This window comes from Denticeps clupeoides, chromosome 17 (genome assembly GCF_900700375.1).
Source record: "Denticeps clupeoides chromosome 17, fDenClu1.1, whole genome shotgun sequence".
NCBI classification, from domain to species: Eukaryota; Metazoa; Chordata; class Actinopteri; order Clupeiformes; family Denticipitidae; genus Denticeps; species Denticeps clupeoides.
Genome location: NC_041723.1, coordinates 18786150 through 18857624, shown reverse-complemented (window position 1 = coordinate 18857624; position 71475 = coordinate 18786150). Strand labels below are relative to the sequence as shown.

The following is a 71475-nucleotide window of genomic DNA, read 5'->3' as shown; positions in this document are numbered from 1 at the left end:
CTTTACGTACCATGGTTGTTTTGAGTGAAGTGAGCTTTATTGTCATTTCAGCTACATACAGTACACAGTGAAACAAAAATGTAATATTTGAACAATTAAACAAATGTACATACTGACATAAAGTAAATGTGTGCGACACAGACAAACTGTGCATACAGGGGACACAGGCAGTGTAAGAGTAACATTTAACAAAAAAACATGTAGACAACAAGCTAGTGAAATGAATAATAAATGAGCAAAGTACAATAGTGCAAATACTGATGTGCAAAATGGAATGGTGCATTAATAGATCACATTACAGATAATATTCAGTTTAACAGAGGTTGTGTGGAAAGTCCCTGAATGTTGAGGTTTCCGATGGCCTGTGGGATGAATCTATTGCACATTCTGGAGGTGAGGACCCGATTGCTTCATTACATTTCTCCAAATAGCAGGACGGTTAAGATTGCATGTGAGGGGTTTTCTTCGATACTGTGCAGTTCCCAAACCAGACAGTGACACAGCAGGTCAGAATGCTCTTAATAGTCCTTCTGGTGGTGGTGAGGATGGGTTGAGGGAGATGGGCTTTCCTCAGCCACCACAGGAAGGCTGGGCTTGAGATTCCAGGAGTTCTCCTCTACATTTTCATTTTACATTTACAGCATTTATCCAATGCCCTTATCCAGAGCGACTTACAATCAGTAGTTACAGGTTAAGTGTCTTGCTCAGGGACAAAATGGTATCCCAAAGTGGGATTTGAACCTGGGTCTTCTGGCTCATAGGTGAGATTGTTGCCCACTGGGCTACTACCACCCTACTGGGGTGCACACTGAGGAACTTTGTGTTCTTGACAATCTCCACACAAGATTTGTTCAGTGGAGAGTGGTCCCTTTGATGTCTCCCAACAACAAAGGGACCTTTTGTTTTGTTGACATTCAGAAATAGATTGTGGACCTTACATTCTCTCTATTTGCTGACTCATCCTTCTTGCTGATGAGACCGATCACAAGCATGTCATCGCCGAACTTGATGATTTTGTGGGTCAGCAGGATAAATAGCATTGGACTGAGTATACAGCCCTGAGGAGCTCCGGGGTGGTGGTGCTTGGAGATGCTGTTCCCGATCCAGACAGACGGAGGTCTCTCAGTCAGGAAGTCCAAGATCCAGTTGCAGAGGGAGGTGTTCAGTCAGCCTTTCTGAATGCAGAGTCTTGAGCTTTGAGTCGCTCACGTACCTTGTTCAGTTGTCCCTTGTTTGATTTATTTTGTAGCATGATCAGGTAGGCCATGATAGTCAGTATTGTCACCTAGATAGCAAGGGCTACAAGCAATTAACTTCTCCAACTTAACTTCCTTCTCAAAAAAAAAAAAAATTACATCTAAAATAAACTGAGATTATCTCAGCAACTGCAGGCTCTAATAGTATAAAATACTAATATTTTATACTAATATACTAGTGTAGCGTCTGCGTAGGATCACAGATGGCCGATCTTCAAAGACCCCGTTTGACTTCTGACATTTACATATAAATTACAAACCTGGACCCTCAGCCTGCACTCATTGAAGCTTGATTGCCCACTATCACAAAGACGCTGAACAGACTGGGGGGGGTTCCAAGCCTCAAAGCATTCCAAAACGGCCTCCTGCCTGGCCCCACCCTTGCAATACACAATCACGCACACACTATCTTGTGTATTTTGTGCTAGGAATATGCGATTATAAGTGGATCCCGTATATGCATGCATTGTGTGTGCATGCATCCCGTATATGCATTCCCTTGTATGAATTATACTAGTTGCAACTTTCTATCTCACATTATGTAAACTCTAATTACCTATAATTAAGTGTATAAGTGTATCTCTACTTTCCTACCTCCTAAAGGTATCAGAAGGAACATCTCTTCACTACCGAAACAGTGATGTGATCTATGTGATCACGAAATGCATCATACAATTTCTACAAGGTAGAAATTGTAACGGCAGTAAACTGCAGTTTCTCTCTGAGCCAACAATAAAACGCCCAGTAGGTCGTAAACCCAGACAAAGAAGGTTTCTCCTGCCAAAAATTCACACTTGTGATTGGCCATTCAGGCCACATGATGGGCGTGCCAGAAAAGCGTCAAAAAGCGCTTCACACAGGCACGCATCGCTCAGAAAACCTTTCTTCCTTCTGAGACACGTCTTTTCAACACTTTGTTAAGCTCACCTCTTGGGCAAGTTTACCTTCAAGTAACTTCAAGGAAGACCTCCAGCTCACGCCTAAAGGTTGAGGATCGTGACCCTACCGCATCAGGACTCTTTTGCATGAAACAAGGACCAATGCAAGTAACGTCTATAACTATTTAGATGCACGTTTAAACCCCTTTTTAAGGTGAACTTTGATTCTCTGACGATTCTCATTAGACTGTGGTTAATTGATGTGTAATACTGCCATTCTCTTTTCTTTACCCTGTGTGTATATGTTTGTTTAATTGTTGCATGTTAGCTATAGCCTTGTTTATTAAATTCTTTATATTCACAATCGTTTGTTTCTGTGTGCTGCTCACATCTGGAGTCACTGAACGTTGACCCTTTAAGCTACATGCTAAATTACTGCTAGCACGCAGAGTGGGAAAGCTACCTTTCCTGGCAAAAGGGGGGATAATCGTTCCCAGAATTGATAAATAATTATATTATCTGCTCCATGGACGGACAGATCAAGTAATTGTAACATTCTGCTACAGTTTATCACAAAATCTAATCTAAATGTTTATTATTAATTATAACCAGTTATAATTATTTATAGATATTTGCTTTTGAGCGAATTCATTACACTAGTATTTTTAGAGCTTAAAATACAGTCCACCTTGAAAATATTCACCACACATCACTTTTTCCATATTTTGTTATGTTACAGCCTTATTCCAAAATGGATGGACATGTATATAAGTATTCACAGCCCTTTGATCCTGATCAACCTTGAGATGTTTCTGCAGCTTAATTGGAGTCCACCTTTGGAAAAAACAGTTGACATGATTTGAAAAGGAACACACCTGTGTATATAAGGTCCAACAGTTGACAGTTCATGTCAAAGCACAAAACAAGCATGAAATCAAAGGAATTGTCTGTAGAGTTCCAAGACACAATTGTCTTGAGGCAAAAATCTGGAAAAGGTTACAGAAAACTGCTGAAGGTGATGCCCCCATGGCAGAGGAGCTGTATTACTTCTTTGCCTGCTTTGAGATGGAGCCATCAGAGGTAACTGTTACAAAAATGCAGAAGCTCATATCAACTTCACCCCCACCTTTACTGTAGAGGAACATGAGGTGGAAGGCTTGTTCCAGGCTGTCAACCCCAGGAAGGAGGCAGGTTCCCCACAGGGTTCCTGGACGTGTGCTGAGGAACTGTGCAGAGCAGCTGGCCGGGGACTTCACAAAGATCTTCAACCTTTCACTTTCCCAGGCCTTGTCCCACCCTGTCTGAAATTATCTACCATAGTCCCTATACTAAAAAAAACCTCTATAACCTGCCCAAATGACCATCAGCCAGTAGAGCTCACTCCAGTGCTGATGAAGTGTTTTGAGAGACTGGTCCCTTGCACCTTTGATGCACACCAATTTGCCTACAGGGATAACAGGACTATAACGGATGCTGTAGCTGTTGCTCTTCATGCTACCCTATCCCACCTGGATCAACAGAGGAGCTACGCACACCTCCTATTTATAGACTTTAGCTCTGCCTTTAACACCATCCTCCCTCACAGATTAAGGTGTCAGATCTGGTACTCCCATATTCCATCTGGCTCTGGATTAAGGCCTTCTTGACAGACTTCACAAAGGGTCAGGGTGGGCCATCACATCTCCTCGGCCATCTTGTGTCAGCACTGGCTCCTCAGGGCTATGTGCTGAGCCCCTTGCTCTGCACAGTGTACACACACAACTGTGCTCCTGCCCACAACAGCAACACCATCCTCAAATGTAGTGGGGATTATTTCTGGAGTAGATGAATCTGCCTTCAGACACAAAGTAGATCTGCTGACAGCATGGTTACAATGACTAGACAGAATCATTTCCCTTCAGACGGAGACAGTTTAAAGAAATGCATCATGAGGTGGTCAAGGGACTGCTGTGGGGTTTGTGAAGCTGCCTGGGAGACGGTAATGGGCCAACCTGTGTTAGAACCTGTGTTTCTTTCAAAATGCATAGGCAAAAGCGCTGAAATCTTTGGTGAACCATACTGCTGAGATAACACCCCCCTTTGGGCACATGGTCAAGACCATGAGTACACACAAAAAAAGAAAGAACTGTCCAGGCAGGCAGGGGCAGCTGTCAGGGGCAGGCCACACCCCAGAGGGAAAGGACACAGCAGGCGTCAGCCCATAAGTGACACTCCACAGGGGTGGCAAAAGACTGGACAATGGCAAGAGAGGAGAGGTCAGGGACCAAAAGGGAGGTGCATGACAATGGAAGGGGCTGTGAGGCGGCACCCTTTGCAGTTTTGTCAACACGGTCATTAAAGTGAAAGTGAAGTGATTGTTATTGTGATACACTGCAGCACAACACACGGTGCACACCACGAAATGTGTCCTCTGCTTTTAACCCATCACCCTTGACAGGCACCCGGGGAGCAGTGTGTGGGGACAGTGCTTTGCTCAGTGGCACCTTGGCGGTTCAGGGATTTGATTATGAGTTTTCTTTACCCACTAGGCCACCACTGCCCCAACCCCTAGCCAGTGAATCTTCACTGGTCTCACGATTACATTTATCAGTGCCTTTTCCAATTATCAATCAATTTTCTACATGGTCACATAATGTTTTCAAATTGATTTAAGGGCCCGTACTCCTGTGTGGACGCTTGGATTTGAACTGACCTTACAAATCAACAGTGAATAAGTTAATGTCAGTTTTTCTACGTCACATTATAGAAATTAGACGTTTTCTTTTGAAAAATGTTACAGGAAATCATTTGAAAGAGAACACAAAGATTCCATTCAAGGCCTCTATTGTCAAGATTAAATTAAATAACATTTTTAATTGTAAACAATATGATGTAACTATAGACCTGATTTATAGAACAATAATTTATTTTAATGTCTAATACCTTTCGATTAACATTATTTTTATTATTAATTCAGGTAAAAATTGGTAAACAGTTGCATGTCAAAACCTTTATTCAAATATAGACAGTGAACAGTAATACTTAAAAATATCAAACCCTGACATTATTGTGACAGCTTAGTTCCAAACAGTATTCTTTACACAATTAATTTTTTTAAAATTCAGCTGAATTAACTAAACATCCAATTTCACATGACCCTGATGGGACTATTTAGATTGTCTACAGGTCTCCATCTTTTCACTTGCCAAGTGTGAGGACTGTACAATGTGCATGTTTTTCCAATGATCTGAAAAATGGTCGGTGTCCGTGCTTCCCTGACACCACAAACGTCATAAAAACGCCTGGTTCAGACATCCGTGGCATCAGGTGATCACGGATTGAACAGAGACAGTTTTTCTGCTCATTGGATAACATCTAAAGCTACTTTCAGACCAAATGCGCAGCACGACACGGTAAGACAATAATGTTGTGTTGTAGATCTCTGGACACTCTGAGAAAGAGTTTCAAAGTGCTTTAAAGAATTCTTGCTCGTTTAGATTCTATTGGTCGGGCAAAAAATATGTTACAGCTGCCTGGTGCCGCGCCATGCAGCACCAAACTGGATTGGCGCTGTACTCAGATCAGTCACTATCAGCACCTTTACCGCTGCTAGAAAATCACATAGGAACAGCATTATGATGTGCTCGATTATTACTGCATCAATGCAATATCGTCCTTATCTACATCATGAAACATTGATTATACAATTAATTTCAACACCGCTAATGGTCATTGCCGAGGGACAATGTATTGTGGCTGCCTGAATGAGCTGTGCATTTTACCACCGCTACAGAAGTGGGCAGGAGGATTGCATTCAAGTCAGAGACCTGAGAAGCATTAAGAACAGGCTTACCATCAACCCTCTTAAAGAGCCTCAAATAATTAAAGTAATGTCATCGTCAAATGTACTAGGTCCGCTTCCTACAAGTTTCCTTAAAAGTAGCACCCGATGTTATAAATCCTATCCTTAAAATTCATCGCTTAGCACCAGCCATGTACCAAGTTCGTTCAAGGCAGCAGTAATTAAAAAATCTGATCTTGATCAGTCAGCTTTCGAATTACAGACCGATTTCCAACCTCCTGTTTATATCAGAAATGTACATAGACAGCAACAACATTCATGAAGCATATCAATCGAGATTTAGACCTCATCATAGCACTGAGACAGTGCTGGTTAAAGTGGTTAATGACCTGCTGTTGGCCTCTGATCAGGGCAGCATCTCGCTGCTCGTCCTGATTGACCTGAGTGCAGCGTTTGACCAACACTCTATTCTCCTTGCCAGGTTAGAGAATGTTGTTGGTTCAGATCATATCTGACTGATCTGTATATTTTCCTCATACATGTAACCTTAAGGTGACGTCATTCGCAAACACGTTATTAGCTTTCACTGCTACGCTGAAGACACAGTTGTATTTATCAGCAATGCCAGACAAGAGGCAGCAGCTGAACAGAATAGAGAATTGTCTGAAGGACTTTAGACAGTGGATGCTCACAAACTTTCTTCTGTTAAACCCTGACAAGACAGAAGTTCTTGTACTTGGGCCAGACATAAGCTGATAGACTACATCAAAACTCTGGATAGCCTTTTGATCTCACCTAGTACTGAAGTAAAGTATCTAGGTGTTCTCAGGTCTCTCGTTCAATTTGGATGTAGATAATATCACTTTCACCTTAGAAATAGTGCAAAAACAAGAAATATCATCTCAATGCACAATGCAGAAAAGTTGTTCCATGCTTTTATCATATCAATTACTGCAACGCATTACTGTCTGGATGCTCTAGTAGGTGCATGAGTAACCTCCAGACTAAAACTAGACTAGCTAGAACTAGGAAATTTGACCACATCACCCCAGTCTTACAATCACTGCACTGGCTACCCATCAAATTTACAATTGACTACAAAATCCTACTTTTGACCTATAAAAGCTCTAAATGGTCTCACCCTGCAGTACCTGAGTAAATTTTTTGTTATTTACGACCTGCCACACCCCCTGTGATCAATGGGTGTGTGGTCACTACTGGTACCCAAAGTACAGAAGGTCACAGCTGGGAGCAGATCCTTCTCATATAGAGCTCCGCAGTTGTGGACCAGCAGACTCCAGTGAAGAGACCACCAGATAAATCCAGGTTCCTGACAACTGCTTAACAAGGACTTGGCATGAAACGAACCAGAGGGTCACCACAGCCATGACCACCTTAACAACTAAAGCTTCAGGGATATTCAAATGGGCCAGTAGCATCATTATGGACACGTAATGTACACCATGACACTGGACTACATTTTGGACTTCTCCACCTCTACAACTGTAGGCCTTTTTCTCTTATTTGACAAACAATCACAAACCCTGCACTGACACCAATTGCAGGCTCACTCTACCCTGGAAGGGGGTCCCTCTCTTTATCACACCTTAACAAGGTTTCTTCCTTTCTTTTTTTAACTCTCCTTTCATTGTTTGGAGTTTTTCTTTGTGCCTATATTATTGGCTGGCTGACGGGGCATGAGTTGGAGTCAGTCACTCTGCTTGTGGAGCAGCGTGACCTGTCTGTCTGTCTGTCCAAACCGTATTCCAGGGGGAGGCCAGGCGACAGGCGGAGTTACTGCGACTCATGTCTTTACGCCAGGGGAATCGGAGCGTGAGCGATTACACTATTGAATTCTGTACCCTGGCGAACGACAGTGAGTGGACTGACGTCGCCTTCCCCGCCGCATTCTACCAAGGCCTCTGGCAGACGGTGAAAGACAAAACAGTGAACCATGATTGGGGCAACAGTATAAGTGCATTGGCCACGTCCATAGACAGACATCTCGCTGAGCGCAGCCAAGAATGGCATCAGCACACACTTCTCCACCGTGCCCCCGCAGCACACCTGCCTGACGGCCCTATAGCTCGCCCCTCCCATACCCGATGAACCTATGCAGATGGGCCGAGCCTGACCCCCGCTCACTCCCCAGGAGCGAAATCGACTATGCAGCAGGGGCTGTGTTATTACTGTGGTGGACAGAACCACTTTAGCGCCGACCAGTGGTGGAGGAAGTACTGAAGCTTAGTACTTAATTAAAAGTACAAGTAACCTGCAAAATATGTACTCAAGTAAAAGTAGAAGCGCTACATCAACAATCTTACTTAACTGAACGTCCTAAGTACTTACTTTTAAATTTACTTTAAAGTATTTTTTTTAAGTAAAAGTACAATGGTTTGTCTCAACATCTGGGGTGTGCCATTTTGTAAAAGCATTGTACATATACTAACTTATGCCTGTACTTATGTCATTGCTTGTAATAATTACAAGCAATTATACAGTATATGTGTATTGGAAAGTTTGGTGTGCTTATTGTGTGCGCACTCTGCAATACTGTGTGTACCTTAGAATTATGTGGATGACAAGTTATCTACTAGGTATGACAGATAGAAGGAGAAGACTGAAGGAGGATAGAAAGATGTTGTATTGAAAATGTTAAAAAAGAACTAGAGAAAAAAACGTGAACTAGTTCTTTTTCAGTGTGAACTGGCACAACACTGAGCTGGACATTATGCTAGCAAAGACATTAAGCTAACTTCTCTGAGCTAATAAACCAATTTTATCGTACCACCGTGTTAAAATAATGAAGCTACACTGGTGTGGTTTATATACTATTTCTGTATGTCAGCATACATTTTGCTAGCTAATAGTATCATAACATGTCATAACATACCCAAAAGCATAGCATAGCATACCATAGCATAGCTTACCTCTATATGTTTTTTCAAATTTGAAGGGGAGTTTTTAAATGCCAACAATTCTTTATGTTGAGGCAGGCATGGGATGCAAAGAAATCGCAAGGACTCATTCTTTGCTCCTTTGTACTCAAATACATTTCTGTCATGATCTGGACCGGCAGGGGTGACTCTGGAGTTTGGACCGGAGTTTCATGTTCGTCTCGTGTAATGTTCCCTGATCGTGTTCACCTGGTGTCTATTTATATAATTGTATAAAACTATCCTGTTCGTGTCTGTTTACCGTCAAGTCACTGCGTGTTAATGTTCCCTTGTCGTGTGCAGTTTGAATTAAACCCCTGTCGTGTGAAGTCGTGCATATGCATCCTCCTTCATCGCCATGTCCAGCCCCCACGTGACAATTTCTTAAATCTGGCCAAGGATTTCTTTGTAATTCAGAGCTGCAGGGCTTGTGTTCACGCTCTGGGTCCATGTTGAATGTCTCGTCTACCAGCTCGTGCTGCTAACTGACGCGTGCTCTGCCATCATTGGAGCTAATAAAGCCTGATTGGTAGGAAATGGCAAACAACGCCAGAACGCAATAGGCTAACTATTTTTTCATGCAAGATTTTGAGGAAATTGTGTTCATAAAATGTAACGAGTAACGGCATAAATTGTAGAAATGTAGTGGAGTAGAAAGTACAGATAATTGCCGCAAAATGTAATGGAGTAAAATAAAAAGTATGCATTATAATTTTTACTAAAGTAAAGTACAGATGCGTAAAAATGTACTTAAGTACAGTAACAAGTACAAATACTTTGTTACATTCCACCACTGCCGCCGACTGTCCTAACCACTAACCCAGACCATGACCGTCGGAGACGACGTTGGTCGACTCCGGGGCGGCCATAAATCTGATTGACATCGATCTGGCCACCTGACTCATGGGACTTTTTCAGACCGAACCCCTACTCATCTGCCTTGGGCCTAACCATTTGGAAACCATAGTATTCTATATCACCACAACTCCCCATGACCCCATTGTATTAGGTTACCAGTGGCTGACTGTCCACATGCCCCAAATCAACTGGACCAAGGGCACGATCAGACAGTAAGGACGTCAATGCGTGCACCACCAACCCAGGCAAGCCACGCCCACGAGCTGCTCTTGCCCCAGCCACATAGTATCGGTGAGACTAGGCCATGCTCCTCAACCAATGCCATGCTCCCTGCCCAAGCCCATACCCCCAAGTCCAGAACTGTAGTAACCATGCCCCCAAACCCAACCACACCCATGTCCAAGCTAAATTGCATGTTGACCATGCCCCCAAGCCACGGTCAACAAACAAACCATGCCAATACCCAATGTAAAGTTCATCACGTCATCCCTAGTTAGTGGCATAATCTGTCCTTCCACCTCTCCCGCCGCAGCCACATTCTTTTTAGTGTGGAAGAAGGACGGTGGAATGCATCCATGCATTGACTACCGGAAGCTGAATGCATTGACCAAGAAGAACCAGTACCCCTTCCCACACCTGAACACCTTCAAACTCCTGGCAGGGGCCACCGTCTTCACCAAGCTGGACCTCTGAAATGCATACCACCTTGTTCATATACGGACAAGTGGAAAACCAGTTTTATAATGCGTACACTACGAGTACTTGGTCATGCCCTTTGGCCTATCCAATAGCCCAGCCGCCTTCCAGGCACTAGTCAATGATGTGCTCAGAGACATGTTAGACTGGTTTGTGTTTGTCAACCTAGATGATACATTAATAACCTCTTGACGCACATCTACCACATCCTAAAGGTCCTCCAGCACCTCCTGCAAAACCGCTTCTTCATCAAACTGAAAAGAGTACTTTTCATGCATCCAAAAGTTCCTTCTTGGGTTTCCATATCAGTCCCCAAGGAATCGCCATGGACCCCATCAGCCACCACCGATTGGCCTGTGCCCACCACCATCCGTCACCTACAACAATTCCTTGGGTTCACTCATTTCTATCGTCCTTTCATCTGTGACTTCAGCAACCCATGACTTCCCCAACACAACTCCGATGGAACCCCCAGGCTCAGCAGGCTTTCCTCAAACTTAAACAGCGCTTCACCACAGCTCCCATCTTGCTCCACACAGACCCCTAACTGTCCACATCTAGTCTAGGCGTGGGAGTAGTACTGTTTTAACACAATCCCCTAGACAATAAATTACACCCCTGTGCCTTTTTCACGAAGACTAAACCCTGCTGAGCAAAATTGAAATTCAAGCATTGTCGACCTGCCCTCGTGTACTACCCCGGAGATAGGGTTTGGGTTTCCACCCGAGGATTGCCCATTTTGTCCAGCCCCCAAAATGTAGGACCCAGCTTCATTGGTCTTTTTCAGGTGACAGAGGGAAACAGAGATCCGGAAGCGGAAGTGAGAGCGGGCAGCGCCCGATATAAATGTTAGGTGGCCCAGGGGGGGCACTCTTGAACTATCCTTAAGCCAGCCATCTTGTTCTCTTCTGCCCCGGTCTAGCCCAGCCTCATCCCCTTGCCTCCTTCCCCATTGCTCGCACGTTGACGTTTTGTTATTCATTCAGTTTGTCTGGTTGTGTTTGGAATGCTGGAATGGGTCAGACTCGAATCCCGCTAGTGGATGCTGATTTACTTATTCATTTCCCAGCGACATTTAGCCATAATCCAGAACTGACTTTAAGAAACAACGATAATAAATAATATACACAAATGACTGTTTTGACTGTTATTCCGTGCTTTTGTATCTCACTTGTAGTCAATTTCTGAAATTGATTTAAACTTCTTCAGTTTAATCTTCTTATAACAGCAGGAAAATGAAGTAAAACACAAAACACCACTTGATCCATAACAATGGGATAAAAGGTGGTGGCAGCCTTTAGTGTCAATAGGATGCAAATATTTATTTGGATTCTTATATATGTCTAAACAAAAAGGAAACATTAGTTTGCTCAATGTCATTGCTCAAAGTCTGTGATTCATATAAGTGTCAAGAGACTTGCCTGTTTTTGCAGGACAGAAGATTTAGGCAAATTCTCTGTCAGTAGTATAATTCTTTTACCCCAGTGGGAAGGTTGACATAATGATGACAATCCCAGAATTACATTTTCTGCTGCATTTTGGTACATGTGTTTCTTTGTACACATAAAATGGTCACATATAACATACAATTGTTTCGTTACATACATTTTGTGTATTCTGTTCAAATCAATTATTTATTAAAACACACAAACTCTCATTTTAAGCGTGATGTGACTAGTCACACGCGACATGTATATGCGTGTGGGATAGCGGCGCACTTTCGCTCCTCCTCTGGCCAATCGCAGGATGCGATCTGTTGACAGACATGCGTTGTGTCCAATCAGTGGACTGGGCTACGCGCTGGAGTTTCGGGATAGCGAACTGCACAGCTGTTTTACTCGGTTTCAGAGAAGGAGCTGACAGGAAACTCACTTTCCTCCAGATGTTACGCAGATTCTGACGATATGTTTTTTTCTTACAACACTTTATTTCGTTGGGGATTATGATTTATATAACCGAAGCGCTCCTTTTGTCCAGTCCAACCTCTCGTCGTACTTTTCGCTCTCTGGTGACCCTCCTGAAGACGTCTGAGGACGACCAACGGGCGGCGTGAAGGGCCGCGGGGATATGGGTTTCTCGCTGCCGGACCCATAACCGACTGACGTGGGGCTCTCGGGGTGGTGGCTCGGGGGAAATCGGAGATGACTGACCGGGCCGTGGCTCTCAACTTTGTGTTGCGCGCCATGTAAACAATGCTGCACTGCTGCGTCCGGTCACCGTCCGAGAGAAATACAGTTCCCGCTCCCCCGCGCCAATGCCCCGCCTGAGCGGGATGACGGCGTTTAGAATGGTGGAGGGCCGGTGCGCACTGCAGAGGGAGGGGGTGTTCCGCTGGTTCTCCATGCTCAGCTCGGCGCGGAGGGCCGAGTTCCTCTGCGGGCTGCTGGACCTCTGCGTGCCCGTCGAGTTGCGCTTCCTCGGCTCCTGTCTGGAGGACCTGGCCCGGAAAGACTACTACTCGCTCCGGGACGCAGAGATCAAAGCCAACAACCCCGCTGACCTCGCCGGCCTCACCAACATCACCGACGAGGTGGTGCGGAGCAAGCTGCTGGTCTCCCTGGCGCTGCTCAGCTCCGACAACCGAGAGGCGGCGGCGGTCCTCTTCCGCACACTCACGCACACCGACTCCATCATCCACAACTACGGGCTACAGCTCCACGACGGCCAGACGGGGGAGCAGTTCCTCCTGCTCTTCACCATGGCGTCCAACCACCCGGCCTTCAGCTTCCACCAGAAGCAGGTGCTCCGCCAGGAGCTGGCACAGATGTTGGACCTCCTGCAGGTCACTTGCGGCCGTCCCACTGGAACCGTCCCAGCTCCGAACTCCGGTGGAGACCAGGTAGGGCTGGAACGGTGTGGACAGCGTACATGTACTGGGTGGGAATATCCATTTTAAATCACCTGATTTTGCATATTTACATATTCACTCTACAGGTTCATCTACAGGCTATTCACTAATGAAGGATGTGTTGATTTACTGAATGATGTTCAGCAAGAGAAAGACTCAGGGAAGCAGCTTGTTGCTATTGGAGATAAGAAAAATAAATGAAAATAAACCACAGTATTCTGATTTAAAACAAAAAAAGGAAAATGTAGGCTGATCTAGCTGCTAGTCATTCATTGCATTTATCAAACAATTTAAAATCAGTAGAGGGACAGTCCCCTCCGGAGACACTCAGGGTTACTAAGTGTCTTAGTAAGTGGGCTTTGATCCTATGACTTTGTGCTCCTTTTGGTTAATAATGTTACAAAGCACAGGCCAATTTTATTAAAGGAGACAACATTTGTTTGCAATTATCAGTTGAAGTGAGTTGATTGTGGATAGATACTGCTGACTGTTGGAAAGGATTGATGGTGGACTAGATGTGTATTGTAGTGAAGTGAAGCGAAGTGTGAAGTGATTGTCATTGTGATACACAGCAGAACAGCGCACAGCAACACAGTGAAATTTGTCCTCTGCATTTTACCCATCACCCTGAGTGAGCAGTGGGCAGCCATGACAGGCGCCCAGGGAGCAGTGTGTGGGGACGGTGCTTTGCTCAGTGGCACCTTGGCAGATTGGGATTTGAACCAGCAACCTTCTAATTACGGGGCCGCTTCCTTAACCGTTAAGCCCGCTCTAGTAGATCTGGTGCAGGGTTTCTGCAAGTCTGAAATCACATCATCTGAGGTTTAATTTTACATAACATACATTTTTACTGAACACAACTTTTAGTTGTATTAACTGTGTATGGCACACTTACTGTGTATTGGGGAACAAATCGTATTTCCAATATAAACATAAAATAGATCTTTATTTGTTCTTGGTTTTAACTGGTTGAAACCTGTAGGGGCCCAGTTGTACAACAATGAAATTAATAATAAATGAGATATATTCTGGGACTTGCGTTATGCTCTTTCTAGTACAGCACCTGCTTCCTTTAATTCAGGGTGAGTGCAACCTTGCCTAGTTTAATGTTCTGTGTCTCTCTTACCATCATAACATGAAGAAGCAGGTGTCATGTGTTACCAAAGTTTCAGTGTTGCTTTCCCAGGACTGTGGCTCCAGCTGCTGGTGACCTCAGCCTTCCAGTTTTAGCTCATTGCCACTGTTCAACTGGCTTCCCTGGTGAGAGGCATGGCTTCTGCTCACCAGAGTTTAGCTGCTCATTGTTCAGTGTGAAATTAAATAAAAAATATATATATAAATTTAATGTCACATGGTGCATTAACCCTTTAAGCTGCTCCCTTGTCAGCAGTGTCACTTGGAATGAGAAGTCCAGTATCCATTTATATTTGCCACCACAGTTAATTTTCACTACAGTGATGTGAAGTTCCTTTAAGCAGTGTCACAAACACTCCCATCATCCAGTAATAAGCGCATACCTTTGCAAGGAGTGAAATTTTATGGTCATTTGGTCAAATGGTTTGAATAGACAAAATCACAAAACGAATAATAAGATTTATAATAACCAATAAAGCTTTTAAAGTGACAACTAAGTTATTGAACACAGCATTCCACTGTATTCCATAGTATTCCATTCTGAAAACATGTATGCAGCTATTCAATCATTTGCAGCCATTTCCAGCCATTAGAACTAGGGCTGAATGATATATAGAAATCAAACTGAAATTGCGATTTGAATTTAGAGGTACTTACATAATTGCGAGAGGGCAGGAAAAAGACCCACTATGCATCTTGCATGCCAAAGACATGCCGAATGTTTAAGCAGTTAAAAAAATTGAGTAACTGTAAAAACACGAAATCATCTTTTTCATGATGCTGGCCACCTGTGGTAAAATTGCCTTGACCAGGGGTTGGCAACCCGTGGATCTTCTGCACATGTATTCATGCTAGTAAAAAATGGCCTTCTGACAGTTCATTATGGAGTGTAAGCTTGTGAGATTGTGTTTTCAAAATTTGAAAATGTGTTAAATTGTGTTGGTTCAGGAAGAACACCACAATGGGATGTTACATTCCATTGTTTATTAAAAATAAAAGACATTCTGTATTCATTTTTACATTGATTATTGTATTTTTTTAATCACCCAGAAAGTATTCTGGGTGACTTTTAAATGTTTTTATTGAATGCTACCTCTGACATTATTTAGCTCATATTTCACTCTTGCTTGAATTCTATTTCGTAATTTTGAGTTTAAGAGCAATAAACATGTTAATAAATTCATGTTTTTTCTATATGATATGTAAAATAGAATGTATTAATCGCTGTATTAGTCAATTAATGTGGGAATAATCAAGAACCGAAACAATTAGAAAAATGAATCATTAGATGTGTTGGTGTATCGAAAAATGATTGCTAGATTCATTGTTGGAACTGACAACCACTCTTGCGCCACGCAGGCCATGGAAAAGAATGGGTTTCACAGCATATTTACAAACCGGATTCCAAAAAAGTTGGCACACTAAACAAATTGTAAATAAAAACTGAATGCAATGATGTGGAGATGGCAAATGTCAATATTTTATTTGTAATAGGACGTAGATGACAGATCAAACGTTTAATCCGAGTAAATGTATAATTTTAAAGGAAAAATATGTTGATTCAAAATTTCACAGTGTTAACAAATCCCCAAAAAATCAGTAGCAATAAGAGGCTGGAAAAAGTAAATTTAAGCATGACACTAATTAGGTCAATTGGCAACATGATTGGGTATAAAAAGAGCTTCTCACAGTGGCAGTGTCTCTCAGAAGCCAAGATGGGTAGAGGATCACCAATTCCCACAATGTTGTGCAAATTGCAAGACTTTGCATCTATCATCATCAACTGTGCATAACATCATCCGAAGATTCAGAGAATCTGGAACAATCTTTCGGTCCGCTTCCTTGGCCTAGTGGTTTAAGGAAGAAATCTGTGCATAAGGGTCAAGGTCGTAAAACCATACTGGATCCCTGTGATCTCCGGGCCCTTAAACGACACTGCACCACATCCAGGAATGCTACTGTAAAGGAAATCACAGAATGGGCTCAGGAATACATCCAGAAACCCTTGTCAGTGAACACAATCCACTGTGCCATCCAAAAATCTACAGTGCAAAGAAGAAGCCATTTCTAAGCAAAATCCACAAGCTTGGGCATTTGCCAAATGCCTTGAATGTAAATTTTCACTGGGCCAGGGATCATTTAAAATGGAGTGTGGCAAAATGGAGGACTGTTCTGTGGTCAGACGAGTCACGATTCGAAGTTCTTTTTGGAAATCTGGGACGCCATGTCATCCGGACCAAAGAGGACAAGGACAAACCAAGTTGTTATCAAAGCTCAGTTCAGAAGCCTGCATCTCTGATGGTATGGGGTTGCATGAGTGCGTGTGGCATGGGCAGCTTGCATGTATGGAAAGGAACCATCAATGCAGAAAAATATATTCAATTTCTAGAACAACAGATGCTCCCATCCAGACGTCATCTCTTTCAGGGAAGATCCTGCATTTTTCAACAAGATAATACCAGACCACATTCTGCATCAATTACAACATCATGGCTGCGTAGGATCCGGGTACTGAAATGGGCAGTCTGCAGTCCAGATCTTTCACCTATAGAGAACATTTGGCACATCATAAAGAGGAAGGTGTGACAAAGAAGGCCCAAGATTTTTTATTCTAAAAATATTAGAAGTTGGCATCATTGCATTCAATTTTTATTCACGATTTGTATAGTGTCCCAACTTTTTTAGAATCCGGTTTGTATAAGGAAAATGGTTTATAGGTCCCCTATTATGAAAATTTCACTTTTACATTTACATTTAAGGCATTTATGAGACACCCTTATCCAGAGCGATTTACAATCAGTAGTTACAGGGACAGTCTTCCTGGAACAACTTAGGGTTAAGTGTCTTGCTCAGGGACACAATGGTAGTAAGTGGGATTTGAACCTGGGTCTTCTGGTTCACAGGCGAGTGTGTTACCCACTAGGCTACTACCACCCTAGTACTTTTATGAGATTATTTACATTAATACTAGTTCCCCTAGCCTGTCTATGCTCCTACAGTGGCTAGAAATGGTGATAGGTGTAAAGAGTTATTTGGCCATTCTGTTTTGACGTTCAGAGAGTGGCAGCTCAGACGATTGGATCTGGAATTTGTCATCTAATGTCATCATAAGGGGAAAGTTACCTCCCCTTTCTCATACTTTGTCCCACCCCTCTCCTAAAAAAGCAACCATTATGGTTTCCAAATTGTGTGAAGCATTTAATTGGTCAGTGATTGAAAATGAGCACAAATGTTTCGATGCAGTGTGTGGAATCTGGTCTGGTCTCACTTTCAAATGCCCACTCACTTAAGCCTCTCCTCCTTGTCCGAAATTCATAATAGGGGACCTTTAAGTATAACAGGTGATTTAAGCCCTGATCTGGTGACTTGAAAAGTGAAATGGTCATCACAACAAACATTAGAGTATTGCTCAAAGCAACTATATTTTAAGTTCTCTTTTAGTGAACATTTTTATTAAAGAACTATTTTGTATAAACAGATATATTCAGGTTGTTGTATAGTATGTTGAATGTGAGTGTTACATTTACATTTACAGCATTTATCAGACGCCCTTATCCAGAGCAACTTACAATCAGTATTTACAGGGACAGCCCCCCTGGACTCAGGGTTAAGTGTCTTGCTCAGGGACACAATGGTAGTAAGTGGGATTCGAACCCGGGTCTTCTGGTTCATAGGCGAGTGTGTTACCCACTAGGCTACTACCACCCTCAGTGTGAGAATGAAAAGGCAATGTGCTCTTGAAAATTGCTCGTCTTGCTTGATCTTTCCAGTGGATCACTGATTCTTTCTTTTGATTTGAAGGCTGGTCCCTCTTTAAAATGTTGTAATTGTATTAATTGCAATTTGCTCGGATGACTGTCGACAAAGTCAGGAAGACTTGCTCAGTTTTGCTGGGTTCCAGTATAAACAGTAACCCTGCCACACTGTGTCCCAGAGGAAAGAGAAACCCAGCTTGAGGCCACAGTGCACTCCAGGATAATGGTGTCTAACCCAGAGACAGACATGCTGTTTAAACATGCGTCTGAGGGAAAGTACCCGTACCAAAGAAAATGTTATGTTGGTGTTGGCTAACATTCTGCTTAGGTAAGCACATATCTCAATGCTGAAATCAGTCTGTGCATGTGAGTTATGAATCATCAGGAAGTGTCCATGCTATAACTGAAACATTGTGTGTTTCACACATCACTCGCTTTTACACTCCAGCATTTTTGATTATAAAGTCCTGAAACTGTGTAATCTGCTTGGTTTCTTATGATCTGTGACTGATTAGGTTTTTCATAGCACTGCTGGGGTTTTTCAGACCGGTGGCAGATGTGGCAGAAGCAGTCCTTATTGATTTCAGTAAGTCAGGAGGAGCCTGTAGTGTAGAGAGGAGAGCAGTTTACATGACTGTAATGTAGTTTCTGTCACAACCCAGCATGATGCAAAGGGAAAAGCATAGAGTATCTAATAAAAGTGAGTACACCCTTCACATTTTTGGAAATATTTGATTATGTCTTTTCTTGGGGCAACCCTGAAAATATGACCCTTTGATAGAAAGTAATCAGTATACATCTTGTATAATAGTGTAAATGTACTGTCAACTCAAAACAACTAATCAAACAGCCATTAAGGTCTTAAATGCTGGCATCAAAAGTGACTACACCCCAATTAGCCATTTTCTCTACTCGGTGTCATGTGCCTGGTAAGTGTTACAAGGTGTCAGGTGTGAGAAGGTGTGTTAAACTTGGTGTTGTTGCACTCACACTCTCTCATACTGGTCACTGTAGTTCAACACGGCTCCTCATGGTAAAGAATTTTCTGATCTGAAAATAAGAAGATTGCTAACATCCTGAAACTGAGCTGCAGCAAAGTGGTCAGCATTATATCCAGTGGTTGTCTTTTGAAAATAGACATATGAGTAGAGTTTAACAACTAGATATTTTAGCGATTTTAGTCAGAGAAATAATGCCGGTTTTATGATTATCTCGATTATTTTATGTGAATTAATTGCATAACTATATTAACATATATAAATCTCACAAACACATTACATAAAGGTTTTGAACTTAAGAAGCTATTTATTCCAGCTGTTCAGACAGAAAAATAAAATGTGTAAATAAAATAAATCACTGTTGTAAGTCGCTCTGGATAATGGCATCTGCCAAATGCCTTAAATGTAAGTGTAAATATTCACATCTACAGTGGAGGAAACAATTATTTTACTTTGAGGTCATTAACTAACTCTTCCCGTGTAGTTCTAGGATGATTTCTCACCTTTCTCAGAATCATTGAGACCCCACGAGGTGAGATCTTGCATGGAGCCCCAGACCGAGGTCGATTGACAGTCATTTTGTGCTCCTTCCATTTTTGAACAATTGCAGCAACAGTTGTCACCTTCTCTCCCAGCTTCTTGCTAATGGTTTTGTATCCCATTCCAGCCTTGTGCAGGTCTACAATTTTGTGTCTGACATCCTTGGACAGCTCTTTGGTCTTTCCCATGTTGGAGAGTTTGGAGTCTGCCTGATTGATTGATTTTGTGGACAGGTGTCTTTTATACAGGTGACTAGTTAAGACAGGTGTCATTAATGAGGGTGACTAATTGAGTAGGAGTGTCTAACCACTCTGTGGGAGCCAGAACTCTTAATGGTTGGTAGGGGTTCAAATACTTATTGAAATGCAAATCGAGCTCAGCGGGGTCTGTCGGTGAGTAGATCAGCGTTGATAAATCTGGTAGGGTATTGATAAACCTCTGCACTGTACTTGATGTAATTGTCTGTTTGTTTGAGTTGAGTTTATTGTGTCTAAGGCATACTTTACTTAGCAGATGCTTTTATCCAAAGGGACTTACAAGAGGAAGACACCAGCAATTCTCTTTCGGTTTCTATAGATTTTGAGTTTACAAAACTAAGAGCCCTGATAAGGCCTAACTTTTTTTTTAAAGCGATGAGGAAGTTTTTTTTTTTTTTTTTTTTGCAAGACTACATGGGTTATGTTGGTATAGAGAATCTCAAAAGAGTAAAATCAATTTCCAGGTTTGTGTGTAATACCGAGGTTATCATTATAAATTATTACGATGCCACCTCCTACTTTTTGACAGTTTCGTTTTGCACTGAAACATTATTACAAAATCTGTTGGGAATAAAATGAGCCATTTCATTTAGAAATATATTTCAGCGGCACTTGAGGTCAATTTGTACACAAGCGACAAGACTTTTGTCAGGGACTGTATGTGTCACATGACCGGCAGCACCGTGGAAACCGTGGTATCCCATAAATTGGCAAGATGACCACTGCCAGCCGCTCAGTCATTGATTGCATTAGTCAACTCGGCTCAATTTCTCCTAATATAAGCAAAACTGTCCTTATCTGTCTCCCTATCTATCTACTCATCCTTTTGTCCTGTCCCTTCCCTGATACTGTCCTTCACGCGAACGTCAACATTCGTGGGGTGTTGCGGCTTACGCCGGCTCACATTTGCAGATTAATATGGAGGGAACTTACCTGCCTCCTTTGCGCTCAGACGCACTGGGGTTCTCGTTCCCACCAACACACGCTCTCTTTCTGTTCCGTGTCAGGACCGTGACAATATGTAGCACAGCTCATTTGTTGCTTCCAAAATCCTTAATTACAATATAATTCAGTGACAACAAAAAAATAAAATATGTTAAACCTGTAGCTTTAAGAGTTCATAAATCAGTTCAGGTTGAAAAGGTGAGCATGTTCATGTAGCAATCCACAGATGCAACCAAAATTCCACTGGCATGCAATGTCTGGTCACACCATCCAATAAAATGAGATGCTATATTTCGTGATCTGCAAACAAGCGCTTTATGGGAGTTACTGTTTTATGAGACTGCCAGAGAAGTAAACATACCACTTTTTATAGACAAATAGGAAGTGAAGTTCAATCAATAGCCTACGACACAACACCACTAAAGGATTTTAGAGTTCTAAAGTGGAACGTCCTTTAGGGTGTACTCACACTAGGCAGTTTGAACCGTGCCTGAGTTCGTTTGACTAGTGTGAGTGCTCCGAGCCGTGCCCGGGCGCGGTTCGTTTAGCCGGCCCTGGCCCGGTTGGAAGAGGTGCGCCCGTGCACGATTCAGTTGGACTCGGGCGCGGTTTGCATGAAGTGTGAGCGCTAACCGTGCTGAAGCACGGAACAGTACGCGTGATGTCACATTTTTGCGACGTTCCAAAAAAAACCCCAACATGGCGGGGAAAGGGTCGCTTTGGTCTACTGCAATGTTTGTTGGAAATTTGGGCAGATGAGAGCATACAACAACAGCTGGACGCATAAAACCCCCGATATATTTCGCAAAATCCGGGATTATCTTCTTCATCGTGGATACCAAAGAACCACCGAGCAGTGCCGAGACAAGGTTAAAAAACTGCGGGCACAGTATTTAAAGGTGCGGGATGCACTCTGTAAATCTGGCAGCTCTGCAGATGAAAAAGATCAATTCCAATGGAATGACGCTGTCGACAGCATCATCGGCATCAAACCATCTAGCCAACCGAATGTCCTGAAACCCCGCCCACCATAATGACGTAATCGTACTCGGGCCCGGTTCACGGCAACCGTGCTTAGTGTGAGTACACCCTTAGAAATCACGCTTTTTAAGTGGCAAATTGTGGCAGCTTTAGCACTCTATAACAGCCACCCCCCTCCCCATTACCTACGTAGAATCTGCAAGCTCTGCAAATGGGTAACCTGTGGTCCTGGATTTCTTCTTTAACATCTGTCAACTGTCAAGGTGCCTCCAAGGTCCCCACACACTGCTCCCTGGGTGCCTTTCATGGATGCCCAATGCTCACAAAGGGTGATGGGTTGAATACAGAGGACACATTTTGTTGTGTCACCATGTGCTGTGCATCATAATCACTTTACTTTCACTTCATATGTAGTTTAACAATGCACAAATGTACTGACATTCATAATTGGATGTGATGCTGAGATGTAATATCCAATCCACAGGTCTTGCAGAGAGACGCTTGTGAGGTGGAAGCCAGTGAGGTTTGTGATGGTCATGAATATCATCAGCTCCAAACAGCAGCTCCACCAGTCTCGAGCCAGGAGCTCCCTGTCAAAGAGCACATGCAGAGTCCTAGCAAAGGTGAGCCTTTAACATTAGCAGATGGTCTGTTGGCTCACTACTGAATTTACCTGCAGATAACATGTCTTCTCAGTAGAGTGTAGCCTTTGATTAACAGCGGGTTGCAAAAGTATTCGGCCCCCTTGAAGCTTTCCACATTTTGTCACATTACAGCCACAAACATGAATATATTTTATTGGAATTCCTCGTGAAAGATCAATACAAAGTGGTGTACACTTGAGAAGTGGAGTGAAAATCATACATGATTCCAAACATTTTTTACAAATAAATAACTTAAAAGTGGGGTGTGCGTAATTATTCAGCCCCCTGAGTCAATACTTTGTAGAACCACCTTTTGCTGCAATTACAGCTGAAAGTCTTTTAGGGTATGTCTCTACCAGCTTTGCACATCTAGAGGCTGAAATTCTTGCCCATTCTTGTTTGCAAAACAGCTCCAGCTCAGTCAGATTAGATGGACAGCAGTTTTCAGATCCTGCCACAGATTCTTGATTGGATTTAGATCTGGACTTTGACTGGGCCATTCTAACACATGGATATGTTTTGTTTTAAACCATTCCATTATTGCCCTGGCTTTATGTTTAGGGTCATTGTCCCTAAAAACTCCAAGAGGGTTTCTAACAAGATTGCCCTGTATTTGGCTCCATCCATCTTCCCATCAACTCTAACCAGCTTCCCTTTCCCTGCTGAAGGGAAGCACCCCCAGAGCATGATGCTGCCACCACCATATTTGACAGTGGGGATGGTGTGTTCAGACTGATGTGCGGTGTTAGTTTTCTGCCACACATAGTGTTTTGCATTTTTTGGCCAAAAAGTTAAATTTTGGTCTCATCTGACCAGAGCACCTTCTTCCACATGTTTGCCGTCCCCACCACATGGCTTGTGGCAAACTGCAAACGGGACTTCTTATGGTTTTCTTGTAACAATGGCTTTCTTCTTGCCACTCTTCCATAAAGGCCAACTTTGTGCAGTGCACAACTAATAGTTGTCCTATGGACAGATTCCCCCACCTGAGCTGTAGATCTCAGCAGCTTGTTCAGAGTCACCATGGGCCTCTTGGCTGCATTTTTGATCAGTGCTGTCCTTGTTCGGCCTGTGAGTTTAGGTGGACGGCCTTGTCTTGGTAGTTGTGCCATACTCCTTCCATTTCTGGATGAGTGCTTGAACAGTGGGCAGAGTGCAGTTCAAGGGGGCCGAATACTTTTGCAACCCACTATACTTTAGCAACGACAATAATTTTGGTATTGTTTTAAATGTAGCACAAAAATGCATCTTGGTTTGCCTTGACACTGCCCTCAGGGAACCTTCCAACTTATGAGAAGTAAAATCATCCTTCTTTTTATCAGTCTGTTTCATAAGGCACCCAAGGATCTAGGTTTGGATTTAATTTTGGTGTTAACTTCTGAGATTTGGCAGATATACTTTAAGTAATGTTTTTATTGTTAGCAACTGCATGTTCATTGGCCCATACAGTGAACACATAAACAAATCTATCATGAGTTCTGCAGTGCTGTGAGCCACATATGATACAGAGAGAAGGAGAACTTCATTTTGCAGACTGAAGCCTGTTTTTGCTGCATATCTGTGCAAATGCAAAGCTATACAGAAAATACATGATGTTGCTTTAAATGCAGAAGGCTCCATTTGGCATCTTGGTTTGCCTTGACACTGCCCTCAGGGAACCTTCCAACTTATGAGAAGTAGAATGATCCTTCTTTTTATCAGTCTGTTTCACAAGGCACCCAAAGATCTAGGTTTGGATTTTATTTTGGTGTTAACTTCTGAGATTGGGCAGATATACTTTAAGTAATGTTTTTATCGTTAGCAACTGCATGTTCATTGGCCCATACAGTGTACACATAAACAAATCTATCATGAGTTCTGCAGTGCTGTGAGCCACATATGATACAGAGAGAAGGAGAACTTCATTTTGCAGACTGAAGCTTGTTTTTGCTGCATATCTGTGCAAATACAAAGCTATACAGAAAATACATGATGTTGCTTTAAATGCAGAAGGCTCCATTTGGTGCCATTTGAGATCATTGTTGTTCACCACTTGAGCATTGTGAATTAATTAGCATTGCCAAGGACCAACTCGCATTACAAATTTTAGAAAAGACAGGTTAAACACAGATCAGATAACCTAGGGCTTGGCGATAGCACCTAAAAATAAAATCAGTTTAGTTCTACACCGATTTTCCACTTTTTAAAGAAGAAATTATTTTTAAGTCTTCTTCTTAAGAAGAAGAAATTCTGTATTTTTTTAAAAGGTCAGCTACAACACATTATTTAGCAGCTTTGTTTTTTGTGCTGTGATATAGATGTAGTATGACTATTTCAGGAAGGTTTTTGTTTTTAACTAGATGAACCTGCCTTTTTCCACTGTGTTAATGGACACCATATCTTTCATTTATATGAAAGGTCACTGCATCCATAATTGCTTCCCACCAGGATCAGGCTGGGATCATAAGAACTCGATGAAGGCCGGAGGCATTTTCTATTCACTGCTGAAGTAAATTGTGGGTTTGTCTCTTTGCATTGTTTGTGTTTCTTGTGTGGAGCGATTTGTTCATGCAAATTAGGTCAGGCTGTCTTCACCTTCTGCTAGTCTCAGAAGGTGAAGAGCAATTTAGCAGAGTGACTGTGTGATAAAAAACAATTTAAATGTCCATATTTTTAACCCATTTAAAATAAAATGATTTGGTGTTCATTTTAAAAATCAATTAATTATCCAAAATTACCCAGGTCAAGTGTTGTACAATTCCAGGAAAATCTTATTGCGATTATTGAGGTAATTATAATTTGTCATGGGGGGGATTGGGGCACATTTGCAAACATGTTGTCAGACACGATAGAGGCTGGAGAACTTGCGGCAGTGGATCATGGGTGTCTGGGTTGCTGGGGAAGGGCATTGAGACAAGCAGGAGTTAAGCGCATGGGCTCAGAGTCCAGAGGACCACATGGCGGCGGCAGGAGCACACAATATAATTATAGCACAGCCTTTAGCCAGTCTTTTGGGGAGGAGGATGTCAGGATTTTTTTAAGCAAGGTCTTGCGTCGTCGAGGTCCATAGAGCAAGAGGATTGGCCAGGTTAAAAGTCAGAATCATGAAGATCAAGACAACAGACAGGCGAGGGCAAATGCAGGAGAATGGTCAAATCGGGGTATGGGATTGTGATTTATCCTGGATAACCAAACAAGGCACACACTAATATTTGTGTCTTCTTCAACTAAAACATATAACTGCAACCAACAAAAAGTAGAAATCAACTCTCTCACTAACTTTTCATAACCGCTTATTCAAGCAGGGTAACGACTGCCAGGACATTGGGTGCAGAGCCAGACACCACACACACACACTGACAATTTTTTTCTCAAAAATCTATTATTAGTTTTCTTATAATTCGGTCCCTGAAAAAAGTCTTGTCGCTTGTGTACAAATTGACCTCAAGTACTGCTGAAATATATTTTTTAAAAGAACTTTTATTCCCAACAGCTTTTGTAATAATGTTTCAGTGCAAAACTAAACTGTCAAAAAGTATTCTAATATTCAAAGCTTAGTAAATCCCACTGAGTCCATTTTTGCAAAGACATAAGTGTTGTTGCCTTTTCATATGAGCTTCACCTGTGACTAACAATGGATCAATTAGGCCTCAGGTGTGTGTAATAATGATCCCAGTACACTAGAGCTTCACATCAACTGCAACTTCAATGTGTCTCAGCGTCAAGTACAGATGATTAAAAAAAATATTTGAAGAGACTGGAGACATTTTGACAAGCCCAGGTCAGGCAGACCCCACAAGACAACTGCTCTAGAGGACCATTTATTGGCCCAAAAATCCAAGGCCAGCCCATTTGACCTGGTCACCTGAAGTCCCTGTGTCAACCAGAACAGTTTGTCGGATTCTGTCTCAAAATGGCCTCCATGGTCGAATCAGTGCCCAGAAGCCAGCACTAAACACAGCCTGCTAAAAGGATGGATGCTGGAAAAGTGTCAGAAAACAGTAAAGGTGGTGGCAAAATCATGGTCTGAAATATAAAGAAATCTTAGCTACCTTTTATTTTTACAACCATGAAAGAGGCCAAATTCTGCAGCAGGATGGTGCTCCATCACATACTTCCATCTCCACATCAAAGTTCCTGAAGATGAAGATGGTCCAGGATTGGCCAGCACAGTCACCAGACATGAACATTATTAGGATGAAAGAGGAAGCACGGCAAGACTGCTTTCTTTGCTATTCCTCATGACTTTTACTGCCTATTGTGGGATCTGCTCTGTAGGCCAGGTTTGTGGGTCCATGGTGGATTCAAAGTTGAGCAAGACCGATTATGTCATCTGTACGCCGAACAGGAAACAGAAAACTCAAGTGTGCCATATCAACATGCTGAAAAGCTATGTTGAGCGAGAGCATGTGCCAGTACAAGACAAAGCTGAGGAACAGGGAAAACCTGTTATCTCCTCAGCTTCAGTTTCTGTCCCTGTTACTCATTCCCCAGCAGGATGGACTGTATTTGCATGATGTTCCTGTAGCTTTAGAATCTTATCTGTCACATTTGCCTGCAGCAGACAAGTTCTCTGTCATACATGTAGGTATGTCTGTCATGATATTGACGTTGGTGGTCAAGCTCCCATCAGGCAGCACCTGTATTGGCTGAATCCAACTAAGTGAGCGGTGATGCAGTCTGAAGTGACCTACTTGTTGGAGAACAAGCTGGCTGTGCAGAGTTTCAGTGCATGGAGTAGTCCATGACTACTGGTCCCGAAGTCTGATGGGACCTTTCGGTTCTATACTGACTACAGAAAGTTTCATGTGGCCACTGAGTTGTCACAAAATTAGACCTATGTCGGTGTAATTGACAGGTTCTGTTGACTCCTCGAGCTGCTGAGAGCTGCCTTTGTTACACCTCATAACTTTCTGCAGTATTCTGTGATGCCATTTGGTTTACGCAATGCGCCTCCTACCTTCCAGCGCTTAATATGTAGTGTTTACGTTCCTGACCTAGACCAGGACGTAACCTGCACACAGAAATCCAGATCTAACTCATGACTGTGGAGGTGTGAGGGTACATTGCTCACCGCCAATAACAGGAGTAAAGTTTTTACTGCATATTGCAGTCATGTGACCATAAATACAATAGATTTTTTTGCCTTGTCTTTCTTGTCTAATGTGCTTTTTGGATATAACACATTGATACTGCTTGAAGTGTATGCAGTTAATTGCAGTTAATATTGCTTTTGCTAATATCCTTTGCAGCAGATTAATCTAAAACTTTTTAATAAGCAGCAGAGAAAATAGTTATCAGAGAGACCTATTGAAGTATCCAGCTGTGTGTGAAGCTGTTATGTTTAATATTTCAAAAAAGTACCCATACTTATCAAACTACTAAATCTGCTAATTCTGATATGCAAATAATAGTGCTAAAATCTATCACATTAACACATTATTAATTTTTTAATGCATTCAGTCACTACTGTTTTTACATTTTATTATATTACATCAGTTTTGTCACTGGACCCTGATAACCTCAACCTCTACCAATGAAAAAAGGCATTCTGTGTACAAATGTGATCCTTACTGATTGAACCGCCAAGCGTGTTTGTTACAGCTTTACTAACCACCCACTCAACTCTAAGCAAATGAAAGATTGAAAGGAAAGAAAGAAAGTGAAGTGATTGTCATTGTGATACACAGCACAGCACATGGAGCACACAACAAAATGTGTCCTCTGCTTTTATCCCAGTGGGTATCCATTACAATCTTACAAGTTAGATGGCTGCACGGACAGCCCACTTCTGATGATTTTCTTGTGAGGGGACTGCCTGTCAGACCTGCGTTTAACAACAACTGTGCCTGTGGCATTTCATTTCCTGATTACATTTCTTACAGAAACTGGCAGTTTAAACTCTCTCTACTTGGGTCAGTGGTTGGCCTAGCAAGTAAGGAAACAGATTCGTAATTTGAAGGTTGCAACTTCAACAAAGTCCCGAACTGCCTAGGTGCCACTGAGAAAATCCGCCTGGGGAGCAGTGTGTGGGAACAGTGCTTTGTCAAAGAAGGTGGACCTCAGTGGCACCTTGGCAACCTTCTGATTACGGGGCCGCTTCCTTAACCGCTAGGTCACCACTCCCCCTGCTCCTACCACTGCTTAGATGAACAGGTAACAGGCTGCTTCCTGCTATCTCCTAAACATTCCAGATAAGTTTACACTAGTCTGTAATCAAAGAAGGTGTGTGTGTTTTGTCTGAATGTGAGAAGGAAGCATACATTTTTTTGCTCTCATCTGTTAGTAGTGGAGGTTTTATTCAGCAGCCCTGTGGGCCTGTTCCTTCATGTACACCAGGAATGAGGCCCTGGGGGAAATGCAGAATTGTATTTGCACGGTTAACAAAATTATATTTGTAATGTACTGCTGGGTACCGCCATCATAACAAATTTAGATGCCAACGATAGCTTTAATGAGTTTCTGGATTGTGTATGAAGGTATTTTTCCATACATATATTTTTTTTAACTTTAATAATCCTGAAGGAAATTGCTTCTCTGCTTTTAACCCATCATCCTTGGTGAGCAGTGGGCAGTTATAACAGGCGCCCAGGGAGCAGTGTGTGGGGACGGTACTTTGCTCAGTGATACCTCAGTGGTACCTTGGCGGATCGGGATTCGAACCGGCAACCTTCTGATTATGACTGCCTGCCAGACCTGCGTTTAACAACAACTGTGCCTGTGGCATTTCAGGTCCTGATTACATTTCTTAAAGAAACTGGCAGTTTAAACTCTCTCTACTTGGGGCAGTGGTTGGCCTAGCGAGTAAGGAAACAGACTCGTAATTGGAAGGTTGCAACTTCAACAAAGTCTCGAACTGCCTAGGTGCCACTGAGAAAATCCGCACACACTTTTCCCCAGCTGCCTGTCATGTTTTTTGCGACGGTGTTGGGTCCTTCGGTAGCCGGTAAGCAGGGCGGGTCTGCCTCCAGAGGGCCGGAGTGCCACAGAGCCCCTTGGATGGCATGAGGATCCAGTTGGGACCGGCTCTGCTTGTCTCAATGGAGGCAGAAGGGACTGAGCGGATGGTCCACACTGGCACCAAGGATGTGCTGTGGGAGGGGCTGCACGTGCCCAGAAGGCACAATGTTGGATGTTTTACCACTGCGCTTCCTTTCCCCGTCAGCTCGCGGACGTGACAGACCTTTTATCCATTTTTTTTTTTTTTTTTGCTTTATGTGTTGCACAACATATTCTAGAATTTAATAAATCAAATGTAACATAAGCACTGTAAAGTTACCTGAACACTCTTAGTCTCAGTTATTGCAGTGCCAGTACCTAGCTTTCATCCATCTGTTCAATAATTTGCATTCTATTAATGTGTTGTGCACATTGTGTGCTGTGCTGCAGTGTTTCACAATGACAATCACTTCACTTTCACTGTATAAGATGTTGTTCACAAAATGGCATCACATCCAGTCAGCTGACTTAATTAGCCAACACAACATCAGGAGGAGGTGACTGCCATGTTTGGAACACAACAGCAAAAAGATGTATTTTTTTAGCCAAAAAATTACATTATTTTTGTCAGTGAGGGTAGATGAAGTATGGGAAACAAAGAGAGTTCACATTAAGGTCACATGCTTAGTATAAGAAAAAAACGCCATTTGCCTTCTGATGCTGCAGTGTTGTTGTTTTTTTTTGTATTTTTTTTTTAGTATTTGTGGAAAAAGTGGAGGTGAGAGGAGTGCTTCAAAAGACAGACAAGTCTCCTGAGTACCTACTGGAGGTTAGTGAGAACAACAAAAAAAAAATGTTTTGTGTGTTCACTACAAATGTGCACCTGTAATATTCACTGGTCCTACCAGAGGTGGAAAAAGTACAGAAAAAAACTTAAGTAAAATAACCCATCTAAAAAATAACCCATCTAAATCAATTACTTGATTTACAATTAACTTTGAGTAAAACTTTCAAATACATGATGTAAAAAAAGTACAAGTGATTAATACAGCACTAGTTGTTTTTATTCAACTTTTAGGCGGTATAAATGTACCACCCCATAAAACATTTTTAAACACAGTTGGCCAAATTCTGAATTGTATGGTCCAACTCAAACATTACAATGAAAAATAGAAAATGAAGTCAAAATCAAAGTATCCCAGTGGAAAAATGTTCAACAATTCCTTATTAACAAACTGTGTTTTTTGTTCTTTCTATAGCAAACATAAATATATCAGTTGTCTTTACTGACAAATGAGCACACTGACTGCTAATATGACAAATTAAATAAAGCACCCTGCCCCACAGAAAACTAAAGCTCTTGTTCAGTTTGAGCAATGTAATTGTATGGAATACACAAGCAAAAAGAATATACAGTGCATCTGGAAAGTATTCACAGCACATTTTGTTATGTTAAGGCTGTTATTCCAATACGGATTAAATTCTTTTTTTTCCTCAGAATTCTACATACCAAACCACTCTTTACACCTATCACCTGTTCTAGCCTTTACAGGACCATAGAGGAACTCGTATTGTTAACTACTCTCACAAAGGGAAATTTTAATAATAGGGGACCTTTAATAAAAGGCACATGGAAGCCTGCCTGGAGTTTGTCAAATGCTACCTGAAGGCCTCTTAGACCATGAGAAACAAAATTATCTGGTCCTTGGTATAAATGCCAGCAGTCACATTTGTGGGAAACCAGGCTCTGCCTCCCATCCTTCAGAGGTCATACAAAAGCTTGTGCCAAGCTTGTGGCATCATATTCAAAAAGACTTGAATCTGTAATACTTAAATGTACGGGATTTATCATTTTTTTTATTTTAAGTAAAATTGCCGAAACCTCAAAATCTGATACACTATGAATACTTTCCAGATGCACTGTGTAGGCTATTCTACTTACTACCACATGCTTTCATGCTGCAGGCTGTAAAGGTAGGATTCTTTATCAGAATCTGCATTATTCTGGCCCCAAATAAGCATTTGTCCAGATGTGTACTTTGTCTCTCTATGAATTTGTAGGTGTTGTGGTCTGACTCCAGTGTTTTGACTGTAAGCAGGACCCCCCAGGATGTGATGAACCTGCTTACCCAGGTCAGGACCTCTACTATATATGTTCCTAGTCCAGCTTTTATAAACAAAATTAAGAAATTAATATTGAAATTGATACACCAACTTTATAATTTATGAAATTATAAAAAATATAATGTTTAAAGCTATCGAACCCCTTTCAAATTTGTGCTTGCTGTCGTGTTTGTGCATCTTTGTGTTGTGTAGATATGCCAGATCTTCCCAGGTGAGTGTGTAGAAAAGTCTTTACCACTGTCCAAGTGCAAAGACACTACACATGAGCTGGAACTCAGGTAATATTGTTGTCCTCAAAAAAAAGAGAGAGCTGTTTGAGTACTTTGTTTGTCTAACAATTTTTTTTTAACTAAAAATGTACCATACTGTTTGTCACCATGGTATCAGTGTCACTCTTGCTGAATTGTATTTTTTTACTTTGAATATTTAATTCAGATTTAAGGCTGTCATGGTGAATAAAAAAACTCAAAAATACCTAGAAAAATGATTTGACATGTTTTAGAAATAGTAAACTGCACTGGAGAAGACTTCTGACAGAACAGTCACCCAAACAAAACAGTAAAATTTGTATTGCTGTATTTTTGTATTTATTTAATGTGTATTTTGTTTTAGAAACATCATATTTTGTATATTGCTTATTGTTGCTTTTACCCAGTAGGTGTCTGATTGCTCTACCTGCCCATGTGCTAAAACATGACAAAGTAAGTCAGTTTTTTATCACCGCCCCATCAGTGCAGCTGCCCGCAAGCACAAGTAAGTAGTACCCCCTCTGTATTTATTCACTTGGATCTAATTTCTGGAATTTGGTCTAGATTCTTGACCAGGGTGGTCCATAGTAAAAAATGGGGTGTCAATATAATATCAGCATATTTTAACCTAGATAGAGTACTTACTTCTGCAGACACAAAGTGAAGATTCAACTCTACATTGTACACCCAGTTCAGTACATTTACAGCATTTCATTTACAGCATTTATCAGCATTTATCAGACGCCCTTATCCAGAGCGTGTTAGCAGGCATTCACCCACCGTTAGGTAGAAGATGGGGTAGTGAAGAATCATATGATGAAAATGTAAAAAAAACACACTACAGAAAAAAAATATATATATTACACATAAGAATGTTATTATTAAGCTAAATGTGGTGTAAAAAAATAACGGTATGAAGTGTAATCATTTTGGGGTTTGTTCTGGAGGGAACTTGGTTTGCAGACTATTTTTGTCAAGTGTTGGAATTTTAAATGACAGGTTTTCAGGGAGGACAGGGTGCCTGAGCAACAGTGAGCACATCCAGAAGTATATTTATAGACCCTAGAGCGGACTTAGATGTCTGGGGGTGCAGAATATCTCTTTGACTTGTGAATTAAAATAGCAGTTGTCCAGTAATATCTGTGCTACTGTTACAAGGCCATTATATTAAAACTTGCACTTTTAAAAAAGGCTTTATTGCACAGTCTATTGCTTTTATATATTTTATTTCTCTGTCCTTTTAACATAGCATGTCATATTTGCTCAGGTACCTGTGCAGTACTGTGACTGTTGACTAAGGTTGTTTAAATTTTTTAATGAATAAATATATTTAAATGAATACATGTAATTAATTAAACAACTCAACATGGTAAAGTAGGTGGTTTACAAGGCATATTTACAACTTCTAGCATTTCTTTTTTTTGTACTGGATGTTATTCTCCCACTTAGCCTTCAGTTCTTATATGTATTTTATAGATATCATTTGTGATTTCTAAGTACTACTTTAAATAGAAGGGCACTTGTTTGAATAGGCAAGTGAGCATTTATCAGGCATCTTAAATTAATATCATATAATTCAAATTTAAATTAATCAGTGCCTCAGAGACATTGATAAAAACACATGAAATACTCATTGAAATACTTCATCAGTGTGCAGCGTTTATTTTTATTTTTTAATGTCTCCGATCTAGGCTATTTGCTGCAGTACAGGGGGACTAACAGGTAAGAAAGTTAACAGGATCAGAGTTGAACTTAGCTTTTCCTCTTTTAATTTATTTTTCCTGACTGCCTTGCATCATTTTTCTGTGTCTCAGGCCCATCTGTGGTGTAGCTAGCATCCAGTCAGTGATGGGTGTCCATCCCCCATCTCAGCTGCCCCCTCCTCCTGCCTCCATACAAGCTATGCAGTTTCCTCCCTCTGGTGCTGTGGGAGAAAGCAGTATTCTATCACCACCTCAGACACACTTAATGCCTGTTCCAAATGCTACTTCCAACCCTAGCCTCCTACCACAGCCCCATGCACAGCAGCTGAGCCAAGAGCAGAACTGCTTATTAGACTGGCTGCGTAAACTTCGTCTGCATAAGTATTACCCGATCTTCAAGCAGCTGACTATGGAGGAGGTAAACTGTGCACTTTACACACTTTCAGCCCAGATTGTTTTTGATTTAAATATGCTCATCTCCTCCATGCAGTTCCTAGCTCTCACAGAAGAAGATCTAAATAAATATGACCTGACCCAGGGGGCCAAAAAGAAGCTGAAGACCCAGCTGGAGCTGCAGAAGTGAGTGTCAAATTTTAGGACAGATCATAAATTAATAAGCCCTTCCCAGAATAGCCGATAATTTATCAGTAAAAACAACTTAGGAATACAACTTTGTACTAAATTTAACAGGTTGCTGTGTAGTGCAAACCTCTATGCAAGAAATGTAAAATACAAAACAGTCTTTGCTGAGACATTAACAAATTTCTGTGTTGCTTTGACTTCATTCATTCATTTCATCAGCATCTTCATGACCCCATCTGTACTCATGAATCCTGCGGTTTCAATTTCCACTAGGGTGGGTTAGATACTGGGTTAGCAGTTAGTGTTTATTCCCACACAATGCTATAATAGGGAAATAGAACTAAATTATGAATAAGCTCTCTCAGTATGTATTTACATGCACTAAAAACAATTCTAGTAATATGAAAAAAGTTTGGGAACGTCTATTAGCCTGCATAGTAATTTAATCTACTTCCACCAAAAAGATATCAGTTGTTTTTCATTTCCACTTGAGTACTGGGATTTTTTTGTCAAGCTGTATTTAGAAATCAAATGTGAAAATCTACCTGTGCAACGCTAGGTGGACAGTTGCACATTGTGCTTCTCTCAACAAAAAGTGTGAAAGTGAAGTCATTGTGAAACTCATTGTGTGAGTGTGAGGACTACCCGGACGGTCTTGATCAGTTTTGAACATTCCACAGGTGAACAGGTTAATTGGAACAAGGATGAGGCAAGGTTCACCACTCTCTGAACAACCGCATGGGCAAATAGTCCAGCAGTTAACAAATAATGCTTCTCAATGTACATATGCAAGGAATTTAGGGATTTCATCATCTATTATCCATAATATAATTCAAAATAAATTTCTCTGCATAAGCAGCAAGCCCAAAATCATTTACAGCATTTATCAGACGCCCTTATCCAGAATGACTTAGTAGTTACAGGGACAGTTCCCCTAGAGCAACTTAGGGTTAAGTGTCTTGCTCAGAGACACAATGGTAGGAAGTGGCATTTGAACCTGGGTCTTCTGGTTCATAGGTGAGTGTGTTACCCACTAGGCTACTACCACCCCAAAAACCAACATTGTATTCCAGTGACCTTCGATCCCTTAGGTGGGACTGCATTAATAACTGCTCTTAAAAGGATATTACCATGTTGGCTTAGAAATACTTAAGAAAACCACTTTTGCCAGTTTGCCACTACATCTACAAGCGAAAGCCATATATCAACACCACTGGCTTCTCCGTACACATAATGAATTTGTGTCTTTATCTCTCTGTCTCTCTTTTCATGCGTTTCAGTTGAACAGCTTTGTAATGTGATTTTATTTAACAGTTATTTAACATTAACTGGTCGGGACTGGCTTTCGATGGGGTGTTTGTATGGTAAACTCCTATTTTTTGCTGGCTGGAGGGCTTTGCCACCTGGCCCTTGCTTCTTTTTCATGGGTTGGAGAAAACAGATTCTGTCTGATAAGTCCTGCTACCACTCACACGCTTACTTCCTCTGTGTCATGAGTTTCACGTTAGTCCTGTGTAATGTTCCCTAATCGTTTTCACCTGTGTCAAATGAACTTCACTTTACTTTACTTTACTTTCAAGAGGAAGACACCAGCAATTCTCATTCGAATTCTATAGATTTTGAGTTTACAAACTAAGAGCCCTGATAAGGCCTAACTTGTCCGAAAAAGAACATGCTCGGAAATTGTTAAGTGCTAGAAGAAGAATTTTTTTTTATTTTGTGCAGTGTGTGTGCATGTGTGTGTGTTAGTGTTAGATTCGTCTGAAATACTTCTTGAACAAGTGGGTTTTCAACTTCTTCTAAGAGTTGGTAGTAGTCTCAGCTAGTCGAATGGAGAAGGGCAAGTTGTTCTACCTGCCAGGGACAACAAAAGAGAATAGATTCGATTGGGATCGGAGACCCTGTGAAGAGGGAATTTTCAGTCTCATTTCATTTGCAGTAGCGTATTGATATAGAAGGGTGCACTTCCATTTACAGCCCTATAGGCAAGCATCAAGGATTTGAACTCGATGCGAGCAGCTACCTGCAGCCAGTGGAGAGAGGTGAGAAGAGGCGTGACAAGGGGTGTATTTTGGCTGATTGAAGATGAGGCGGACTGCCACATTTTGGACCATCTGGAGTGGTTTTATAATGACTGCAGAGGCTCCAGCCTGGAGAGAGTTACAATAGAGGAGTTTAGAGATGACCATTGCCTGGATGAGGAGCTGTGTAGCCTGATATGAAATAAAAGGCCTAATCTTGTGAATGTTGTAGAGAGTGAACCTGCATGACCTGGAGATCGCAGCAACGTGATGGTTCAGACTCAGTTTGTCGTCAATCCAAACTCCAAGGCTTTTTGCAGACGCCGTGGGTGCTAACAGTAGCAAGCCAATTTGAATTGAGAGGTTTTGCTGAGGGAAGTTGTTGCCCGGAAAGATCAGAATCTCAGTTTTTGATAGGTTCAGTTGGAGGTGTCGCTCAGAGACAGGCCGAGATTTGTGTCGCAATAGTGGTATCTTCTGGTGGGCACACCGGGTGTCGTGCCTAGGAGGGGGGGTGATCTGGTCATGCTCTGGTCTGGAAGGGGTTTGAGAGTTAATGTGAGTTTCACGTTAGTCCTGTGTAATGTTCCCTAATCATTTTCACCTGTGTATAATGTATAAAGCTCCCTGTTCGTTTCTGTTCACTGTCGGGTCTTTGTTATGTTACATGTTCACCATGTTATCGGATGTGTCCCCTGTCCTGTTCTTCACTCATTAAACCGCGGTTTCATGGCGTCGTGCGAATGTGTCCTTCTTCTTTGTCATCTCATCTTCATCTCCGTCCACCTGCCTCAGACTGTTGTGACTCTCTGGCCAGTTGAGTTAATGGTGGTGGCTGCTTCTTATTCTTCCCATATGCCTTTGTCATCATTAACTTCATAATTCAAAATCAGACACTGTGACCGATACAACCAAAATGTCAACATTGGTTTAATTTAAGTTATATTGTTATATATTAAGTTAAATATACATTCCTGCTGTTGTAGGCATTCCAGGCATGCAACATAACCAAATTTTCATAGTCTAATTTTTTACTTTTACTGCCTCCCTGATGTGTAAGGATTCCTGATGGCCAGTGTATCTTGACTCTCTGGCACATTTATCCAATGTAAGGGAGTTTTCTTTTATAATCCCACCTGTAGCATGTGTTTGTGTAGCTGCATGAGTGCCCTTCAGGACTGTGAAATTGACCAAAATTCAGATCACAAAGTGATTTAAATGTGCAACACATTGTTAAGATCTGGGACTGGATTTGGGCTCAGTTGACTCGGGATCTGTGTGTTGTGACTCAGCAGAGAGAAGCTAGAGAAGAGATTTGGGGTGTCCCAGTACCCGGTTCCCTGCGGTGCCGTTGCCCGTGTTACACCCACAAGCCACACCCACTCCAGCAGCAGTGCAGGTACCTATTCCACAGTCATATTAGTACAGTCACATAGTACACAATACATAAAGGTGTTAAATTATAACAGAGGATCCGTACCCTGTTTCTCCTTATGTAACCTTCTGCAGGCTTTAGGTTCAGATAAAAAAATACATTTTGGTTATTCTAGATGCTCTGAAATGATTAGCTGAACACAGCAGAATATTTCAGCACCTCCCTAGAATGTTTAGGGTCTTTTAGAAATGTCCTCGTTTTTCCATGAAAAAAACACATGAAAAGGGAAAAAAAAAAAATTGACAAAGAATAATATAAATTGAAACAATGATATAGTCAAACACATATCTCATGAAGCACTACATATTCTAGTGTGAAGAAGGCCAGTTTTTGCTTCTTTAATCAGGGATTCTGTTTTATTCTATACTATTATTGAATATTATTGAAAATAGTTTTCTAATTATCAATAAAGCTTTTAAACTGACACTTTGGTTAATAAAGACTGCATTCCACAGGAACCCAAGACTATATGTTGCTTATAGAAGTTCTTGTTAGAAGTACATGTATGCATCTATTCCATAATTTTCAGCCACAATAGCCATTTCCAACAAAAACAATGTTTGGACTGTTTTGATCCTATTTCAAATCAAAACCAATTTTATTTACACATTTTAACAACCTAGTTTGATCAAAGTGCTTCACAGTATTAAGAATAAACAAAAGACCTTAAAATGACTGTTGAACACAAAACTAAACTAAATTAAAAATAATAAATAGTTAAATAATTAAACATCAGTGTCCTCATTTAGATGCCTCCCAAAATAAGTAGGTCTTAAGTTTTGATTTAAATAGACAGATTGGTGAGGCTATGAAGCTCAGGGGTCAGCGCGTTCCATAGTCTTGGACCAGCAACTGCAAAAGAGTGGTCCTCTTCATGTTTTTGATCTTGTCCATGGAACCTCTAACAAATGTTGTCTAGTTGAGTGCAAGTCTCTGCTTGGTTGATGAGACTTTAAAATGGGCAATGCCATTTATAGGACAAAAAAACAAACAATAAAATCTGTATTCAACTGGGAGCCACTGTAGAGAATACAGGACAGGTGTGATGTGGTCGTACTTCCGAGTTTTTGTCAGCAGACAGGGAGCAGTGTTCTGGACAAGTGTTAGGCAATTAACTAATGTTTGGTTGATTCCAAAATAAAGAGTGTTACAATAGTTGAGCCAAGAGATAATCAAATCATGAAATGCTTTCTCCAGGTTGCCATCAGTCAAGAAATGCTTGATTTTAGTCAAAAGTCGAAGCTGGTATAAGATAGAATTAATTGGTTGTTGGATGATTTGAAATGTGAAAACATAATGCATTCCATCTTGTCATTAATTCAGAGGAAACTGTGAGACAGTCAGAGTGTAATGCCCTTTAAGCACCTGTGGATGAATTCCAGCACACTAGGTGTGTTGACTCCAGTGTCAGCATAAACAGAAAAAATTAAGTGAAAGTGAAGTGATTGTCCTCAAAGCACACAGTGCAAACAACTAAATGTGACCACTGCATTTAACCAATCACCCTTAAGTAAGCAGTGGGCTAATTATAGGTCCGCTTCCTTACAGGCAAGGCCACCACTGGAACCGGGTCACTACTCCAGAACAGGGCCCAAGACATTTCATGGCCTTTTAATGCACCAATCTGTTGTTTCCTATTAAAAAAGATGAGACCCTAAACTTTTAATGGTAGTGTAAAAAAAAATTAGCTGAAATTTACACTCTTCCTTTGTATAGCCAGTATTCATTAGGTTGACACAGTGTGGTAGAACGGTATCAGTCTTGGATGTTCTTTTGATTTGCTCAGAGTTGCATGTGGAGGTAGACGCTGGTGCTCTACCTGTTCCTCGGGACAGTGGCTCTTCTTCAGGCTACTCTAGTGCTCCCTCCAGCCCCATGACCCCTGCCTTCAACAGGCAAAAGGATCCACATGCATACCGTGAGTACTGTGGTGAATGGGGAATGTGTGTTTCGTTGTGTTAGGATGAATGGTGCAGTCTGGTGTCTTTGTTCCTGTTTAGAAGCTGACCTGGACCCAGGCGATAAGGAGCGGTCATGTGTCATGATGAATCCCACTGTCCCCAGTGGATACAGCCGTCCCACTGCACAGGTTATGCCCGTACAGAACGAGCCAAACCTATCCCAATCCCACCTGATTCTGCCGCCCCCCCATTCACTGCCCCTACTGTCTCCTGGTCACATCCTCAGTTCTCCACGGAAGCCCTGTCCTCTTCCTCTCTGTCCTGAGGACAGGGTTAAGTCTCTGGCCAGTTGGGGAAGACTCGAGAACATGTTCCCAGGACTTTGTATAGATGGTTCCCCTCCTGCAGGATTTCACCAGGAGAATCTGGGGCCCATGGCTTCAGTGCGGTCCTCGTCGGGGCTGATGGTGGAGACCAGCACTGCTCTCACTGCCACTTCCAAGACTTTGCATCACATCTCCCATCCACCACTCCACCTGCAGCTCTCATCCTCACTACAACCACGGGCTGCAGGGTGCTACCCTTGTCACACAGCACCCTCTTCCTCAGCACCTTCCTCTTCATTAGCATCCAGACCAACCTTTCCTGCTCCTATCACAGCTGCGCCCAGCAACATCTACAATTTCAGCAGCATCTCATCTGTGGCATCAAATTCCAGTCCTGCTTCCACAGAAACCACTGGCTATGAAGCCACAGTCCATGGCTCTTCTTCCTCCTCCTCTTCCTCCTCCGTGTGTGTGTGCAGCTCTTGTGGGTGCAGTGGGAACTGTGGTTTGTACGGCACCCTACCCACCAGCTATGCAGGGTACTTTCCTCTCCCGTTTTCTGCCGCTTCTGTCTTCACACTGGGCCCATTGTTGCACCTTAGTCCCCTGCTGGCAGGGGGTGCGGGCGTACCCTCACAGTTCTCCTACCCCCTGGTTGTGCCCCCGCTCTACAGCAGTAAAAACCCAGAGTCTTCCATGCCTCCCATGCAAGGAATCCTTGGGGGAGGTCAATGTGCATACCAGTCCCCGGGTAGAGTGGATCCTGGCATCAGTGGGCAGCTGAAGAAGGGTGGAGGGAATGCATCTTGCTACAACTGTGGGGGGAGTGGCCATCGGGCACCGGAGTGTGGGCAGCCATCCATGGACTCATCTCAGCAAGGTACTGCAAGGACAGGTCCCTCTTTATCCCACTTTCTGGTTTGATGGCAATTTAACAACTGTCCTCTGTTGTAGGAATATTTCGACTGAAGTTCGCCCCTCAAACTGACAGCCAGGACTCAGGAGACTAGAGCCGGCACTGTGGACTTTACGTATCTTCTCAACTGTTTGCACCATTGGTCCCTTTCTGACCTGCACTCTCAGCTCTTATTCAGTTCTCTAAGATCAAAGATTGGAGTTTTACTGATGGATATAACCACAGAGGAGTTATTCAGGTTATTCAAACTAAAACAAGCCAATGTTCCTCTATCACTCAGGGCTGAACTTCCACCTGAATCAACAACTTCAACTCCTCATAAATGATCAAATCACCACACTTTCCCTTTCATGACTGCCAAACACTTCAAGTCTGCCAAGTATTCTATTCAGATGCCACTGCATCTGTGAAACCCCTGCCACATGCGCACAACATGGGTGGAGTCAGCAGCTCAGACACCATTTTTAATGGACAAATATGGATGTTTCTTGTTTTATGTTTTTATTTCAGTAATTGTTCTGGTGCGGGTTGCCTCACTGGAAGTAAATTTTTCCCCTCTACATGTAACACCAGCAGCTACCAGGCCTGTGTCTGGAGTACTGTTCTCTGATTAATACAGATCCAGCATCGCTCTGCATCTTCTTAGAATATCATACTCAGTCCCAATTATATTTTACCCACAAAGTCGTGTACTTTTTCCTTGTTCTTTCAACAAACACCTGTCATTGCATGACTGGATCCATACTCGTGGCTTCTGATCCAGTCAGAGGAAGAATGTTTCTAGACTGGTCTAGTTACAGTGATGCACACATCTTTATGATCATTAAAGAAGGTGATCTTGCAAGGCTTAAAAATCATAATTCTACCACGTTTGGCCTTAAAATGGCAACAAAGTAAAAATAATGGTTATGTGATGTTCAGCTTGTTTGATTTGATGTGGTTTGATTAATGTTTTCAGGGAAATTCAGGTACAGTTCAAGCTTTGAAGAACAAGTGTAAATGACAACATACAGTGCATTCACAGCATAATTATTTTTTTGTTACAGCCTTATTCCAAAATGGATTAAATGCATATTGTTCCCTCTGAACTCTACACACAACACCCCATAATGAAAAAATGAAACGGTGTACTTGAGGTTTTGGCAAATTAATAAAAAAGAAATGAACAACAACAACAACTTATTTTTGTATATCTCAAAATCACAAGCAGTATGTCTTAATAGGCTTGACACCCTCATTACTTTGACATTTTCTGGAAACAAGGATAACTGTGTAAAAAACTCACATGGTGAAAAATGGGAAGAAACATTGGGAAGGAGTAAATTAGAGAGAAACCTGTTTCCAGAGTGGGCAATCACTGAAGTCCACTGTAATACACAGTGTCTGGAAAGGCCAGAGTGGACAGATGAGCAGCACCTCTCAAGCTCCATCAGGTTGGATGGGAAGCATAAGTGCACAGCCATTTTAAGATCTCTCCAGAGATGTTCAGTTGGATTCAAGTCTGGGCTCTGGCTGGGCCACTCACAGAGTTGTCCTGGAGCCACTCCTTTGATATATTGGCTGTGTGCTTGGGGTCAATGTCCAGCTGAAAAATGAAATGAGTTCAAGAGCACTCTGGAGCAGGTTTTCATCCAGGATGACCATGCAGTTAATGTATCTTTCCCTCTATCCTGACCTATCTCCCAATTCCTGCAGCTGAAAAACATTCCCACAGCATGATTCATTATTCATTATTCAGCCCCAACCATGCTAGTGATGGTATTTGCCTGGTGATGAGCGATGCCTGGTTCCCTGCAAACGTGACACCTGGCATTCACACCAAAGAGTTCAATCTTTGTCTCATCAGATCAGAGAATTTTGTTTGTTGTGGTCTGAGACTCCTTCAGGTACCCAGGCAGACTGCCATATGCCTATACTAAGGAGTGGCTTTCATCTGATCACTCTACCATACAGGCCTGGAGCTCTGACAGAGTGACCATTGGGTTCTTGGTCACCTCCCTGACTAAGGCTCTTTTCCCCTCCCTCTCAGTTTAGGTGGCTGGCCAGCTCTAGGAAGATCCTGGTGGTTTTGAACTGTGCTTGCTGTGCTGTAACCTTCCCCAGATTTGTACCTCAAGACAATCGTGTCTCAGAGGTCTACAGACATCTCCTTTGACTTCATGCTTAGTTTGTGCTCTGACATTAACTGTCAAGTGTGGGGCCTTATATAGACAGGTGTGTACCTTTCCAAATCAGGTAGTATCAACTGTTTTTCCACAGGTGGACTCCAATTATGCTGCAAAAACATCTCAAGGATGATCAGGATAAACTGGAGGCATCTAGGCTATATTTTAAGAGTCATGGCGCATTTTTTAAAAGAAATTTGCCAAAATGTTACAATGTTATTATGGGATGTTATGTGTACAATTCAGAAGAAATTTATTCCGTTCCTTTTAAGGCTGTAGCATAACAAAATTTAGGAAAAGTGATGCGCTGTGAAAACTTTCCGAATGCACTGTACACACATCTCTCATATTGTTCTAACTGGCACTTCCTCCTCTGATGCACGTGGATTCAGTCAATGGCTTCTTTGAATGGAATCCAGATTGTATAACAGGCTGCTTTGGAATCGAGTGGACAGAGAGCTTTCAAAGGTAAACCCTTCATTCCTACAGCTTTTTCAGCATCATCTTAACTGAGACATAGCTCTGCATAGCTTTTTGTATAGCCCCCACATGGAGGAAGTGTTTCAGGGTTCAGTGCAGGATGTCTGTGCAAAATAATCAAAGGGCTGTGAATGAGGCCAGTTGAAGGGAGACACAGTTCAGACACTGACATTTTTAAAAATGATAACTTATTGATGCTTTCTGATTTCCAAAACCTTGTTATTTTGAGTTTTTTAGATGTCCCACATGGGCATTTTTATATGATATTTTTATCTCAGCAGTTCATCATATTTGTATTTAGCTTAAGGTTGAGTTTGACCACAAGAATCCAGTAATATGCATGTTTCCTACATTCACATAACTATTATTTGTAAACATTATTATTATTATACTTGCCTGCTTTCCTCTTCTACATTTTGCATTAACAGAAAGTTGATTTTTATATATACTGTTTGAAATAAATAAAAATTGTCATGCATATTTGCTTATGTTGATTTTGTTGTGAGATGTCCACTGTCATTATTGTTATGCATCATTTAGATAACCAACCAGAATTCATATCTGTGCTACACCCATTCATGTTTAGATGGATCATGTGGTGGGTAACACACTCACCTATGAACCAGAAGACCCAGGGTCAAATCCCAATTACTACCATTGTGTCCCTGAGCAAGACACTTAACCCTAAGTTGCTCCAGGGGGGACTGTCCCTGAACTACTGATTGTAAGTCGCTCTGGATAAGGGCATCTGATAAATGCTGTAAATGTAAATGTATCCTGCCCATTTAGCTGCCTATTTGCTCAGGCTAGAGGGCTGTATTTTTTCGTACAAGGAGTTTTGTGAAGGTAGCTGGAAATACTGCGGCAGGTACTCTGGATGGCACTAAAGGAAAGAAAATAACAAACAATATCTATCCCTACAAAACCCCTTGCCTAACTCACTCCCGAACAATGGAAAATAGAACAGTTGATTATAATGTGTCCAAACTTTTGGCCTATAATGTATTTTGGCAAGAAAAGCACCAAATGTAACCTGGAAATGCACCATCAAAATGACATGTTACAGCTGGAACATCAGTCAAGATGGGGCAGTGGTGGCCTAGTGGTTAAGGAAGTGGCCCCATAATCAGAAGGTTGCAGGTTTGAACCAAGGGTGGTGGGTTAAAAGCAAAGGACACATTTCGAAGTGTGCACCGTGTGCTGTGCAGTGTATCACTTTACTTTTTTTGTTCATTTTTGCCCACTTTCAGATTGGTGTTTGAACAACATAATATTATTTTGATATTTCGTGTACATTAAATACAGGCAACCAATGAAGACAGTTGAAGACAAAAATGAACTTTAAATTCTTCTTTTAACATGTTGAGATGATGACCAGCTCTCCCATCCATACTTCTGTCCATCCATACCTCCACACATGATATCGGCAACTTTGGTGGTTCGGGATTCGAACCAGCAACCTTCTGATTACAGGTCTGTTTCCTTACCCAATAGGCCCCAAAAGATATGTCCACTGTTTTTAACCAATCACCCTAAGTGAACAATTAGCAGACATAAAAGGCACCCAGGGAACAGTTAGTTTTCTCCACAGGTGCACTCCGATTAAGCTGCAGAAAGACCTCAAGGATGATCAGGGGAAACAGTATGCACCTGAGCTCAAATTTGAACTTCATGGCAAAGGCTGTGAATACTTGTGTGATTTCTTGTGTGTGGTTTTATTTTTTTTAAAATGCCAAAACCTCAAGTAAACTAGTCATTATTAGGTGATGTGTGTAGACTTCTGAGGAAAAAAGGAATTTAATCCATTTTGAAATAAAGCTGTAACAAAATGGGGTGGTCATTCGCCTTTGAACCCAGGTTCAAATCCCACTTACTACCACTGTTTCCCTGATCAAGACACTTAACCCTGTCTCCAGGAGGACTGTCCCTGTCACTACTGATTGTAAGTCGCTCTGGATAAGGGCGTCTGATAAATGCTGTAAAACTTAAATGTGGAATAAGTGATGCATGAGAATTTATCAATCCAGTGAATAAAAAATATACTCACACCTTCTGATGGTCCTTAACCTAAAACTAAGAAAATGTCCAGAACGTATCAATCAACTGATCAATCTTCTGTGTATGACAATCTGCAGAGGCGGTGAACAAATATTCAGCACAAGAGAATGTGGATATTCTTTTATTATCTTTTTCTTAAAATCTCAAGAAAATTAAAAGAAAACTCTGTAATATTGCTACAAATATGCAGTATGAAGAGTTTTTAACAATGTGAAGGGGAATTGGGCCCCCATCTATCCAGAGCTGAGGAGAAACACAGAGTTGAGCTGCCCCTAGAACAACTTTATAATTAAAAGGGCATTTAACATCTTCAAGACAGTAAGTAACACAAAAGAGAGAAGTGATGCAATGTTGACATCATTCACTATCAGAGCAGGTTTTTAATGCATATCCCTTAGCTAAGGAGGCTGGAATTAAAGAGGATGCGGTGAAAATCCCACCAAAAGGAACTAAAACGGGGGCGGGCTGCTCAACTCTTCAAACTCACATTAAAACAAGCCACTGTTAAATGTGATGCCACATTAAAAGATAGAGTAAAACTGCTTAAATTATCTCCAGATTGAAAGGACAGAAGCACACATCATATGTTTCCAGAAGTTGAGCAGCCCAATCTCTTCTCTACATGAATCCAATGCTTTGTGAAGATGACCACCAACCAGACCAGTCCTGTCCTGTCCTGTCCTGTAACCAACAGCAGCAGCCTTCGGATACATTCGTGGGCTGAAAACATTGAGGAAGATCAGTGAGGAGCTGCTGGGGGTGTGGACCACAGGGAAAGGTGGGGGTGGTGGAGATTCATTGTCCCAAAAATAACAGGCGTTTACTGAGAGCATGTTCCACCAAAGGTCTCCTGTGATGCATATACCATGTAAAGAAAGCCGTCCTCATCCCGCTCACGCTCATACACCTCAGAGATAGCAGTGGAGACAGACACCATGCTGTGACCATTGACCAGCAAGAAGAAGGCCTGGTTAGAGTTCAGTTGCAGGCGCCTCCTGGTGGCCAGAAGAAGAGAGATAATTTTATACCCAATGTTCCAATCACATTTAATCCTGATCAACATAAAACCCTGCAAAACACTGCAGCTGGAAATTTTAAAGCAAAACACTGTGTTACAGAAAATGAAGAAAAACTCCATAGAACAGTCATTTTATTCTTTTCTCATGGAAATTGTATAAACACTTGATTCTGAAAAAGGTCTGCATTAAAATGGTGTATAGAAAAAGTGTTGATCATGTTTAAATGCCAGTAATTCTACAAGGAAGATAATTAAAAAGGATTTGAGATAACATTCTACCAAGCATCCATCACAAATTGTCTTCTGCACATTTTTGTTTTTTAAGGTAAATAAAATAAAGTCAAAGATTGTGGGACAGTGGTGGCCTAACAGTTAAGGAAGCGGCTCCCTAATCAGAAGGTTCGAATACTGATCCACCAAGGTGCCACTGAGCAAAACACCGTCCACACACATTGCTAACTGGGTGACTGTCATGACTGCCCAATTAGTGAGTCACCCATCTTTGTCACCCACTTAGTGATTCAAGTCCTCTGGTTTTGTTAAAAGCACCCGCAGTGGCATGTGTGTTTACATCAACATGGAATGATGCCAGAACTCTGTGCTAATGCGAAGGAGGCGCTCTGCATGCTGTATGGAGCTATTAGCGATCTGCAGAATGTACACCCTGATTAACGTTTTTTTGTCGACGATTTCAACCAGGGGTTTAGTCAGTTCTCCCTAAATTCCATCAACATGGACTTTGCGACAACATGGAAAAACATGCTGGATCTTGCTTTACACAAACATCGCCAGTGCGTACCCCACACCCCCATCTGAGCCAATCAGACCACATCACTGTTATTCTAATAACAGTTATTCAATAAATGCATACATACTGCTTGTCAGATGCACAAAACCATTTATGAAGCCATTTCAGCTCTTCAAGACTGTTTTGAGGGCACTGACTAGCAAATGGCAGATGGCACTGACAACGGCATTATTCCAATGTGTTTCAAATTCACCATGCTGAAGAAGTCTTCAGTGTCCCGTCTCAATGACTACTGTAACTTTGCACTTACACCCATCATGATGAAGTGCTTTGAGAGGCTGGTCATGAAACATATAAAGACCCTGCTGCCCTCAATCCTGGACCCATTTGCCTATTGTCTGAAATGCTCCACAGATGATACCAACTCCTCCACTTTGCATGCAACAGCATCTCCAGCTCCACAACACTGAGCACACAAGACCCTACAGTGGATTGTGAGGACAGCTGAAAAGATTATTGGAGTCTCGCTTCCCTCCATTATTGACTGCATCAGGAAAGCCACCAGCATTGTGAAGGTCTCTACACAGCCCTCATATGCATTCTTCACCCTCCATCTGAAAAATGTACCAAAGCATTCGGGCCCTCACTGCCAGACTGTGCAACAGCTTCAGACAGGCCAACAGACACCTAAACACTCAGGGACTTTCCACTCTGGACTGACAAAGACAGTTTAATTTATATGTTCAGAGCATATCTCTATTACATTTCTATTGCAGAAGTATTTGCACATAACCACAGCAGCCTTTGCACATTGTTACTCTGAACCTTCCATACTGTTTTTTTTACACGGCCTGTATTGTTACTCGTTATTTCTGCACTGCTTGTCTTGCATTGCCTGTCTCCCATGTTCAGCTTTATGTAGCCAGTTTGTCTATGTCGCACTTGTGCACATTATGTCAGTATTTAACTTTATGTAAATGTTACATGTAGCACCAGGTTCCGGGGAAACATTGTTGTTTCACTATGTATAACATGTATATATAGCTGAAATGACAATAAACCTCAACTTTAACTTTATACATTTGAATTTTGTGTCTTTTTGTACCGTTAAGAAACCTCATAATGATGTAATCGTAGATGACAGTGTTGATTTTTTATTTTTTTTGTATAATGCAGTTAAGAGTCCAGCTGTTCTGTCGACATGCTTGGATTGCATGGATTTACCTGATGATCTTGATCAGCTCACTCATGTTGACATGGTCTGGCACCAAAAACTTTGTTTTATCCAGCACTGGAAGCTGCTTTTCTCCCTTGTATCTTTCAATGATGACCTGGAAGGTTTTGAGAAAGCAGTCAGACATGACCCAAAAAGGATTTGTGGCATTCTTAGTCAAATTCTACATGTAAAATGTACATTCAAAATGAAAAGTATGCTGTGGGATTCTACTTCTGTGACTGTGAAAATGATAATTTGTGATTACTGCAAAAGTACCATATCTAGCTGTGAGGGGTTTAGGCAATCATGAAATGCATAAAAGGCATTTGAAACGGTCCTTCTTTTCTATAACTTCAAAAAAAGTCTCTCAGATAAAGCCAAAGATGTTCTGGCAAACTATTGCAGGACAATAACTCCGGACTATCTCTGCCCACAGCATAATGCCGTTTGCATTTAAAGGAGCACTACCAGTATATACGACTGTTACAAGGTGAGCGTGGACTGAACACGGCAGTTTTTCCTGCTCATTTTAGCAAATCCAATTCTCAAAAAGCCTGGTGCATAGTCAAAATTTTTTTTTTTTTTTTTTAAATCTTCACTATCAAACCTCTAATTTGTTTCAAAAATCCATGAGGAAGTTTGCTGCCTCTCAACTCCACTCACACCTTAATAATCATAATTTGTGTGAACAATTGAAGTCTAGCTTCAGCCCCCACACTAGCACAAAAACAGCTTTATTAAAAATCACCAATTACCTTGGCCATGTACTTAGAATATACAATATTAATTTTAATTGTTATGCTGATGACACCCAGCTCTACATTTCCTCCCTTTCAGACTTTGTTATGGAAATTGGATCATGGTTCTTCTCTAACTTTCTCAGACTAAACCGTAATAAAATTGAAGTTTTACTTGTTGGTACAGCCTCGACTCTAGCCAACTCTAGAAAGTATCTCATACTTTTCCCATTAATATTGATAATTCCCCTGTCCATCCCTCCCCTCAGGTAGAGTCCGGATGTCATATTTGATAATACGCTTTTATTCCAGTCTCATATTAATTAAAATCACCCGGCCCGCATATTTTCATCTACGTACTTTGTCCCTTCCTTACTCCCCATGCTGCTGCCATACTTGTCCATAGCCTCATCACCTCCCAGATTGACTATTGCAATTCTCAAATTAAAATTTAATCCTCACCTTTAAATGAATCCATAACCTTGCTCCTCCTTATCTTAGTGACCTGCTACATATCGCATACTTCCCGCTCTCTCTGGTCATCTTCCGCAACTCATATTATTGTTCCTTTGGACCGTCTTAACACTATGGGTTTTGGAACTCACTTCCTCCTAGAATCTAGATTCTCTTCCTTTATTTAAATCACAGCTCAAAGCCCATCTGCTTAAACTGACATTTATTGTTTTTGCTATGTAAATCCCTGCTGTTTGTGCTGCTTTTTACTTGTTTGTTAATTATTTATTTTACTCTGTAAGGTGACCTTGGGTTTTAGAAAGGTGCCCTGAAATAAAATTTATTATTATTATTATATAAAATTTATGGGATGCATTGCGATGCATCAATATCGAGGCATTGATAATAGTAATCGAATTGTGAGACCAGTGAAGAATCACCTCTAGTAACAAATTACATTTGCTTTGTTACTGTCCACTTCTACCTGTCCAGGTATAGATGTAAGGCACAGTCCACACATACCACATGTCTCTTTACAGATGACTAGTGCTCTCCATTACTGAATTTGCTGCAACTGACAGCAGATGATGAATAGGGATACTAACTGGAATCTTGTTGGGATGCTGCTCTCGAATCTGTTTCACATCATCCACTCGCTGCTCTGTGAAAAAAATTCAATATAATCAGAATAACAGAAGATTCCCTCAATTATGTCAAGCATAATATTGTGTCACATATAACAGTCACATCATACTTTGTACCTAATTGTAAACATGACAGCCGTATAAATGAAGCAAATGTGAAAAAAGGTCAACATGACTGGACAAAAACTGAAAGAGAGAGTGAAATGAGTGAATGAGAAATACACCATTTTCTTGCCATCTCAGCTCTAATGAGTTATAGTGCAAGTTGGTGTTACAGAGCTAAAGCATGTTCCAAAGAAACAACTGGCTAAAAAGGAGGAAGTTGAGTTACTGGTGGGCATGATTATTTTACCCTTTAATCACACTAGATTATCTACAGCATAGTTCCAACATCTGATCATTGTATTATTCCAGGAATCTACATCCCTTCAGTGTCCCTGTAGACCAGTGATTCCGGACTTGTCCAATCATCTCCACTATGAGGCCTTCCTCCCCTCCCCCAATTCTGCAGCGCCTACCTCCACCATTTCTGCGTCTGTGTGTGTGTAATGCTGCGGTAACTGCAGGGTTCGGCTCTGTGCTGCTGTATCCCACAAACGAACTTGATGGGAATCGGTAACTTACCAAAGTACCGCGACAGAGACGCGTGCTGAACGCGGACACTTACCGAACGTCCTCCGTTGTTTGAACGTCTTTTCTGACGGCATGTTGGACCGCGACTTCAGCTCGGCCTTGGTTACTGGGCCAGGTCGCTGTGCGTCTTCCTTCAGACCCGGCCTCGGCTGCTCCGTCTGGGCAGATTCTTACGTCGATGTCGCAGGTGCGGGGGCCACCTTCACCAACCAAACAAACCAGTCAGCTGAGCATGACGTCACAGCTCGGCAACTTCAAGCTGGTCCAGAGTGCGCATGCGCACTCAAAAAGCGTTCATACAAAGTTTAAATCATACTTAGTACAATAATACAACGAAATTGAGGTTCTGCGCCAACACTTCAGTGCAAAATAGCATAATTTACAATAGAAGATTAAAAGGTATTCACATCGAAATAAGATACACATAAACCAAAATAAATACGTAATAAATACAAATCTGTACAGGAGTGTGCAAAATAAGTCAAATTATTGAGGTAGCGTAGCAAACAAAATGATAACTACAGTGCATTTAAATGTGCCGTTTGGATTCTACTCTAAAGTTTTAATTTACAGTGCTTTGTAACATAACCTTCCCTGCCCAAAAAGAGTGAGTTGAGTGAATGGGCAGTGTGAGTTGTCGTGGGCTGGTGACTCGCCCTGGTCCTGGGATTGGCTCCAGCATACTATTGTGTGATGACCATTGAGACATACTGTATGTAATTTTGGGCTATATAAGAAATAAATGTTGTTGAGTACATGGGTGAATCCTCAGATTTTGAGAGTCTAAACTCAATTAATATATTGTAGCGTTGGCAGCCAATAGGGCTGGCCTAATTAGCATAAGGGCCACCTCTGGGGTTAGTGAGGCAAGGTTTACCCACCGTTAGGGTGAGTGTTGGGGGAATTGTTGCCTGGTAGTTGGGTGTAACTGGAGCATGCAGGGGGGTGTTACGATCTGAGGTGAATGCCTCATCTGTTGCCCTGTTTTTAATCTAAAATGTACACCAAAATGTACACTTCATTGGTGTACATTTTAGATTAAAAGCATGTTCTGCACTATTGCTGCAATATTTTTTAGACCATATTGTATTTTGCAGAGCCTGGGAGGGTTCTTTAACCATTATTATTTTTATTATTATATTTGACTATACACTATGGTTAGGATACACTATAAGTTTTATAGAAAGCAATAAAATTTATATTCGACTTAAGAGTGGACATCAGTTTTGATTTTAAATCATTGGTTGTATGCATGTGTGAGCGTGTATGTGACATCGACCTCTCCCTACCAGATGCGCTGAATGACTTCTACACAAAATCTGCGCAGTGCTGTGTCTAACTACGGCATATGTGAGGAAAACACTGTGCAGAGTTCATTCACAAAAGGATGCTGGACCAGACAACATTCTTGGAAGTGCTCAGAGAATGTGCAGACCAGCTGGCAGATTTTCTCACCAACATCTTCAATAGCTCACTGAGCACTGCGTTTACTCCAATGTGTCTCAAAGGCCACCACTGTCATGCCAGTGGCAAAGAAAACAAACTGAGTCTGAACCATCATGATGCTGTGATCTCCAGATCCTGCATGTTCACTCTCTACAACATTTGCAAGATTAGGCCTTTTCTTTCACATCAGGCTACACAGCTCCTCGTCCAGGCAATGGTCATCTCTAAACTTGACTATTGTAACTCTCTCCTGGCTGGATCTTCTGCAGTCACCATAAAACCCCTCCAGATGGTCCAAAATGTGGCAGCCCGCCTCATTTTCAACCAGGCGAAACACACCCATGTCATGCCTCTTCTCACCTCTCTCCACTGGCTCCCAGTAGCTGCTGACATTGAGTTCAAATCGTTGATGTTCGCCTATAGGGCTGTAAATGGAATTGCACCCTCTTATATCAACACACTATTAATTAGCTACACTCCCGCATGCCCTCTCAGATCTGCAAACGAAATGAGACTAAATTCCCTCTTGACGGGGTTTCCGATTCCAATCAACTCTTTCTTCTTTGTTGTCCCTGGCTGGTGGAATGACTTGCCCTGCTCCATGTGACTAGCCGAGACTAGTACCTTTAAGAAAGATTTGAAAACTCACTTGTTTAAAATGATTTCAAACAAGTCTAACATGAACACACACAAATAAATAAATACAATCATATAGCACTTAACATTTCCCTAGCATGTTCTATTCTTGACAAGTTAGGCCTTATCAGGGCTCTTAGTTTTTTGACTCAAACCGACTGGAAACCAAATGAGAATTGCTGGTGTCTTCTCCTTGTAAGTCGCTTCGGATAAAAGAGTCTGCCAAGTAAAGTAAAGTCTTCAGTGAGATCATTCATTAGTTTACAGAGTTGGGAGAGACCATCTGTAAATATTAGTCACAAAACACAGCTATGACCAGAGACCAAACCTACTGGTGGGATATGCTTGTGTTAAATGATTGAGGTCACATCCAGAAACAAAAGAAGACAAAGGTGGCACTTTGCCCATGGTGTTTATTAAAATGAATCAAATATAATTTTTCCCGCCATGATATTCAGGGATATTGTGACACTCAGCAGCCAGGGTGTCACATGTCACAGGATGTCACAATAAAGTGTCGTTTTACAAAACTTTGTCTGGCATTCTTGAAATACAAATTCTCCATCACTGTAGCAGGAAGTAGACAGGTCAGAAAGAATGAATGTGGAAACTGATTATTCACTAGAAATATATTCAGATCTTTACACACATACATGAGAAAAAAATAATTCAGTTTTTAAAAGGTCTGGTGGCTCAATTTGGTGCCCGATAGGAACAAATTAAGTCACCATGCTAGAATGTTGAACATAAACCATCCTTAACTCTGAATATCTGCGTAAACACTGTATGTGAAGCATAAATGTTACATTTCAGTGACAGATACTGCTGAAATTCTCCCACCCACACACGTCAGCTGCACACATTTCAGTAATGGCTGTCACTCTATTCATCACCAGCATCCTCTTCCTCTCTCTTCACTTCCTCAGTGTCATCCTCAAGTCCAGAGAAAAAGTTCTCTCCACTTCCAAATGCTTTCTTGCTAAGAGACTTGAGTTTGCCGTTTTTCTTTTTCCGGCGACGGTAGTCACTGACCATCATGTTGGGAAGCTCAGAAATGTCCCAGAATTTGATGAGCTGATCATGAGCGCAGCTCGCGAGGAAGTGGCAATTGTGTGAGCATGCAATTGCCTCTATGGGTTCACCCAGGTGCTGACCCACACTACCCACCACTCGACTAGGCAACAAGTTGACTGCTCTGTCAGAGATCACAAAAAACACCAATTGCATGCTAAAATATTTCTTTACAATTAATTTTCAGTCAGTTTTAGGCAATGAGAGAACAAAGCGGAAACCAACTGAGCAGAAGACAGTGGTGACTCACCTAATAACTCCATCCATTGATGCCACACACATCAGGCTGTCAGTAATTGGCACAATGCAATCCACAGACTCAGCCTGAAGGGCGAACCGGTCGCTGGTGGCCCCAAAACCATTCCAGTTGAAGACATAGATGGTGCCCTCACTGGACCCACACACTATCTTTCGACCACGCTGTGGTATAAGAATGTAAGTTTGTTATAGTGAAGATTATGGAGCGTATGCAGCACAATAACTAAACTCTAAGTAATAAAATTTTTTAAGAACAGAGTGGGTGAAGAAAAAAAGTATTATATGCAGCAATGAACATTTCAGCAATCAGTTCAATAAATAAATACTATGTGAACAATTATGAATTTTAACTGAAAAACAAGATAGTGAGTTTCTGTAGTATAGCGGTTATCACATTCGCTTTACACTCGAGAGGTCCTCGGTTCGAAACAGGGCAGAGAACCCTGGGGGAAGTGGTGGCCAATCGGTTAAGGAAGAGGCCCCGTAATCAGAATGTTCCGGTTTGAATCCCGATCCGCCAAGGTGCCACTGACCAAAGGCCCACACACTGCTCCCCGGGCACCTGTCATGGCTGCCCATTGCTGACTAAGGGTGATGGGTTAAACGCAGAAGACATTTCACTGTGTGCTGTGCTGCTCTTTATCACAATGACAATCACAAGGGTGGCACTCACTTTCATGATGGCAACTGAGGTGAGGTCTCCACTCTGGAACTCTGAAAGCAGCTCAAAGCGCCTCCTCTTTATGTTGAACACGCCCATGGTGCCATCACCACTATAATATGTTAAAAGTGTTTTGTAAACTTAACACACTATATACATATTATGCAAATCATACAGTGTATTCAGTGCATCCACTTTTTCTGCATTATATGTTACAGCCTTATTCCAAAATCGATTAAATTATTTGTTAAGATTTATACAGGTTTGTTTGGGTATGATGTAATACTGACCTTGCTGTGAGTAATGTTCTCTTGGCCTGGTCCACTGCGATGTCACTAATATAGTCCTCATGGTGCTTTAAGTCCATGAAAGCTAATCCACTCCGCAAATCCCAAACTTTCAGAGTTCCACCATCATCGCCTGTAGCAATTATATTCTCATCTACTATCAGGAGTGCATTAATGGGAAAACTGGAGAAGGAAAAAGATATGATTAAGTTGAAAAAAAAAAAAGTTTGGGCAAGTAATTGGGCTTTTTGATCCTGACAATACCTGTGGGCTTTAGAAATGCGCATGTCCAGCTTCCCTCCTTCAACATCCATGATGTGGACTGCTTTATCTTTCGAAACACTGAACAGCTCTTAAAACGTAGGAACAGGCAATGTCAGAGGTTCATTGGGATTTTTAAAAGTGGTGTTCTGGTATTTATGGTGTTTTATTTTAAAAAGTGTGTCCTCTGCATTAAAAAAAAAAAAAAAAAAAAAGATTGTTTTACACTGTGATACACAGCATACATAGCACAGCATCCAGTGCACAAAACGAAATGAGTCCTCTGCAGTTAACCAGTCATCAATAGTGAGGAGTGGACAGCCATTAAATATGCCTCCAAAACTGAACTAATATTCATTCCAGAAGATTCTTCACCACATCAGGATCTTGCTATTTACCTGGACAACTACTATAGCCCGCAACCTTGGAGTAACAATAGATAACCAACTCTCCTTCTCGACTCACATCAGCAATCTTTCCCGCTCATGTAGATTCTTTCTCTACAATATCAGACGAATCCACCCTTATCTGTCAACACAGACCACCCAGCTACTGGTTCAGTCCTTAGTAATCTCACGACTGGATTACTGTATCTCCCTTCTAGCTGGTCTACCTCTAAGCACCATCCGACCTCTACAACCCATACAAAATGCAGCACGACTGATCTTCAACCTTCCCAAATTCTCCCACACCACCCCTCTGCTATGTTCCCTCCACTGGCTCCCAGTAGCTGCACGCATCAGATTCAAAATACTGATGCTGGCCTACAAAGCCAGACATGGAGTAGCCCCATCCTACCTCACAGCCCTTATTACACCTCGCACTGCACCTCGTATACTCCGAGCCTCCAGTACTGCTCGCCTATTCCCCCCATCGCTAAAGGTAAAAGGAAGACATTCATCTAGACTCTTCTCCCCTCGGTGATGGAATGAACTTCCCCTCGAGGTCAGAACAGCTCAGTCACTGAGTATTTTCAAACGACAGCTCAAGACCTTCCTCTTATATTTAGAATATAAGAATATTTAGATTAACTTGTAACTATCTTATTGTCGAACATGTGTACAGAATCGACAACAGAGTGAATAAAAAAAAAAGTTGTATTCATAGTTGGGGTCCTAATGAACCGGAACTGATCACTTCATCGATGGTAACTTGAAAGCACGTTGTAAGTCGCTCTGGATAAGGGTGTCTGCCAAATGCCGTAAATGTAAATGCAAATGTAAATGCCTTAAATGTAAATGTAATGCCTGGCGGGCAGTGTGTGGGGAGGTCACTGTGCTCAAAGGGACATCAGTGCTACCTTGCGATTCATGATTTGAACCCGCAACCCTTTGGTTACGACTCTGCTTCCATTGGTGGAAAGGACTTGGGGGACCCAATGTGAGACACTTTAAACATGATTCTCCAGCACCAAGATTGCCAAATATTTAGGCTCGGAAAGGCACACGCCTAGGTGCTGCAAACAGGAATGGTTGAAACTGGCCAAGTGATATCATAATCAAAAAGATTTGAGACTGTAATTGCTGCCAAAGAAGAATTAACAAAGTACTGATCACTGTAACAACAAAATGTGGAAAAAGTGATGCGCTGTGAATACTTGGATGCACTGTATGTAAAAACCCATGCAATTTCAGGGAGATTAATTGGAGATGGACGAGGATGACTTGGTTCCCCCCCAAAAAAGATGACACTGGTTATAGTATTCACCAATGGTTTAGATATTGCAAGGAAGATGTTGAGCAAAATAGTTATCTGCAAAGTCTACAACTAGGGTGACCAGATGAGAGTTAATAAAAAAATGAACACCTTAGCATGAGTGTGTGCAGATGAGTGCAGGTGAATAGATGTGTAGGATGCCTATGACATTACAAATGTTTAGGCAGTAAAAAAATGTTAAACATTTGTTTAAAAGAAAGCTTTATATTTTAATTTGGTTTAAAATAAAAAAAGTTAAACTTTAGCTAAATGCATTACATTTTGAAATACATTATTTTGGATGTTTTTGTTATTGTTCAGTCTCTTACTGTTCAAATAAACCTACAATTGAAATTAAGAAACTGATCATTTCTTTGTAATTGGGCAAACTTACCAAATCAGCAGGGGATCAAGTAATTATTTGTATATTGCTGTGATTTTATGTAGTAAAAGGTTGTATAGCATTAATGCAGTGATCATTTTTAGCTTTTTTCCCTCTTCTTTTCTCTTTACTTCTTATTTTTTTACTTAGTAACTTAATTATCGCACTTGTGGGTTCTATCATTGGTGGAGTTATATGTTTAAATTATTTTAATGGGCAGTGGTGGCCTAGCTAATGTACTGCTCTCACACGCTGCTCCCTGGGCACCTGTCATGGCTGCTCACTACTCACCAAGGGTGATGGGTTAAATGCAGAGGACACATTTCCTCTGTCTTCTGCACCGTGTGCTGTGCTGCAGTGTTTCACAATGACAATCACTTCACTTCACTTCACTTCACTTCACTTCACTTCACTTCACTAATGCATGTAACAATACGTCCCGTTGGCCAGTCGACACTGTTTAGTGCCTTATAATATGTTTCAATATGCATATGAAAAAACATCCTTTTATCAAGTTTGGGATGTGGTTACTGAATTGAAATTAGTTGGTGGTCAATGTTATGCATTTTGTTAAATTTGTGCCCTGTGCCAGTTACTTTGGGTAAATGATGTTAGTATTAAATAAATAAATGAAAATTCTCACTTTCTCCATCATGGGAAAAGGCTACCTTCCTGCAGGATTTCAGATGATGACCAGATGACCACAGTTCTCGGTTTTCCCCTTCTATGCAAGAATAGGCATATCTGTTGCACAGCAAGAGACAATTAGCCAATCCAAGCAGACTCTTGAAATTCTATATCATTTTAAAGACTCACATATATATGTCTCCGTCAATATCACCAGCAGCAAGGATTTCTTTCTTGGGGTGAAATGCCAGTGTGTTTACTATGGCCTCAAATGTTATGTCTTCAGGTGTCTCACGTGTCTTTGGTTCTTCAGACATTTCATTGGATTCACCTACACCTATTTCCTGTAGGAGGTCAAAAACGTTATACTTATTAATGTACTAGTTTGTGAAAGAAAGGACACTTAAATTGTGGTTAACGTGCAGTTGTGTCCATGCTTTTAAGCGAAAAGCATTTACATTTACAGCATTTATCAGACGCCCTTATCCAGAGCGACTTACAATCAGTATTACAGGGACAGTCTCCCTGGAGCAATTTAGGGTTAAGTGTCTTGCTCAGGGACACATTGGTAGTAAGTGGGATTCGAACCCGGGACTTCTGGTTCATAGGCGAGTGTGTTACCCACTAGGCTACTACCACTAGGCTACTACCACAGACCAGCATCTGGCCTGTTATCATTTTAACTGAAAACAGATACTGAAAAACACTCATCCTCCTGTTTTTATTTAATGTGGCACCTTATAATTCCTATACTAGCTCTATATGTCCTCTTTCCTGACATGAACAAGCAGCTATTAGTGCATTACGTTTTCACGTTACCTTTAGATTTTCCGCCGCCACGTCACCATCCTGAAAAAAATAATTAGCACATTCGTAATTAAGTCATGGCTGCGCTATCAATACTACAACCCTAGATGACTAAACCTTTTGCTTACCGTTGCAGCCATGGTCAGGAAACAGCGCGCTGAAATTAAACTTCCGGGTCACGTATTTCCTGGTGTTTAAATTAAAAGTCCTACTCACTCTGCATGAAAACCAAAAGGAACTCACATATAAATACGTAATAGTAATAATAAAAAAAACATGTTCTTACTCCAATTTTAGATTTTTTTGAAGAAATTGTTACAGAACGTACTCTATATTTAAGACAGTGTAATATTAGCTATTCTAAATGTTCTGAACTTATTTCAGTAACGAGTCGCTCGTTCACTCTTGGTCAAATGAAAACATCATCGCAAGAGTTCTTCCTGTTATTCCTCTCTTCGACTTCCTTCAAAATGCCTTTCTGTACATTATTTAGATAAATCTGCGTTTATACCACAACCCAGGAAATTGGTAAGGAAATACACTATAGTGCTGGTCTTTGGTTGTATCGTGTGGAGTTATATGTTTAAATCATTTGAATTCATGTTACTGTACCTCCTTTTTGCCAGTCGACACTCTTTCCTCGTTTTAGGAGAATATGCGTGTCTTATAATAGGTTTAAATATTCATATGATGAAACTCGTTTTATCAAGTTTGGGATGTGGTTAATGAAGTGAAATTAGTTGGTGGGCAGCTAGTTAAAGGTATTTAAAATATAGCAGACCTACTAAATCAAACGAAACAAACCTTTAGACGGCGAGTGCGTACTTAAGGGGCTGTACCGAATTCTGTGACCACAGATGGCGCTGTGCCGCGAAAGAAGGTGAACAACCTAAGATCACCGACGAAGAATCATTCTACTCATAGGCTCATTTCACCGACTGTCTTGACCCGTAACTTTCCAGGGCATTTTGGTGCTCGATGCCTATTTACCCCCTACATGCAGTTTGTATGTGAATTTTGGCACTTTATATATCACTGATGACAAACAAAAATATCACTGCGTGGGAGGCGCGTTTACACAATACAGTCAGGCTATTGGGTAGCCATTTGTTTTTACTTTTGAGCGGCAGACTTGTGGTCCAATCGATGCCCAAGAATCGTTTGTTTATATCTGAATGCTGCTGTTACCTGGCAGTCAGTGGTCCAAGCAGCGTGCATTTTATCCTGTTGATCCGCAACAATGCAGTCCATTGTCACCCGACTCGAAGGAATCTAGAAGATGCGCGGCGGCATTAGCGGAGAAGAGATCTGTTTCATGTGACTAGTAAATACACACCATCCCCAAATGGAGTCAAATGTTGATTCGAAGAAGCGGAGCTGGGATCGGACCGCGATGCAGCGTTTCGGTGACAGCGGAATGATGCTGCTGCCCTGGACAAAACAGATTTTCTATGTTTTATGGGAGCAAATATGTTTCCTGGCGCATCTGGTTTACTACAGCTTTGTGTCAGGTAATGGCATGTAACTTTGCAACGTTTGCACTTTTCACGAGATCTGCATGTTACGTGCGGTCTTGCGCGCAATTACATTATGTTATTGCTGAAAAGTGATTATTTGAATGTATCAATTTTATGGTGAATATAGTGCACACCTCATCCCTGGAAAATATTTTTCATTGCTGCACATGATTAAGGTGATCAATAACTCTGTATTATTTTCTTTAATTGAAAAATTCAATTAAACAATGGCACATATTCATGATGATTTCGAGTTAATTGAGTTAATTACTGACTAATTGCCTGGCACCACGTTGTGTTGAAAGGGTGATAGTTGTCTATTTGTTTTCATGTCAATTTACTGAAACTGCATCAAGAAACAGATTTATATGTATATTGTATCAATCAATTTACATCTGTCTTGTTAGAACTGATGAATACTTTTCTATCCAGTTTTCCAGATGTTCCGATTGGAGGTACACTTAAGGATTACTGAAGACACTGGCCCTCATATTCAGCATATGAATACACCTGCAAGTTCTGCAGAGAGTTTCTTCTTGTCTTCATTATTTGACAAAAACCAAAGTGTGATTGTCACTGGGACCAACTCCCTGTCAAAACTGAGCAATGAGCTTGCAGGAACTTCCAGTCCCAGAACTCTCCTGACCAGCCTTGTTGCAGATGAACTCTGCTGCTCGATTGTGGATGACTTTGTAACACGGGCAACTGAGGGATTTCCTGAAAACAGCCTTGCAGCTGGGCACCACACAACTTGGAAAATGGGCTATCCAGGTGAATGGAATGTATTTGTCGGTGCTGATGGCAGCAGTAACCAATATAACAAGCCTGAGTGTGCTTCTACAATGGACAGCAACTTCGCTTGGGACAAGGAGCAATACAATCCTTATGACTTGAGATCTTCTGACAGCATTCCCAACTATTTCACCAGGAAGGTCTCAGTCCAGCAAAAACCCTGCTATGAGTCTCTTTTTAAGCAGGATGTGTGTAGCTTGAGAGATGAGCAAGCACAGTTCCAGTTAGACACTAGGGGACACCATTCTGACAGTGAGAGCAGCTGGAGTAGTTCTGATGGCTGTAGTATGGATGGGGATAGAGAGGAGAGCAACAGGCTATGGGAGCTTTTTAACAATCCATCAGATCCCTACCACCCTCTCCATTTCACCGCCTGCATGGTGTCCTCCAGTCCAAAGGGACCAGGGAGTGGCCCCAGTGTAAAAAAATCCAACACCAAAGTAGACAGTCCAATCCCGTCCTCCTCAGAAGATGAGGAGGAGTTGCTCTGGAGGTCTCTGTGCCAGAATGATGATCCGTATCACCCCTTATATTTTAGAGCCTGTCTGCGGACCTTCAGCACTTCTGAAAAAAACATGTCCTCACAGAGTCTGGACTGCCAAGCTAAGCTTCAGGCCCAGGTGGTTTGTGGTAACCCAGAGCCACCATTGCTGCCTAAGAGACAATTCAAGCACCACTGTCATCTAGGTTCTGATAAGAGGCCTGTGCTGGTTCCCTGGCTAAAAGTGTCTGTAACACAGCACCAGCAAAAGAGCAGCTCCACTTTTAAACAGGTAATAATGTAGGGTTTTCTTACTTACACATATTTGTCTAAGAATTTCAATTTCGATGTGTTTTAACTCCACAATTGTTCAGATACTGATAGTCATGAAATTACATGATGTAATGTTACTTGTAAAATGACATAATTACTAACACTTTCCCACCTGCATTATCAGGTTCGGTTCTCACCACTTGTTCAAGTCCACAAGATGCAGACATGGTCTTTTGCCCTTCAAGCCTCCCGCAAAGGACCATGGGAGGAATTTGCCAGGGACAGAGACAGGTTCCAGAGGAGGATAAAGGAAACTGAGCAGGCTATTGGCTACTGTCTGAGTCATTCACACCGGATGAAGATTCTGGCCTATCAGTGAAGAGGAGGCTCTGATGCAGGTCCTCAACTGATCATTAATTTGATGTTCACAAAGGTCCTTTACCTTTCACCTGCCCACCAAATTTTCTGGTACTTCAACACTGTGTTTACAGTTACCACAGATACAGTCACATTTTGATCTGACGTTATTTATGAATTATGCTTATTGATATGCCTTACAGACCTAGCAATGTAAATTATGTTTGCCTCAGAAATGTAATCTTGAACTGAATGTTTTTCTTAGAAGCTTTTTATTATTCACATTTAGCAATGAGTGATCTGCCTCTGTGAATTGTAAAACAAAAGAGGCACTTATAGTTAGCCCCTATACCTGACATTTATTTGTACATATGGAAAGTCTAGAGCCATTCAGTTTTCATGAATTGGTTCATGTTCACTGTCCTTGAACATGTTAAACATGTTTGATCCCTTTTCATTAAATGGGAGTCCTGTGAACAAACTTATTAAACCACCAGCCCCTTGTCTGACAGTTAATAAAGCCTATTTTATTGTTTAGATGAGATTTCCAATTTCTTTTACTCAGAGAACACAGAACCCATGACAAAATCATGGGATGAGTCAAAGAAATGGTTAAAAACAAACTATGATGCAATGTTCCCCCCCGAGAAGAAATTAATAAGCATCTCCACCCTCCTCACGTCATATACAAAACCTAGATGGTGTAAAGCAGGACAACTACTTACACCAGCAGCGTGTTTATTATGGCAGCTTTTTAACTACTACACATTGTCTTTAACTTAATAATTATAAGGGGATACTATTATAACAAAAATGAGTTACTGAATATGCTATTGTCTTGCCAATCGTTAAAGTCTAAATGCAATTAAATGTCAAGGATATGTCCTTGTACATGCTGTGGCTCAGGTGAGGCCCTGTCTCCTGGCAACCATTCAATGAGTGAATGCAGTGGCATGAGGATTGCAGGCGATTGCAGCACGAGTGTGGTTGTGCTGTGGGAGGCTCCTGTGCTCTCTGGAGGCTCAATTATTTGCTGATGCAATGATGGAGCTACTATTGTGTTTGAGAGGAAGGCGGTGCAAGCCTTAACCACTCCCATGTCTACAGCCCATACTTTAGCAAGGCTTGCTGAGCAGAGCATGCACGGACATGACAAAGCAAGATACCTTTTCATGTAGACCTAGATGCAAAAAATCAGGTGATCAGGGTGACATTACACAAAAACAAAGCTCCGGTCTGGATCATGGACCTGTGAACACCCCACAAAATTATGTTCACAACAGTAAATTTCAGTGTATATTTTTCAATGCTAATAAGTAAAAAAATCATACACCTAAATTTCAAATAATATTATTCAGCTTGCTCAAATTCAAGCTCAGAAACACAACAACAAAAAATTGGTGTAATCATTCAGAAAACTAAGCATGAGCTACTGATCAGTGATAACCTGCACTCAGCATCCAGCCCATTCAAATATCATGGGGGAGCGCAAACGGTATAAACAGGTTTTTAATAAACATGTACAGCATTTATCAGATGCCCTTACAATCAGTGGTTACAGTGACAGTCCCCCTTAGGGTTGAGTGTCTTGCTCAGGGACACAATGGTAATAAGTGGGATTAGAACCTGGGTCTTCTGGTTCATAGGCGAGCAGTGGTGGAATGTAACAAAGTATTTGTACTTCTTTACTGTATTAAGTACATTTTTACGTATCTGTACTTTACTTAAGTAAAAATAATAATGCATAATTTTTATTTTACTCCCATTACATTTTGTGGCAATTATCTGTACTTTATACTCCACTACATTTCTACAATTTATGCTGTTACTCGTTACATTTTATGAACACAATTTCCTCAAAATCTTGCATGAAAAAATAGTTAGCCTATTGCGTTCTGGCATTGTTTGCCATTTCCTACCAATCAGGCTTTATTAGCTCCAATGATGGCAGAGTACGTGTCAGTTAGCAGCATGAGCTGGTAGACCGGCTTGATTTCAAGAAGACGAGACATTCAACTTGGACCCCGAGCCTGCATCAACTGAGCGTGAAACTGAGCCCTGCAGCTCTGAATCACAAAGAAATCCTTGGCCATATTTAAGAAATTGTCACGTGGGGGCATGGCGATGAAGGAGGATGGATATGCACGACAGGGGTTTAATACAAACTGCACAAGACAAGGGAACATTAACACACAGTGACCTGACGGCAAACAGACACCAACAGGATAGCTTTATACAATTATATAAATATACAACAGGTGAACACGATCAGGGAACATTACACAAGACTAACATGAGGTCCGAACTCCGGTTCCGGAGTCACCCCTGCAGGTTTGGATCATGACAGAAATGTATTTGAGTACAAAGGAGCAAAGAATGAGTCCTTGCGATTTCTTTGCATCCCATGCTTGCCTCAACATAAAGAATTGTTGGCATTTAAAAACTCCCCTTCAAATTTGAAAGACATATAGAGGTAAGCTATGCTATGGTATGCTATGCTATGCTTTTGGGTATGTTATGACATGTTATGATACTTTTATCTAGCGAAATGTATGCTGACATACAGAAATAGTATAAAAATCACACCAGTGTAGCTTCATTATTTTTTTTAACACAGTGGTAGGATAAAACTGGTTTATTAGCTCAGAGAAGATAGCTTAATGTCTTTGCTAGCATAATGTCCAGCTCAGTGTTGTGCCAGTTCACACTGAAAAAGAACTAGTTCACGTTCAGTTAATTTTTTGAAATTTTGAATTTTTGAACTTTAGTTTTTTTTTTACAACGTCCTTCTATCTGAACCTCCTTCAGTCTTCTCCTTCTATCTGTCATACCTAGTAGATAACTTGTCATCCACATAATTCTAAGGTACACACAGGTACGCAGAGTGCACGCACAATAAACATACCAAACTTTCCAACACACATATACTGTATAATTGCTTGTAATTATTACGAGCAATGACATCAGTACAGGCATAAGTCAGTATATGTACTATGCTTTTACAAAATGGCACACCCCAGATGTTGAGACAAACCATTGTGTGAGTACTTTTACTTAAAAAAAATGCTTTAAAGTAAATTTAAAAGTAAGTACTTAGGACTTTTACTTAAGTAAGATTGTTGATGTAGCACTTCTACTTTTACTTGAGTACATATTTTGCAGGTTACTTGTACTTTTACTTAAGTACTAAGCTTCAGTACTTCCTCTACCACTGTAGGCGAGTGTGTTACCCACTAGGCTACTACCACCTATAAACAAAAGAAAAAGCACAAAAAAAAGCACATATACATACAGGTTGTTCGGGAGGAGTTGTAAGGAGGGCTTAGTACGTTTAGGACTAACAAATGAAGATGATAATGCATTGGTCAGAATGCAATGGGGACGACCATGAGATGGTAGATTATACATTATTCTAGGCAATGAGTATTACAACAAGTCTGCTATCATAACACAGACAAACACACATGAGTAAATAGAAATACATTAACACAACTAAGAAACATATGCAGTTTTTATACCAAAATATAACAAACGTAAAATGGCGACATCTGGAGGCGCAGCTCCAGCCAATGTAATTTTCTGTCCCCTATATAACGTCAGGCGTAAACTGTCTGCGATTTGTAAACAACTCTAAATTCCTTTGAAAAGGTATGAAACCCCAACATTATAACTGGGAAGATACAGATAAACATCACACATCAACATACATCATTCTCAACAAACACACAAACATCTAATATAACTCACTTATTGTTACTGAATAAACACTCACTGGGAATCTACACCAATATCATCACTCACAGTGCTGAATGTGGAGCTGAACCTCCATCTGAACACACGCTCCTTCAGCGCTTTCCCATAATTCCATTCAGCATGCGTCATGTCCTATACCGCCGCAGATCACCATCATGGGTCTGAAGCAATCCGCTCTAATAGAAAAGAAGGCTGGTTTGTGTAGTTGGTGACAGGTGGCAGGGAGGTCTGCTATTTTGGTTGCGCTCTCCAGAGCTGGAATTCGGTACAAGCATGCTGATGGTGGCGAATGGCCTCTCTTCCCTGGAGGATCCAGAATGATCTTTGCATCTGAAAAAAAAGACTCGCTCTGGGCCAGGGTGGTGCAGGTCTCTATTGTACTTCTGTATGAGCAAACGTGTCACCAGATGCTGGGCATCAAGGACAACAGGGTGTATGGCGGAATCCTCCACCTCTTTCTAAACTGTAACATGTTCCAGAAGAGTAGCATAAGCGCATGGAAAGTTAAAGAGAGGTAGGGAATTGAGTTGGGCCTCCCAACTGTACCACGTCCGAGGCTTTCCGCTCTGGCCTCGGATGGTAAGTGGTGGAGGATGGCATCTCTGAGCCTGTCCACCAGGAGCTTGGCCTCCTCTCATGTGCAAACATGCTGTAGACAGTTGTCCACATAGAAGTCGTTCTCCACTGAGAATCTCAGGTTTTCTAGACGGGTAAGTATGGCTGCTGGGCCATCAGGTAGGCTGAGTCTGACCGGTTCAGCTAGTGTTATCAGGTGAGGGTGATCAGAACCGATGAGTAGAGATGGCTTGGCCTCCTTTATGGTAGGTATGGGAATCTTGCATAGGTTTGGGAACTTCTCTCAACAGGGTAGGTGTGCTGTGCTAAATTGGCAGTAATGGCGGTTTTCTCCCTATGGCATATGAGATCTGGGACAATCTTCAGCATGACTCGGTTTCCGACTCCAGGTTGATTCAGGAAAAGGATTTGGGGGGTTGAGTTAGTTAGGGCTGCAACAACGAATCGATTAATTCGATAAAAATCGATTACTAAAAGAGTTGGCAATGAATTTCGTAATCGATTCGTTATGTCGCGCGACGCGGAGACATTTGATTATTAAAAAAAAATAAAAATTATTTGAGCGGGGAGCGGAGTGAACATACTCGGTCGGTCTCTCTCATGCACAGATGCAAGCAGAGTTTTGCGCCTCATAGACAGCGTGGAGCAAAAAAAAAAAAAAAACGAGCGGAGGTAGAGGACAGATACATGGTGGAGGCAGAGAAATCTGTGCAAAGATATGCAAAAGCCACATGGCAATGATCCAGCACCTGAAACGCGTGTTTGATGAGGAGGAAGGGAGTTCAGCAGCAGGGTAAGTCACTACAAAATCCTACTTTTGTTCCCTTTTGAAGTGAGGAGCGTAATGTCCCTGGTGCTGGTGTTAAACTCACCGCGGAGGAGAACTAGACGGGGACTTACAGCGCCACCTACAGGTGCGGAGGGGGGATGAAACAGCGTTCGGACTGTTCTCTGCGTCTCCGCGTGGACGACGGAGGATGGTAGTAGCCTAGTGGGTAACACACTCGCCTACTACCATTGTGTCCCTGAGCAAGACACTTAACCCTAAATTGCTCCAGGGGGACTGTCCCTGTAACTACTGATTGTCGCTCTGGATAAGGACATCTGATAAATGCTGTAAAATGCTGTAAATGTAAATGTTTACCCGTCATCCAGCTTGACAAGCATGACAAGTTAGCGTCAGCGCGTTAATAACAGTAGTAAAGCAGGGGTGCTATAGTTACTTTGCATTAAAAGACTAAAGACATGTTTTTATTCACTAGCCTTTTTGGACCATTCATTTTTCAATCTGTTGTCATGTATATCTACACTGCAAAAAAGCTTTTCTTACCTTGTAATTTTGTCTTGTTTTCAGTCCAAATATCTAAAAAATCTTAAATCAAGATTACTAGACAAGAAAAAGGGCATGAGAAAATTAAGTGATGCTTAAAACTTCTTTTTGATATTATATCTCATTAAGATTAGTTTTCCTACCCCATTGGCAGATAATTTTGCTTGTTTTAAGCAAACAATCACTTAATTTTGAGATGTTTTTTCAATTTCTTATGCTATTTCATGTGTCTAGTAAATGTATCTTGATTTAAGATTTTTTAGAGATTTGGACTGAAATCAGGACAAAACTACTAAGTTAGAAAAGCATTTTTTGCAGTATGTGTGTGTGTCAGTGTGAGAGTTTGTGAGTGTGTGCATCTGCAGTGTAGTGTAGAGAACAAGTTCTGACATTCAAACAAATCTTGTTAAATTTTCTGATTTGTATTGTTCTTTATTTTTTTATAAATTATTTATCGTTCTGTTTTTTTGTGTTATTCCATTTTTATTTTATTTTATTATTATTATAACATCTCAAGGAGCAACATGTTTGTGCACTTTCTAAAGATTTTGGTTCTGTTTTTGAATAAAGGGTTGGAAATGAATGCTTTTCTTGTTTTTTGTTTTTTATCCGATTATATGATTAATCAAAAAAGAATCGACAGATTAATCGATCATTAAAATAATCATTAGTTGCAGCCCTAAAGCTCTCCTCTTTCACTGCCCTCTCTATACCTTGCCCTTCTCTGTCCATGTGTTGATCTTGTGGAGGGCTTGAAAGTGTTTTCCCCAACACAGTTTACAGGATTTCTTTAATGTGCACTGTGCTGCCTGGTGAGTGTGTGCACAGTGCCACTAATGCTAGTTCTTCTGGATCCACTCCTTTAACTGGTCACTTGACAGTTTGGTGGCTTCCCTGCACTGCTTTTCAGAAGTTGAGGTGTGTGGAGGAGGAGTGTCAAGGACTGAGACTGGGCGTTTCCCAGGGTGACACTCATTTCTTGCAGTAGGCCTTGCTCAGTGATATTGAGTTGAGGGCTGGCTGTCGGAAGTTTTGACACCATGACTCATGATGGAGCCAGTTGGCCAGGTTGTACAGAGTGTAGGTGGCTCCAGGTCATTTGGAAGTATGCTGGTGAAAATCGGCTAGCTGTTCTGGAGGAAGCTTACTGAGAAGTCGAGCTACATGTGATCCACAGCGCAGTTCAATTTTCCCTTCTTGGCCTAAGGTCTGTAGACCCACTAAGGATTGTATCTAGAGGGCAAACCTCTGAAAGGCACCATGGTCTCTGCGTCTCAAGGGTGCTCGCCATCTTCATTAAAGCAAGGTGTTGGGGTTAACCAAGCTTGTCATGGAGGAGCACAGGACAGACTCAATGACCGCAGTGTAGAACTGGATCAGCAGCTCTTGTGGAAGACTGTACTTCCCCAGTTGCCTCAGGAAGTACATCCTCTGCTGGGTCTTTTTGAGGATGGAGGAGATGTTGGTCTCCCACTTCAGGTCCTGGGAAATGGTGGTGCCCAGGAACTTGAAGGTCTCCACAATAGACACCGGGTTGTCTGATATGGTGAGGGGGAGCAAATTGCAAAGACATGGCAAACAAAAGGCAGACATTCACCATACATAATTCACCCTTTGTACTAAATATTTGGACAAGACGCATGCAAAGTTTACATTCAGTGTTAAATTTTGTGTGGATATGGTTTTTCATTTCCAATGCTCGTAGTTGTGTGTTCTTGCTGGCATTCCAATTGTTGAGGACCATCATGATGTTGTTTAACCAGGAATCAGAGGGTCTTGCACACACTTCCCAATTCTTTATGGTCTTCAGGCTGGGTGTCAGGGAAACAATACACATTCAGCTAACCAGTGACTAACAAATCCTATCGTGTGCTGTTTTTTATTTTGACTTTTTTTAATTATGAAAATGCATCATGTAGACTAAATAAACAAAAACTGTGATTTAACATTAAATGTAAAATATATTCTCCAGTATAAATGAATAGTAAAATTCAGAGTACACAAATGTAATTCATACTCATTTGCAATCAGGAAAGAAGTGACCAATTAGCACTAATAACCTTTAGGAGGCCACTTAGTCCATATCAGACACTTATAGGCCAGGTTGTCTGTCTTGAGTCAAGAATCAGGAATAAAGGACTTGCAACAACAAAGGGAAACAATGATGAGTTGGCACCTTGGATCATGATTCGAATCGGCAACCTTCTGATTACGGGGCCGCTTCCTTAACCTGAGTGGTTAAGGTTAGTAGAATGAGTGGTTATGGTAGATTCCTACATACAGTGGGGCAAAAAAGTATTTAGTCAGCCACCAATTGTGCAAGTTCTCCGACTTAAAAAGATCAGACAGGCCTGTAATTTTCATCATAGGTATACCTCAACTCAAAGAAAACAGATAGGTTTTGAGATTGGATTTAAACACTGAGACTGTGTCTGAATCCCGGACACAGTCTCAGTGTTCCACAACTGCGGAGCTCTATAGGAGAAGGATCTGCTCCCAGCTGTGACCTTCTGCACCTTTGGTACCAGTAGCTACCCCGAAACCATTGATCGAAGGGGGCGTGGCGGTTCGTAAAGAACCAAAAGTTCACTCAGGTACTGTTGGGCGAGACCATTTAGAGCTTTATAGGTTAAAAGTAGGATTTTGTAGTCAATCCTAAATTTGATGGGTAACCAGTGCAGTGATTGTAAGACTGGGGTGATGTGGTCAAATTTCCTGGTTCTGGTTAGAACTCTGGCTGCAGCATTCTGTACTAGCTGGAGTTTACTCGTGCACCTACTAGAGCATCCAGACAATAATGCATTGCAGTAATCTAACCTTGATGTAATAAATGCATGGACCAACTTTTCTGCATCATGCATTGAAATGATATTTCTTATTTTCGCAATATTTCTAAGGTGAAAGAATGCTATTCTAGTGACATTATTTACGTGCGAACTGAATGAGAGACCTGCATCAATGATGACACCTAGATCCTTCACTTCAATACTCGGTGAGATAGAAAGGCTATCCAGGGTTATTGTGTAGTCAGACTTCATAAGGCTAGTGAAAGCCTTCACAAGGCTTTCACACTGTTGCTGGTATTTTGGCCCATTCTCCCATGCAGATCTCTTCTAGAGCAGTGATGTTTTAGGGCTGTCGCTGGGTAACACGGACTTTCAACTCCCTCCAAAGATTTTTTATGGGGTTGAGAACCTTGAAATGCTTCTTACGAAGCCACTCTTTCGTTGCCCGGGTGGTGTGTTTGGGATCATTGTCATGCTGAAAGATGCCCTTGCTGATGGAAGGAGGTTTTCACTCAAAATCTCATGATACATGGCCCCATTCATTCTTTCCTTTACAGGGATCAGTCGTCTGGGTCCCTTTGCAGAAAAACACCCCCAAAGTATGATGTTTCCACTCCAATACTTCCCAGTAGGTATGGTGTTCTGT

The 71475-nt window shown here is 41.5% G+C and overlaps 4 protein-coding genes across 12 annotated transcripts; 2 read left to right on the top strand and 2 right to left on the bottom strand.

The window, feature by feature from the left end:
• The first annotated feature begins 12216 nt into the window (after positions 1-12216).
• zcchc14 (zinc finger, CCHC domain containing 14) lies at positions 12217-42719 on the top strand. Of its 7 annotated transcripts, none has more exons than XM_028958532.1 (14): positions 12217-13244; positions 22348-22486; positions 30184-30254; positions 31525-31558; positions 31742-31760; positions 32208-32302; positions 33489-33519; positions 33612-33918; positions 33991-34079; positions 37164-37211; positions 37396-37502; positions 39325-39456; positions 39539-40645; positions 40720-42719. In XM_028958532.1, the coding sequence occupies exons 1-14, from the start codon at positions 12660-12662 to the stop codon at positions 40773-40775; spliced, it is 2820 nt and encodes a 939-aa protein (XP_028814365.1). In that variant the 5' UTR covers positions 12217-12659; the 3' UTR covers positions 40776-42719. The 7 variants fall into 7 exon arrangements, with proteins under 7 accessions (XP_028814365.1, XP_028814364.1, XP_028814360.1 ...); XM_028958531.1 differs by having other exon boundaries at positions 32205-32302; XM_028958527.1 differs by having other exon boundaries at positions 31487-31558; positions 31742-31827.
• A 2773-nt stretch (positions 42720-45492) lies between these two features.
• On the bottom strand, positions 45493-51084 carry LOC114766758 (microtubule-associated protein 1 light chain 3 beta). Its single transcript, XM_028957923.1, has 4 exons — positions 50868-51084; positions 50162-50217; positions 48375-48481; positions 45493-46379 (listed from the first exon to the last, which is right to left on the bottom strand). The coding sequence occupies exons 1-4, from the start codon at positions 50905-50907 to the stop codon at positions 46205-46207; spliced, it is 378 nt and encodes a 125-aa protein (XP_028813756.1). The 5' UTR covers positions 50908-51084; the 3' UTR covers positions 45493-46204.
• Positions 51085-53310: 2226 nt separating this feature from the next.
• wdr55 (WD repeat domain 55) lies at positions 53311-59181 on the bottom strand. Its single transcript, XM_028957921.1, has 9 exons — positions 59093-59181; positions 58977-59006; positions 58347-58501; positions 58174-58274; positions 55457-55544; positions 55196-55375; positions 54918-55017; positions 54237-54406; positions 53311-54110 (listed from the first exon to the last, which is right to left on the bottom strand). The coding sequence occupies exons 1-9, from the start codon at positions 59102-59104 to the stop codon at positions 53798-53800; spliced, it is 1149 nt and encodes a 382-aa protein (XP_028813754.1). The 5' UTR covers positions 59105-59181; the 3' UTR covers positions 53311-53797.
• Positions 59182-59216: 35 nt separating this feature from the next.
• On the top strand, positions 59217-62921 carry LOC114766756 (uncharacterized). 3 transcript variants are annotated; one of them, XM_028957919.1, is made up of 4 exons: positions 59217-59492; positions 60233-60475; positions 60914-62046; positions 62212-62921. In XM_028957919.1, the coding sequence occupies exons 2-4, from the start codon at positions 60310-60312 to the stop codon at positions 62404-62406; spliced, it is 1494 nt and encodes a 497-aa protein (XP_028813752.1). In that variant the 5' UTR covers positions 59217-59492; positions 60233-60309; the 3' UTR covers positions 62407-62921. The 3 variants fall into 3 exon arrangements, with proteins under 3 accessions (XP_028813752.1, XP_028813751.1, XP_028813753.1); XM_028957918.1 differs by having other exon boundaries at positions 59822-60475; XM_028957920.1 differs by lacking the exon at positions 60233-60475 and having other exon boundaries at positions 59223-59492.
• Positions 62922-71475: the final 8554 nt, after the last annotated feature.

Excerpts from the sequence above, each read along its gene's own strand:
- LOC114766756 (XM_028957919.1), top strand. The coding sequence starts at position 60,310 with ATGGAGTCAAATGTTGATTCGAAGAAGCGGAGCTGGGATCGGACCGCG. Across the intron at positions 60,476-60,913 it reads TTACTACAGCTTTGTGTCAG|TTTTCCAGATGTTCCGATTG; the intron begins GTAATGGCATGT and ends TTTTCTATCCAG. Across the intron at positions 62,047-62,211 it reads GCAGCTCCACTTTTAAACAG|GTTCGGTTCTCACCACTTGT; the intron begins GTAATAATGTAG and ends CTGCATTATCAG.
- zcchc14 (XM_028958526.1), top strand. The coding sequence starts at position 12,660 with ATGCCCCGCCTGAGCGGGATGACGGCGTTTAGAATGGTGGAGGGCCGG. Across the intron at positions 13,245-22,347 it reads CGAACTCCGGTGGAGACCAG|GTCTTGCAGAGAGACGCTTG; the intron begins GTAGGGCTGGAA and ends TCCAATCCACAG. Across the intron at positions 37,212-37,395 it reads CTCTGGCACATTTATCCAAT|CAGAGAGAAGCTAGAGAAGA; the intron begins GTAAGGGAGTTT and ends GTTGTGACTCAG.
- LOC114766758 (XM_028957923.1), bottom strand. The coding sequence starts at position 50,907 with ATGCCGTCAGAAAAGACGTTCAAACAACGGAGGACGTTCG. Across the intron at positions 48,482-50,161 it reads AGCATCCCAACAAGATTCCA|GTCATCATTGAAAGATACAA; the intron begins GTTAGTATCCCT and ends AAAACCTTCCAG. Across the intron at positions 46,380-48,374 it reads GAGCTGATCAAGATCATCAG|GAGGCGCCTGCAACTGAACT; the intron begins GTAAATCCATGC and ends TCTGGCCACCAG.
- wdr55 (XM_028957921.1), bottom strand. Across the intron at positions 58,275-58,346 it reads ATTGACGGAGACATATATAT|ATATGCCTATTCTTGCATAG; the intron begins GTGAGTCTTTAA and ends GCTGTGCAACAG. Across the intron at positions 55,018-55,195 it reads AGAACATTACTCACAGCAAG|TGGTGATGGCACCATGGGCG; the intron begins GTCAGTATTACA and ends AACATATTATAG.